Consider the following 69,806-nt stretch of genomic DNA (forward strand, 5'->3'; position numbering starts at 1 on the left):
TCTGCCCAGTAAGGAACTTCCTATATTTGCACACGAGCACCAACAATTTTTATGGGACCAATCTTAGAATTGGACCCTATGAAAACTCTCAAATTCAAGTTTTAGCAGTGGCTTTAAAATGCTCCCATAATTTCTCCCCCAGATTATTCATGCCAAAAACATGGCATTTAAATTGAAAAAATATATAGTCAACACTTTATTCCATTTCTAAATTGTTAACTTTCAGTCATACGTTTTTATAGGCATAAAATACATCATGACCCACAGATTGATTTATGTATTAAAATGGTGATAACGGTCAACCCTGGTTTTGGTAGTTGACTGCCAATGCCACCGGTCATTAACACCATGCCGTTGGTGACACGAGCCTGAGATTTAAAGATGAACTGCTCATCAGTGGGGTCAGTCACTGAGGGAGCCCAAGGAAGAAGTACACACAAAAAAAAAAGACAAGACATGGCGTGTCAAAAAAAAAAAAATGTTTAATTAAATTGCAGAACGCATCAACTACAGAGGACTTCTGGACATACGGGTCTTTGCAAACAACCAGTCCTATGATTTCTTGTGGCACAAGCATGTGCAGTAACACACTGTTACATTGACAAATCTTCTCATAACTCCTTATCGGGTGTTCACCTGCAAGACAAGGGTAAAATATTATTACCATATAAAGGACAATTTAAGTGAAGAGGGGGGGGGGGGGGGGGCTTTCAATAATTACAGCAATATGTGTTTATTCTGCTGTTCCATACTAAAAAAATCTATCATCATTTTAAAAAGGCATACAAGATATAATGCAGGTTGAATAAGAGATCTGGAGGAGATCTCCACCAGTGGCACTAGAGGGTGGTCTGGTCTCTTACCACGTCATCAATTTTAAGGATGCTGCGGACCGTCTCGGTGGCGAGGGTCAGAGCGCTGACAGACACCAGCAGAGGCTGCACCACCAGCTCCTCTAGAATGTTGGAGATACCGCCCTGAGAGAGGAATGGGGAGATCATTACCCCGGGGGTGTTTAACCAGATGTGAAACATTTCAAACGATGCAGAGATGTAATTAGAGGAGACGAGTCAAATCCCCATTCTACATGATAAACAATCCCATATCTGGTATGCAACTGCAGTAATGTAAATCTGTACGACACTCAAAAATGAAGGTCCTGTATCGAGCTGGTGAATGGCTGGGCCACAAGAGACTACAGTCAATGAATAGGCAAATAAGTTTACTGCGAGCACACCAGGACAATGAGGTGTTGTCAAGGCGTGCCTCTAGCCTCAGGAGAGTCACATTTGCTCTAAATCTGAAGGTTCTCAGGATGTAACGTTGAACAAACTATGGCAGGGTGAAAATAAGCATCAAACAAAACAGAATCCAGGAGTGTGGCAGGGCCGTACCTTGCGGACATTGATCCCGGCAGTCTTCTCGCCTTGGGCGTGCCTATTGCGGAGCTCTGTGACAGTGGAGATTGGGTTGAGGCCAGCGTTCTCGGCCAGTGTGGACGGAACAACCTCCAGAGCGTCTGCGTAGGCCCTCACGCAGTACGCTTCCATGCCTGGCAGCGTGCGGGAGTACTCAGCCAGACGCAAGGCCAACTCGATCTCAGGGGCGCCGCCACCGGCGATCAGAGCCCTGGGAGGGAGAGAAAGTCAAGGTATAGAGATTAAACAAAAGTGTCCCCCCATTCTGGTAAACTGGTGAAAGCAAATAGGCTGTAGTAGAGTGGGGCGATAGGGACAAAAATCAATTTCGCAATAAATTAACTTTATTAATATATGTCAATGATAAATGTACAACATTGTGAACCACTGTTATTCACATGTCCAGTATAGGCTACCTACAGTAAGGAACTGCAAAATGCCCACGATAAGTGGTTGGTATAGTCGGAATCGATCGTTTTTGGTTTATTGTCAAAGCTTGAGGCTATAGCGCTAACATATACTACATTTTCAGATCAGATTGAGTGAAGGATATGGGGATGGAGATGAACCCCACTGATAGAAGTTAACCAAACAAGGAATTTAATGAATGCATAGAAAATGGTTATTAGCAAATTACTAAGCTGGTATATACTTTGGTGCCCACTTCTCTCCCACCCCTCTTTCGTCTGTAATAAAAAGGAATTCGATCTGACCAAACTGGATGATATCAAAACAGAAATATCTATGGTTGGTTTCAAGATCTATTGGGATCGAACACAAGATCTGTTAAACTCTTTAAAAAGGTGCACATCCGTCACAGCTATTTTAGGCATAGTTGCAGTCTTTCAGAGGAGTATGTTCCTCTCAACAGGTCCAGAGCTAGGGGTGAAGCCACTGACCCAGGTTGAAGAGAGGGTTTCTCTGTCCCCCGGAAATGGCCACTTGTGACATGGACAGCCACGAGTGGGCAAAGCTTAAAGGGACCGGCGCTTACTTTTCTATGTAATAATTCCACATACGTCACTGCATGCATCTACAGAGGCAAGTGTTGCTCAGACAGCAGACCAGAGCGGCTGCAGTAACGCACCTCTTCTTCACCAGGCAGCGGATGACACACAGAGCGTCGTGGATGGAGCGCTCCGCCTCCTCGATCACCAGCTTGTTGGAGCCGCGCACCACGATGCTCACCGTCTTACCGGGGTTGGTGCAGCCTGTGATCTATGGAGGGGAACAGGCCAGAGAGAAAAAGCATGAATTCACTTTCAATTGGAAATTGAAACCAGACGCATGCCAAAGTTATTATGAAACATGCTGACCAGACCAGGACATGCAGGTTGAAATATCAAAACAAACTCTGAACCAACTATATTCATTTGGGGACAGGTCAAAAAGCATTAAACAATTATGTCAATTTAGCTAACATGTCCTGGGATAAACATTGGGTTGTAATTTATCTGAAATGAACAAGGTTCTCTACTCCGACAATTAATCCACAGATAAAAGGGTAAACAGAGTTGGTTTCTAGTAATCTCTCCTCTTCAGGCTTCTTCTTTGGACTTTGTGGCAGTTAGCAACCAACTTTAGCTGCATTACCACCACTAACTGGACTGGAGTGTGGACCTCAGTTCATCTTTGTCACCCACGTGGGTTTATACCCCTATAAACCAATGAGAAAGGAGAGGTGGGACTTGCAGGGTCTCAAATAGAAGAGTTATATTTTAGCGCGAGCATTCTGAGTGCAATGACTGAATAGCATGTGCATGAGCGTTGCAAAAAACATTTACACGCAACGCGAGGGGTGTGGTTAGCATGTTAGAATAAGCTTTTCTGAAACATTCAATCGTTATTACATTGAACATTTAGAGCAAATAATTAACATTTTCATTCAAGGTTGGAATACACGTAGTGACCATTTTAGGGATTGCATGTAGCCTGTTTGATGACCATTTAGTTCCAAGGGTATTATCATTAGGATAAAACGTGGGTATTTTGACACAAGTCTTTCTTCCACATGCATAGTTGTGATGGAAGCATGAAAGCAGTCCCGTATCCAAGCCTGGGAGATTACTTGAACCAAAATTGCAATTAGTTTAAGTGAATTTGTATACCTTGACTAGCTTGCCAGAGCCATCCAAGCTGACCTCCTCTGCCAGCTCGGCGGTGCCCATCATCTCAGGAAGGAACTGATCAATGTGGGCGATGGGCTTGGTGCCGATAGTCTGCAGGTGTGAAAGGTAAGGTTAGCGCAGCATCAGTCAGCCAGCATTTGGCTGTAACAGAACATGACCAACAAAGTAAAAGCCAATCGAACATTATTTTTGTTTTACCTTGCAGATGAACTCAATGTCCTCCCTCTCGATCTCCTTGACCACCATGATCTTCATCTTATTCAGGAAGTGGAGGGCCAGATCGCTCAAAGCATCTCTGAAAGAAGTAGGGTCTACTTTTTAACCATGTCTACATCCGCACATCATCCAGTGATCGAATCAACAGAGAAGCAGACAGAATACATTTCTAGATATTGTGAGTGATTGGACAAAGTGAATTGATTACATTACAGTGACGTGAAATAATGACTTGACAGTGATAATGTGACAGTAATGCATCAGGTGTTACCTGAGGATGGACTTCTGGATGAGCAGGACGTTGCAGCCCGCCTTCTTGATCTGTTTGACGAGGTTGAGGATGTAGGCGCGCTCCTCGCGCAGCACGCGGTCCATCTGGGCATAGTCTGACACTACTATCTGGTTGTCCATCTGGATACAACACGCCAGAGGAACCCCAAAAAATGTACATTGAGATGGAACAAAACAATTAAGAAAGTTAGAAGATTGAGGGGTAATAAAAAGGTAACATAAAATACTTGTCGTAGTCCATAACATCAAGGACATTGACTGACAAAATGGAAGCCAATTTCAACAAGACAGTCAGTGATTGGGATGACTTACGTCGGTTTTGGGCGGGGACAAGCAGAACTGGATGAGGGCGATCTTGGCCTTCTCCACACGGGACACGCTGGAGTTGACCACCTTCTGGGTCAACACTAAGCCATCCACCAGCTCACAGTCATCAATGGTCCCACTGCAGAGAAACACCCAGGACATTATTATGGGTGGAACATCTGTCTAAGAGCAGCAGTGCCTACCTGGCTGAGTAATTAACAAGAAAGCATGACAAAATAATTTGCATTGTCGATTGAGATCAGTGGATTGTGTGTCTATTCATGCACAAGCCATTGATAAACACTCAAGTAGGACATCAGTGTGGTTGTGTTGCTGATTACACAACTATGTTTTTGATGTGATAGATTGTCAGAAGGTGACTGGCAGGGAAAGCAAAGTGGAGCCATTCTGCTAATTGACCGCCTGAGATTGATCTGGCACATCAGACATGTCCACATCCCCACAGAGAGAGAACTGGGGAGTGAAAATGTGCCTAGCCAAAATGAAATTTTAACTGTTGGAAGCGGTCAGAAGCTTCAGTGAAGGGATGGTAACGGTATGACACTGATAATACATTAGTAACCCATGGTATACTATTGGATCATGTTTTCATTGGGCACTAAATGGCAGAAAAGGAACTGCAAAAGGGGAGGGACTACCTGGACTTTATCAATAAGAAAAGCTCATTTTCCATTGCTAAACATATTAACATTTCCTGTTGCGTGCCCTAATGAACATGATCCAGAAGTCAATCCTGTAAACAACCCCGTTTGTAATCCTAACATTTAGGTCATTTAGCAGATGCCCTTATCCAGAGCAATTTACAGTAGTGAGTGCATAATCTGGAGCCACCACCCCCCCTCCTCCTCACCCCAGCTTCTTGACAATGTGGATATCATGCAGGTCCACACCGGTGGCAGTGGCCGGATCGATGACGCGCATCACGGCGTCCACGCTCATGGGCGCTAGCAGGCTGGAGTACTGCGACACCACCTTGGAGCACAGAGAGGTGGTGGCGCTGTTCAGCAGTGTCTCACGGTCACTCAGGAGCACCGGCTGGCTCATGCCTGTGAGCACCTCCACGCCCTTATCCACCGCCTTCTGGAACGACTCAGAGATTGTGGTGGGATGGATTCCTGGTGGAGAAGGAGAGGACAGGCAGTTTGTATTAAAGCTTTCGGATGCAGGGACTGTCAGATTTGAACTGATTCGGGTCTAGGAGTTTATAGTGTAAACCAGTTGTCTGGTCCTAGGAGAGCTTCAAGGGTGCTGTTCAGGCTTTTGCCACAGCCTGGCATAAACAATATATATATATATATTTTTTTAACTATGTCTGCAAGACAGGTGGGATTTGTCCTTTTGATTACTATTCCATTGGTTCCTCATCATTTACCCTTCTGAAGCAACTTGGCGCATGCATCAAGCAGGGCACCAGCAATCACCACCACTGAAGTTGTGCCGTCGCCAGCCTCAATATCCTGGGCTTTGGACAGCTCCACCATCTGAAAGACAAACATAGCTTCAGACTCCTGATATTGGTGATCTTTCAAAGGGACATAGACGCTAGAGAGGAAAGTTCCCCAAAGATGCCTTTAAGAAATAACCTTTAAGAAAATTTGAATTATCGCTCAAAATGACAGTGCCTTGCCAGATGTTAGAGCAGTAATTTAACATTTCAACAAAAAATGCCACAACAATTGTTGATGACAGTGCAGAAACTTGGGAACATATCCCCAGCTCCCTTATCTTCAAGCTTACCATCTTGGCTGCAGGGTGCAGCACCTGCATTTGTTTCAGGATGGTGGCCCCGTCGTTGGTGATGGTCACATCACCCTTCCCATCCTGAATCTGAAAGAATCAATTCCTCTTTAAGTTACAAACAAAATTACCAAACCTTGAGAGATGGTGAAGAGAAGTCAAGAGTGCCGATGTAAATAACTACATTACCATTTTGTCCATGCCCTTAGGGCCAAGGCTGGTTCTGATGCATTCAGCAACAGCTGTCAAACAAAACAAATCTGTTAATTCCACAAAGGGGACACTCCTCTAGCACTAGGATATGGACAATGTTTACTGCTTGACTACTGAGGGGGACAAGACGACTCCAACATACTCCATTGGTTAAAGAGTACATAAATGGATGCTCATGACATCAGGACAGTTCATTTTGTCAATTGTTGGTCCTAACAAAGCTAGGGTACAATAATGATCTGGTCACTGTTGCTAGTTAGCTAGATTGCGCACTAATGCCAATGTTCTTTAGAACCTTCATGATTTGCTCTGTAACAGATTCTAGCTTGCTAAATGGGTACCAACTTGTGGCTAACGGTGGCCCTGCCCAGATTGAGCCAGCAGTAGCATCCATTCATTCATTCGCAAAGGGAGTGTCGCAGCAGCTGTCTGGAGCAAACACAGGCGTCAGGGGTAGGTATTTATTCGTCCAACAATGAAATACGAATACTGTATTTGTAGTTTACCCTTTCCTGCGGAGATGTTACTGAAACGAATCTGCGCTGGCTTGTCACGGTCCACATATGCCCCTCGTCCTTTGTTTTTCATCCCACCACTTGGCATCTTCGGTCCAGCCATTGCTTCGGGCATCCTTACTTATTTTCTTCGGAATATGTTACTAAAATACTTTTGATGGGGACAGATGTAACCAAAAACACAGAAAGGGCTGCTTGACTTCAGATGGGTCCAGATTCGAATTTATCTCTCGTTCCTTCCAGAAGCTTCCAGAGCCACCGATTACGACCCTAGTAGAAAAAGGACCCTCCTGTCAACTTCGAAGGCGCCTTGATATGACGTGTTTAGCTGTCTGACAATTTGCCATGCGGGTTTATATGTGGGATGAGACTAGGCTAGGAGAGCACTGTGCGCATCAAACTATATTTTGGGGGTACATTTTAACGAATTAATATGTATATACAGTCATGTAAATGTACTGGTAGAGATATTGTATACAATTAAGGGACCTGTGGTGTTGATCAAAATGATTAAATCCATCCTCATCAACAGATTAATCTATCTAATTTGACTAGTTGTGTCTACCTCTGATGAAGTCTTGTTCCTGTAACGTTAGCTGCATGCTGAGAAACCAAATGACTGAACCACAGAATTTTCTTAACTATCTTTGACTGAACTGTGTTCTCGCTCTACATAAACATTTGATTGTCTTGCAAATGCTGTAATTCATTTGCCATTCAAGGTAGGTTTATGACTTGTTGTTTTTTGCTTCGCAAGCTTGTGCTTATTTCTATTCTCAGATAAAGCTATAGCTATTTTAGAAACTACAGTAGCGAGCTAGCTGTATTGGCTAGCTGCACATCATAACATGAAATGCATCAACATCCACACAGCGCTGCGAGTGTGACCTAGTGCTAGCAATGTGTACACAGGTCTCAGAGCAAGCAGCCTTGTCCAGTATTGTACAGTAGTACACATTACATTTTACTTCTGGGTTAACAGAGATTATAGCCCCCCATAACTATATTTGTAGTGCAAAGTGTGCTTGCAAGCTTAGCTTCAGCTACCAATGATTGTAACCTCACCATACAGTGTGAGATATGTTATGAGCATGGTGATGTGCATATGATATTACTCTTAGATAACTTGCAGTAGTACTGATTCTACTGTCAGCTAACTTGTAGTGGGTCTGCCAGACATAACTGTCCATTCAAATTTCTTACTGATCTCATTAATCTATGATCTCTGTCCATTTTACAGCAGTATTATGTTGCCCTTGAAGGAGAAAGATAGACCAATAGTGAAGAAGCTGCTGGAAGCAGGATGCTGCGCCCGCTGTGTCCTGAGGTTCTGCTGCTTGGGTGTGCAGTCGGCCTACCGCCAGTCTTATGAGGCAAGTGCTCTTGCTGCATTGTATTGTCTTTGCACTTAAAGCAGGGACAGACATACAGACATTTCAGAGATACAAGTGCAAAGACAATTAAGTAGCTCCAACATTCTTCTTTGTAGGTAGCCTTGGTGTGCTCCTTTAGAAGAATTGTGCCCATGATCTAACTTGCTGTCATATATTTGGTTAACTGAACTGCTGGCAGACATTTTAATATATTTTCTGTTGCTGAATAATGTTCTTCTGTTTGTCATGCTCAGGATACAGCAAGGGAACTTTGTGCTTTCGTCAGTGATTCAGAGAATAACGAATCCCAAGATGCAGCCGTGCTGGAGCAGCACAAAGAAGACCCCCCTAGTAAAAAAATGAAGATGGATGCCGCAAAGACGGACATCCAATCAGAAGGCGACTCTGCTGTGGTTGCCACGGTGATGGAGGAAGGCGACGCCGAGCCAGCGGACTCGGACGTGTGTGTGGTGTGCCTGGGAGTTCTACAGCAGTTCTGTGATGAAGCCTATGCCATAAAGGTGTGTTTGGTCACTATTAATCCTATTGCATTAGGAGCCACTGTTGTTTTACACCTATGACTATGTATGTCTTTATGTGTGTCCCAAATGACACCCTGGTCAAAAGTAGTACACTATATAGATAATAGGGTACCATTTTAGGACACAACCTTGAAGATTAAAATGAAATGAAAGACCTTACTACCTGCCTAGTGATCAAATACCCCATCATCACCAGCATCAATCAATGCTCCAGGCTACCAGAATATGCCTCAAATACCACAGCTTGAGGCCAGAACCAACACTGGAATTTGGGGGGGGGGATTCATGAAACTGTTTTTGTGTGTGTGTGCAGATATCGGAGGTGGTGAAGGCCAAAAACTACCAGTTTGACACAATGGTATTGTCCGTCTCCCTACCGGCCCAGCTGTCTGTCAGAGAGGTCAGTGGTTACATTGTAGGCCTTGGCTGATAACTGATGTACCGCAATTGTCTACCTATCAGCTTACAGTATATCCAAATGGTTTGTCTCAAAACAACTTCCATTCAATAGAAAAGTATGATTATTTCAACCTCAGTTGATTCTGTCATAGCTAATCTGTCAGTCTAGCCTGGACCTGAGTCATTCTATACAGGGTGATGTGTGGCAGTGCGAGACTTCGATACAGTCAATAATGCAGTATCATGTCCCTGGGTTGGCCATTAGAGAGCATAGTTACCTCAAAGTTAGTGTTACTGCATCTGTCTACTCCAGAGTAGACTGAAGTGCAATCGCAAGAGCCATTGTTTCTACAGATGTAGCACTCCCATTAGGGTGTGCATGACGGATGCTTGTAAACAGACAGGGGGTTACTCATTTCTGAACATGTACCCTCCTCTCTCTCTGCCACACTCCTACAGCACTCTTGTTGGCTGCATGTAAAGAAGGAAGTGAGGTAAGTTCGCTACACCAGAGTGGCATCCATCTATCTAGCCTAATTTCTGTCCATTCAAGAAATCATTCTAATCTCAAAGTATCATCACATTGAAATATTACAGTGTTCTATACTATATTATGACCACACATCTTTCACGTTACCTTTTATAACGTCATGTCATGTCTTAACCCGTAAGAGTCTAAGTCAGGGGAGGGCGGGGTTCTACTAAGCTATATGGAATTGTTTTAAGAAGGTCATACCAAAGATCATTTAGATATTTGATTTTGAATTGTAAGACCCCTGGAAGATTCCCAAAAATATATTTTTTTTAAAATTACATGAAAAATGCTATCTGGTCTTACTGCTATTAGCCCATACAAACGCATTGAATAACAGATTCACTACATGGAACAACAGATAGTTCCCCCCAAAATAAATCTAAAGGAAGTTTATTCTGAAGTCTCTGTCCAATATCTGAGAGATATAAGAAAGATCAAGAAACATTTGTTGTTATTTTTTGGACTAAACAGTCTCCATATATACTTTTTCAACTTGTACGGGGGGGGGGGGACCATCCGACAAGTCTTGTGAGGCCTCTGGACGTCCTAGAGCAAAACAACCGACATGTACGTGTTCCTGAGACTCTCGCCCATATTATTTTGGCCTGGACCCTTTATTGCCGACACGGAGCCCCGCCAATCCATCATGACTGGTCTGCCGACGTAATCGTCCGATGTGGTTTCGACAGGCTTTTCCGTTGCGATGTCACCGACGACCCATCTGCTATCCCCGCCCCGCTAGCTTTCTGAACGCTGTGCCTCCCGCTCGCCTAGCATAGTAGCGACTATCGAATGGCTCCCGGACTCACCTATAGCTGCTCATTGGACCCTATGATCACTCGGCTACACATGCCTCTCTCTAATGTCAATATGCCTTGTCTTCTGCTGTTTCGGTTAGTTATTGTTTTATTTCACTGTAGAGCCCCTAGTTCAGCTCAACATGCCTTAGATAGCTCTTTTGTCACACACTCCACACATGGGGAGACCTCACCTGGCTTAGCTGGTGTCTCCAGAGATGCAAGCTCTCTCATCGTCATTCAATGCCTAGGTTTACCCCTACTGTACTCACATTCTACCATACCCTTGTCTGTTCATTATGCCCTGAATCTATTCTACCACGCCCAGAAATCTGCTCCTTTTACTCTCTGTTCCCAACGCACTAGATGACCAGTTCTTATAGCCTTTAGCCGTACCCTTATCCTACTCCTCCTCTGGTGATGTAGAGGTTAACCCAGGCCCTGTAGCCCCCAGCATCACACCTATTCCCCAGGCGCTCTCATTGTGTTTTATTCACTGCTGTGTTTTATTCACTGCTTTAGCACACTCCGCCAACCCTGATGTCCTAGCCGTGTCTGAATCCTGGCTTAGGAAGGCCACCAAAAATTCTGAAATTTCCAACTACAACATTTTCCATCAAGATAGACCTGCCAAAGGGGGCGGAGTTGCAATCTACTGCAGCGATAGCCTGCAGAGTTCTGTCATACTATCCAGGTCTGTGCCCAAACAGTTCGACCTTCTCCTTTTAAAAATCCACCTTCCCAGAAATAAGTCTCTCACTGTTGCTGCTTGTTTATAGACCCCCTTCAGCCCCCAAGCTGTGCCCTGGACACTATATGTGAATTGATTGTCCCCCATCTATCTTCAGAGTTCGTACTGTTAGGTGACCTAAACTGGTACATGTTTAGCACCCCGGCCATCCTACAATCTAAGCTAGATGCCCTCAATCTCACACAAATTATCAAGGAATCTACCAGGTACAACTTTAAATCTATAACCAGGAGCACCCTCATAGATATCATCCTGACCAACTTGCCCTCTAAATACACCTCTGCTTTCTTCAACCAGGATCTCAGCGATCACTGCCTCATTGCCTGCGCCCGTAATGGGTCTGCGCTCAAACGACCACCCCTCATCACCGTCAAACGCCTCCATAAAACACTTCAGCGAGCAAGCCTTTCTTATCGACCTGGCCCGGGTATCCTGGAAGGATATTGACCTCATCCAGTTAGTAGAGGATGCCTGGTTGTGTTCTTTAAAAGTAATTTAAATAAGCATGCCCCATTCAATTTTTTTAAACTAAGAACAGATATAGCCCTTGGTTCACTCCAGACTTGACTCCCCTTGACCAGCACAAAAAACATCCTGTGGCGTTCTACATTAGCATCGAATAGCCCCCGTGATATGCAACTTTTCAGGGAAGTCAGGAACCAATATACACAGTCAGTTAGGAAAGCCAAGGGTAGCTTTTTCAAACTATGAAATGTGCATCCTGTAGCACTAATTCCAAAAAGTTCTGGGACACTGTAAAGTCCATGGAGAATAAGAGCACCTCCTCCCAGCTGCCCACTGCACTGAGGCTAGGAAACACTGTCACCACCCTGCTCCAGCAGGTATATTTCACCTGTGGTGGCAGGGTAGCCTAGTGGTTAGAGCGTTGGACTAGTAACCGGAAGGTTGCAAGTTCAAACCCCCGAGCTGACAAGGTACAAATCTGTTGTTCTGCCCCTGAACAGGCAGTTAATCCCACTGTTTCTAGGCCGTCATTGAAAATAAGAATTTGTTCTTAACTGACTTGCCTAATAAAGGTAAAATAAATAAAAATTTAAATCTACAATAATCGAGAATTTCAATAACCATTTTTCTACGGCTGGCCAACTGTTACAGACCTATATCCATCCTGCCTTTCTAAAGTCTTCGAAAGCCAAGTTAACGAACAGATCACTGACCATTTCGAATCCCACCGTACCTTCTCCACTATGCAATCTGGTTTCCGAGCTGGTCATGGGTGCACCTCAGCCACGCTCAAGGTTCTAAACGATATCATAACCGTTTTCAACAACCTGGCCAAGGCTTTCGACTCTGTCAATCACCGCATTCCTATCGGCAGACTCAATAGCCTTGGTTTCTCAAATGACTGCAGTGCCTGCTTCACCAACTACTTCTCAGATAGAGTTTGGTGTGTCAAATGGAGGGCCTGTTGTCCAGACCTCTGGCAGTCTCTATGGGGGTGCCACAGGGTTCAATTCTTGGGCTGACTATTTTCTCTGTATTTATCAATGATGTCGCTCTTGCTGCTGGTGATTCTCTGATCCACCTCTACGCAGGCGACACCATTCTGTATACATTTGGCCCTTCCTTGGACACTGTGTTAACAAACCTCCAAACGAGATTCGATGCCATACAACACTCCTTCCGTGGCCAACAACTGCTCTTAAATGCAAGTAAAACTAAATGCATGCTCTTCAACCGATTGCTGCCCGCACCTGCCCGCCCGCCTAGCATCACTACTCTGGACGGCTCTGACTTAGAATACGTGGACAACTACAAATACCTAGGTTTCCGGTTAAACTGTAAACTCTCCTTCCAGACTCACATTAAGCATCTCCTATCCAAAATTAAATCTAGAATCGGCTTCCTATTTCGCAACAAAGCCTCCTTCACTCATGCAACCAAACATACCCTCGTAAAACTGACTATCCTACCGATCGATATCATTTACAAAATAGCCTCCAACACTCTACTCAGCAAATTGGATGTAGTCTATCACAGTGCCATCCTTTTTGTCACCAAAGCCCCATATACTACCCACCACTGCTACCTGTATGCTCTCGTTGGCTGGCCCGCGCTACATATTCGTCGCCAAACCCACTGGCTCCAGGTCATCTATGTCTTTGCTAGGTAAAGCCCCGCCTTATCTCGGCTCACTGGTCACCATAGCAACACCCACCCGTAGCACGTGCTCCAGCAGGTATATTTCACTGGTCATCCCCAAAGCCAACACTTACTTTGGCCGCCTTTCCTTCCAGTTCTCTGCTACAAATGACTGGAACAAATTGCAAAAATCACTGAAGCTGGAGACTTATATCTCCCTCACTAACTTTAAGCATCAGCTGTCAGAGCAGCTTACCGATCACTGTACCTGTACACAGCCCATCTGTAAATAGCACGCCCAACTACCGCATCCCCATATTTTTTTTTTTTGCACCCCAGTATCTCTACTTGCACATCATCATCTGCACATCTATCACTCCAGTGTTAATGCTAAATTGAAATTATTTCACCTCTATGGCCTATTTATTGCCTTACCTCCCTTCTCTTCTACATTTCCACACACTGTACATAGATTTTTCTATTGTGTTATTGACTGTACCTTTGTTTAGCCCATGTATAACTCTGTGTTGTTGTTTTTGTCGCACTGCTTTGATTTATCTTGGCCCCAGGTTACAGTGGTAAATGAGAACTTGTTCTCAACTGGCCTACCTGGTTAAATAAAGGTAAAATAAAATAAAGAATAAATAAAATGAGTGTGTAGCCCAAACTGTTTGGACGCTACAGACAGAAGTTGAAGATCTGCTGTACCGACTTCAGGGGTCGTAGAGTAAAACGGAGAACACCATTGTGTTCGTGAGAGTCTCATCTTTCCATAGAGTAATAAACCGTTCAGACACTCCAGACAATTTTGTGAGTAGGCCGAAGTTTCATGGTCTGACAAACACTGCTCTAGTTCTGTCACCTTTCACCTCCGATGCGGAAGTGATGGATCAAGGCGCATCCAATGCAAAAAAACAGTATCTCTAGATTAAACTGACAGGGCACGGACATCGACATTAGGGGTTTTTAATACTTTAATTAATTATGTTGAATTTGTTACCAAACAGGGAGAAGTCTATGTGCCTCGATATGGATGATGTCATCCAGGTGAAGGAGGCTTTCAAGTGGACCATGCAGGGTCTGGTGTCCAAAGAGCTGGGGGGCATACCTGTGGTGACCAAGGTCAGTGACCCATGACCCGGAAGTAGCCATACAGTAGCCTCACTTGCTGATGGGTCAGACACCGCTGTTGAAAAAGACTTGTCATACAGTTATGATATAATGCACTACTTGTGTCTATAGCAATAACCTGTAATGAGCTAGCCTGGTCCCAGATCTGTTTGTGGCCTTCTCAAGTCAATTGCTATTGACAAGAAAAACATGACCGGGAGTTGACATGGCGGCACAAACCGACTTGCACTCAGGCTAGTACTGTGATAAGTGTTCTCTCAGTAAACTTACCCTGGTAAAATAAAGGCAAATAGATCAAATGTAAGTGACAAAATTATATGAATTCCTGAAGGGATTGAATTTTTATTCTGGATTTTTTTGTTCTATTTTTATTACATTATTTATTTTCCTCTTCATCCCACAGATCAATCGACAAACTGAACAGTTTGAGGTGGGCGTGGGGTTTACACACCCAGAGACAGACTCAGACTGCCACTTCCTGTAAGTCCTCCAATCACACTACTCAGGGAATAGATAAGATGAATAGATTGACTAGACAGCTAGATGGATGGAGGGAGGGAGGGATGGATGGATGGACGGACTTGCGGAAGGAATGATTGACTGACTGATAGCAAAATACATGTAATATTGAATGTAATGTAGCATTTTTAGGAAACTACATTCTACTTCTCTGCTTTATTCTTGCAATCAGGGCTGGCATCTGTTCAGACTGCTTCAGACCAACTAAGAACAAACAGGTGAGTGAAAAAGCCAATTGGAGCCATGTCACGTGACATTTGAGCAAAATGGGTCGTTGGTATAAATGGTTTTGATAAGTTCTGTAAATGTTTTCGTCCAATTGCTTTTTTGTTACCAATGGCGACATACCGCTCATTCTTTGTCATTCCATATCTCTCTGTGTTACTGTCTCTTCTCTGATCTCTAGTTTATTGTCTCACAACAGAATGTCTTCACTAGAATGGCCGTGGTCAAAGCCCTCGAGAAGGTTTCTGATGAGAAGTTTCTAAAGTAAGTAATCACGTTATTCTTGTTTTTTTTTTTTACTGTTTCTCTGTCTTCACTCTTTTGAGGGAACTCACAATCTAACTACATCTATTGCTTAATGATATTTATTTTCTCTCTCTAGAAAGTTCCCATGTCCCCCTACAAGGCCAGCGAGCAAATGCATCGCTCAAGACGTCCAGTGTCTTCACGTTTCTGTATTTGTGGCGGGTAAGGTTGTTTATGACATCCCTTTTGGGTGATTTGAACCAAAGGAGGGCTTTCAGATTATCAAGAGTGGGGTCTGTTCACATTACACTTCAGGAATGTATTCAGTTGGGGGCGAATCCTAACATCCACTTAGGTAAGTCAAATTTTCACTTAGTCCCCCATTGACATCAATGCATGACTAAGTAAGGAAAAGTTAGGATTAACCCTTCATGCTTTGGGATTTTAGGGTTTGAATTGACTCCTTTTTTGTCCCTGTGTTTTTAGGGAGGTACAACAAGTTCTCCCGCACCCTGCCCCAGACCCCCTGGGTGATTGACGGAGAGAGGATGATGGAGTCCTCGGTGGAGGAGCTAATCGCTGCCCCCCTCCTCTCCTCTTTCCGGGCCGAGGGTGAGCGTATACTGGGTGGTGTTCAGAAGGCCAAACCGTAGCAAAATGTTTTGCAACAGGAAACAAAAATATGTGTGCTTATTGGATGAGTTCAGGTAGAACCTCCTTGTTTCGCTCTGTTTCTAAACGTTTTCTCCTTACTGAACCTGGTAGGCTCTACAAATTATTACCTTGTGATAGACAGACCATAGTGATAGGTAGAGGGCCCAAAAGCCTGTTTTAGCATGGGCAGCGCCATTGAGAACTTTCACCATTTTGAAGTAGTCAACTGGTGGGACTTCCTATGGGTTAAATTCCTATCGGTCCATCCAGGTCATCAGAAGGGATTAGCCAATGAATTATACTCGTGAGCAAACATGCCATAGCTGCAGGTGGTAGTCAATCAGCAACCTTGGCTTCATACCTGCTCAAACACACTACAGGTAGCAGTATGTACCCTTTCAGTTCTTTTGCCAATTCGTAGAAGTAGAAGAAGAAGAAAATGGACTAATTCAAAAGAGATGGCCTAAATGGCACTGCCCATGCTCTCACTGATGCCATAATGGGACAGATGCAATGATCCAATGTCTATCTAAGTCAATGAGAAAGACAGATCCAAAAGAAAGACAGATCTACACTGGTGAATGAATCTGGTATCTCAAGTAATGTCTTTCTCCTCTTGTCCTTCTGCTCTTTGCAGGGTTTAATTTCTCCTCCTCAGGAAGGGAGGACGTGGATGTGCGGACACTTGGAAATGGTCAGACACACAACATACATATATGTTCACACATCCTCAGTCCTTGTTTCCGTCAATGTGGGGTGTAACGGAGGTGTCTCCCGCTTCGCAGGTCGTCCGTTTGCACTGGAGCTGCTAAATCCTCACAGAGCCAGGTTCAATAAGGCAGAGGTCCGACAGCTGCAGGAGGTACACACACAGCGTCTCTGCAGGGTCACACACACACAGCGCCTCTGCAAGGTCACACACACACAGCGTCTCTGCAAGGTCACACACACACAGCGTCTCTGCAGGGTCACACACACACAGCGCCTCTGCAAGGTCACACACACACAGCGTCTCTGCAGGGTCACACACACACAGCGTCTCTGCAGGGTCACACACACACAGCGTCTCTGCAGGGTCACACACACAGGACTTGACCACAGCCCTATCTTTTCTTCTCACAGACCATCAACCAGTCCTCTGACAAAATCCGAGTACGAGATCTACAGATCGTAAGCAGGTGAGCGACGCATTAGAAAAATGGGTCTCACTTCTGTCCAGAGACCTAAGAATGATGCTGACAGGTCATACTGTTTGTGTGTGTGTGTGTGTGTGTGTGTGTGTAGAGATGCTATGGGCCACATGAAGGAGGGTGAGGAGGACAAGACCAAGTCGTACACCGCCCTCATATGGACCCAGAAAGCCATCAACAAAGACGACATCACGTTCTTAGAGGAAACCAAAGTGAGTGTTAAATGCTATTTTTAAATGACATTATATTTGCATATAAAATCAGTGGTTAAACATCTTGGTTGTAGTTTATTTTATGGTATGTGTTCTATAATCTTTGGTTTACTCATTCAGTGTAAACAGTACCTTAAAATAAAGTTCTGCCTACCTACGATATGTGTTGATATTCTTTGGCTTGGTCATATAGGAGTTGAAGCTAGCTCAGAAGACGCCACTAAGAGTGTTGCATCGCAGGCCGCTGGCCGTCAGAGAGCGCGTCATCCACACCATGAGTACATGCTTCCTGGACGCGCATCACTTCCACCTGAAGCTGCGCACGCAGGCAGGGACGTATCCTTTACACAGAACGAAGCGAAACAGTGCGATACACCAATAGTCATACACAAACCCACACAAGAAGGGAGGTGTTAAGGTTGAGACACATTCACAGTTATATACTTACACACACAATAACATATTAGATTGTTTTATCTTGAACAACTCACCGAATGTCTTTTACCTTAGCTGTTCCCAGTTACATCAAGGAGTTTGTCCACGGAGACTTTGGTCGCACCAAACCCAATCTGTGTGATCTGCTGAAGACTGAGACTGATATCCTAGAGCTGGATGTTGAGGTGGGCATTTTAGAAAGTTGACAATAAACGTATCTAGCTTTTTGTGGGATATTAAAATAATACTCAGTGCACAGGGATTATTGTATTAAAAATATTGAGACAGTTGAAAAGTGAATCATTTAAAGGGATAAAGCGATTTTACTTATTTCGATATTGGTTTCCTTAACTTGAAAGCAGTCTGTGCTTTCAAGCTAAGGAAACAAATATAGGAAATTGCCAAATTATGATTGAACATGCAGGTGACTCAAAAGGGTTCTTCTGAGTTGAGTCTTTCTCTCTCTCTGTGTGTTCCTCAGTCTGTAGATGTGGACTGGCCACCCTCCATCCCGGAGTGAGCCTCGTCTTACTGATGCTGTTGGGGATGCCAAAAGGAGCCCTAGTTCTGATGGGCCATACCTTCACCAATTGGACCCCCACCAACTCTGTTTAGCTCAGTTCCACTGATCTCTAGATGATGTGTCAATATATTTGTTTGTTTTTCTTGAGGTCAATACAGATGATTTTGAAATGACTGAATCTGTGCAGCACGTGCACTAAGCTGAGGCCTTGAACTGATCTTAGATATACATGTCTTTGAGAGCCATAGCAGGGACTGGGTGTGAATGGCACTGCTGATGGATAGAACTACAATCCAAGTTAATTGCACCCTGGTGTCCCAAGTCTGAATTAGTCCCTTATTAGGAGAGGATGAAAAGCAGAAGTGGTTCAACCCTCTAGGACAGACATTGAACAGCCCTTTTATAGAGCATCGCGGTAGTATATGGTCAGTATTTTGTGTTTATTTTCCTCAGTTGATTTACAGAGGTTTTTGTTCAGCCTTAAAATCTATTGTTTACCCATGGATTGTCCCATAGGCAAAAGTAATGCTATACTTTTTTGTATGAATGAAAATATTTGATTGTGATGTCTCCCATCAGCATAATGTTCCCCATTGTACATCCCATCCAAATAAAGGCCTGGGTTATGTTGTTGTGCACACAATGGAATACTTTTTCGAACAGAAAACCAAAAATGTTGCTTCATTTTGAACAAGTCCACAACAGTGTTTTATGTTAAAGGGAAATTTCAGGATCTACTGCCCCAGAATCACAGGATCTCGTGGATAACATTTTGTCTCTTTGTGCCATTTGAAGGGAGTTGCTAACTAGCGTTAGCACAATGACTGGAAGTGTATGGGTAGCAGATACCCATAGTTTTCCAGTCACTGCGCTAACACTAGTTAGTATTGGCTTGTGAAACTACTTCTTGCTTCCTTCATACTGGAGAGAGAGAAATGGTATCAATGAGTTCATGTGATTCTGGGAAAGTAGATAAAGGCCTCTGCCAAAATCCCGAAGTATCCCTTTAATGTAAGCTCTCAGTCTCATCAGGAGAGTGACACTAAAGACTTGTGGTGAGCAGAGTCACAGACCTTTGCATTGTTTAAGACTGGTGCTTTTTGAGGTGTTTAAGTTCAGAGTTTGCCATTATGTAAATGCAAGCCAGGCCCATTGAGACACTGGTAACTGCCCGTGTAGATGGAAAAAGAAGGCTGAGCCTTTTGGGTAAAACACAGGAAAATCTGTCAGTGGAAATGCGCCAGTAGTTTCTTCCTCCCGGTTTGTTTTGTTTGGTTCCTAATGAACATGACCCTGGATGAGATCCTTGCTGAACATTGTTTAGGGAATTGCTTTCCAAAGGGAACAGAATCATTGAAATATCAGAAGGGCAATAAAAAATTAAAAGATTTACACCATGAAAAACCCTGAAATGTATTCTTTAATTTAATTCAAAATAAATACTACCACGGCAATGCAAGTCCACTATTGGTTTCTTGCCCTAATGTTTTGGTAAGAAAACAAACAGGCAAACAATCAAAAAACAATTGGATAAAAAACCGACTTTAGTAATGCATCCAACAATATCATCCTTCAGCGACTGAAAGAGAGGTGCCTTTTTGACTCTGAACAAGACTGGGTAACACTGCCTAGAATGACAAACATAAATAAAACTAGTACTATGGTACAAAAAAAAAAGGGGGGGGGGGGGGGGAATGGTAACAACCTGATGTAACCATATATCACTGCAGAATTGACCATGGTCCCATTTGAAAGGGAAAAATAAAACATTACAATGGGTGTCAATCCATTCGACCAACAGCGAAAAGAGGTCTCATCTCCATGGAAACCTCTTCTGAACAGACAGGTCGAGGCGACGATGACAGCCACAAAATGGGAGCTTCCAGCCAGTCTTTAACATTGTAGTTTACGTTGTTTTAACCCAAAACGTAGCTCTCAGTCTTTCTTTTCCTCCGGTCTTGGTTCTCGTCAGCAAGCTTGAAGTACAGTCACACACATAAGTTCATGTCTGGCCAAGACGCCACTAAGAACAAAAAAAGGCATTGCATATTTACATCACAAAAGGTGTGGGGGGGGGGGGGGGGAACTGCTTTCCTTTTCTCTCTCCATTCTCATCCTATCATCATACACAAGTATATTCATGGCTCAGTTTCACATGATCTGTGGCCCAACATGGTTAGAAATTATTGATGCCTTCCGCCCACCTTGTCGATTTGGGAAGAAAACCAAGGGTATGTGTGTGTGTGATTGATGGGGAGATAATGCTTTTTTCTTTTTTTACAGATACAGTTTTCATAGTCTGTCACAAGTCATATCAGCAGAGCTCAGAGCTGGCTCTGATGTTAGTGTGTGTGTGTGATGACAGCACAAGGTGGACCTGTATAAGCCACATTCCTTGTGTAAATATCCATACCACTATTTTTTCTATAGCTATGAAAATAAGTTATTAAATCAAATTACTGTGGAAAAAGATGCAAAAAAAGGCTTGTATATTCATAGTAGCTTTTCCCTGATGGGTGTGTAAAGCTAAACTGGTAGCTGAGTTGAATGCGGTTGTGCTCTGTGTTGCCTGAGTGAACCGTGCAGTATCTGGCAGTTTAGTGTTTCTGTCAAACAATAACCAAGTAGAAATCTCTGGCTGAAAAAGAAAAGGTCAAAAAGGATGAAAAGAAATAACACTAACAATGAAATAAACTCCGTCAGTTCTGTCTTTTTTGTTGTTTTTAGTAGACAGTGATTCTCGTTGCCATGGGATTGGAGAATGTGCGCCGCCATGCCATTGTATATGAGAAAAATAATAGTTTGAATGAGCCACAAGCCCCCCGACCCAAACCCTGTCTGTATGATACGAAACATCTGCACACGTAAGGCAACATTTTTGGTTTTGTTCCCTAGAACGGCTCTTCCAAACCAAGTGCAAAAAAGTTGAAAATAAAATAAAAAACGGACAAAGAACAGGTCGACAACCTAATACTGACGGATAAAAATACATAACAAAAACATTGCCTTCTGCAGTATATAGCGTTGAAAATGTAAGATAATTTTTTTTTTGTGTGGAGAGACCAGCTTGAGTCTATCCCACTGTGCAAAACCCCTTTTATAGTCCCTAAAAAGACGACTTCTCCCAGTCTGCACTTGAATACAGAGAAGGAGAAAAGAGGGGAGACTTTTCCTAAAATGGCTACGTGTTTTCCTCGAAACGGCGGGGGGGCGATACTGGCTGACTGGCAATGACTTTCACTCCCGTCCACTGGCCGAATACGAGAATTGTGGGAAATGAGGCCTCCGTTCGCTGTCACCCTCGCCCATCCCGTCTTCATCGTCTGCAGAAAGAGAGAAATGGGAGGGGGAGAAGGACAGGTACATCTGGGCTCAATAACAAACTTAAGTTAAGGCTGTTATAACCTGCAATTAAGTTTCATTACTTAGATGCACTTGAGTAACAGTTTTATCTTAGAATCACTAAATAACACCCAACAAGTCAACAGACTAATCATCCTTTCAAATAGTAATTGCTGTGTATCATATGCTACGAATGGACCTGTCCGTTTGCGGGGGAGTCTATGGCAGAAAACCCCTATTCAAAAAAAGTGGGCCGACCCGTGCTGAGGGAGCCGACGGACACTTACATTTTTCCGGGGGAGTGATGGTGATCGTCTGTGCTGTGAACTCCTCATCAAAATACCGGGTGTCTGTCTCTGAGGAGACCTGGGGCATGAAGGGGGGGACCAACTAGGGGAGAGGGAAGGGACACCGTTGTCACATGTAATATATAATTGATATGCCATTTAGCAGACGCTTTCATCCAAAGCCACTGACATTAGTGCGTGCATACATTTTTGTATCGGTGACCTTAGCAGGAATCAAACCAATGATCTTGACATCATGCTTAATCAACTGAGCCACACAGGACCACAGTGACATACTAATGTCTGTGCCTCGTGTGTGACATGTCAATATTTGCATATTTGACTGGAAAAACGCTAGTCATTTTGACCTGCATGGAATAGTCTGAATTTGTTCAAGTCAGTGGGAGGGCACAGAAATTGTGAAATCGTACACGTAAGTGGTCAAGTGAAGAAGACTCACCTTTTTGTCGTAGACGTCTTGCCAGTCTACTGCCACAAAAAAACTGTGGCGCATGATCTCCTTTGCGTCGTCTGGACCGCCACCGAGTCTGTCGGAAATGTAAAAAAAACTTACAAATGTGAACACTTTCTAGAAAGCTTGTCGTGAAACAAGACAAGAACATGAGCTAGGTGCAAATCCTGGAATAGCATCATGTGGTGAATGAGAGAATGTTCTCCCTTGGGTTTTCCACTAACCTAGCAGCCTCTTAAGCTTTTTCATCAAGCTTTTGAGTGACAAATGGCTTTGTATGAGAGCGATAAACAAATGAAAACAAATGCGGTAATGTAGTATTTCATAAAGTAGGAGCAGCGTGAGCCAGTAACTCCTATACAAAAAAAAATACTATTTAAACTAAACTAAAATTAAACTAAATTATGGGAAGTTACAGTTGAGGGCTGGTTAGCTGATTAGCATGAGTCAATAACCCATTTCAAGTTGATCTGTTATGAAGTAGGAAATGCATTGTGTCAAAACTATTTGGCAGAGTTTGTTGGCTGATCAATGACCCAGCTTCGTATAATCCCCCACTGGAGCCTTGGTGTGTGTGTTGTTCTGTATGTGTACCTGTGCCTCTGTGTGTACATCTCTCTTGCTTCAGTGCATGCATGCAACGCACTGTCTGTGTCTGTGTGTCCGAGCGTCTGTTTCTAGCTCTCTCTGTGTGTCTGTACCGTTTGTTGGGGTCCTTGATGAGCAGGCCGGAGAGCAGAGACTTGGAGTCAGAGGAGAGCGTGCGCGGAAACTTGATCTCCTCCATGAGGATCAGCTCAAACAGCTTCTCGTGGTCCTGGTTGTAGAAGGGCAGCCGGCCGCACATCATCTCATACATGACCACGCCCAGACCCCACCAGTCCACTGCCCGGCCGTAGTCATTGTCCTCCAGCACCTAGCATAGCATAGGGACACCACACAGTGCGTTTTACCCACTTCATATGTATATACTGTACTCTAGTCAAGGCTCATCCTATTTAACAACTGCATATTTATTGTCCATAATGTTTATACACACCACCACATATATATCAGACTGACATTGCTTGTTCTGAGATTTCCTCTTTTTATTTGGGGGACTTCTGTGTATTGTTCGGTATTACTACACTGATGGAGCTAGGAACACAAGCACTTCGCTGCACCTGCGATAACGTGAAAAATAGGTGGACTTTGGGAGCATGGAGCAATGGGCGTCCACCATCGGAGCCCCCCCGGGAGCATAGGCCGTCCACCATCGGGGCCCCCCCGGGAGCATAGGCCGTCCACCATCGGGGCCGTCCACCATCGGGGCCCCCCCGGGAGCATAGGCCGTCCACCATCGGGGCCCCCCCGGGAGCATAGGCCGTCCACCATCGGGGCCTCCTTGGGAGCATACAGCATTCATAACGTTCTTCTCTCCACCTCACTCTTTTCTGTGCAAGGGCTTTTGACTCTTGCCAGTCGATCCCCGCTTTACTCAGCATTAGTATGTAGTTAATATATATTAGACACCTAGAATATTTCCTCCCATAAGAAAACCTGGATATATCTTACATGGCATTTTGGGTAGTGTAGTGTACATCAATGTGAGCTCTGACCTCTGGAGCCAGGTACTCTGGCGTGCCGCAGAAGGTCTTCATGGTGGCCGCGTCTGTGATGCCCTCTTTGCAGAGGCCGAAGTCCGTGATCTTGACGTGTCCATCTTTATCCAGCATCAAGTTCTCCAGCTGCCAATGAGCATAAATACCATATCATATGTTGAATATATGCCCCAATAATATATCCATCCTCAACGGCATGCTCTTTTTATATAGTTTAAGTCAAATTTTCACTTAGTCTCCCATTGGACTTAGTTAGGATTGGAAGTAAGGATTCACCTCTAAGAGAAGTTGTAGAATGGTGTTATGATAGATATAGAGATGACTGTCCATATGAATGCATGTACCTTCAGATCGCGGTACACTATCTTGGCAGAGTGAAGGTAGTCTAAAGCGGAGACGATCTCAGCTCCGTAGAATCGCGTGCGGTCCTCAGAGAACACTCGCTCTCTTGACAAATGGAAAAACAGCTGCGGGGGGGAATTTTTATTATTATTTTTTAAATCGGGAAAGAAAGGAATAAATGGTAAAAACACGTAACAAAATGTAAAATTATTTAAAGTTATGTTAAAATCAAATATATATTTACACATCTGCATATAAAGGTATAGTTCCATTCACTAATAGCTCTCTAAAAAAGATGTCCTGGGCCAGTATTCACATATCGTCTCAGAGTAGGAGTGATGATATAAGATCAGTTTTGCCTTTTAAATCAGAATGAATAGGAGGGGGACTTGATCCTAGATCAGCATTCCTAATCTGAGACGGTCCCTGGAAATAATTACTTCGGCTCCCGGAAAGAATTCTACATTGTGGAAGAGGAAGGTGCAACTGTCTCAGGGAATCCTCATCAACACACCTACAGTGTCTGGGGAAAAAAGTGCTCATCTTTCCCCATGTATCTCAGGTAGCACAGGCATCCCTTACCTCTCCTCCGTTTACATACTCCATGACGAAGCACAACCGGTCCTTGGTCTGAAAGGAGTACTTCAGAGACTGGAGAAAAATAAGAGTTGCACCATCGCTGTTGTTTTGTTTCTTTACATCCACACAAACAGATGTTCATATCTAATGACACGTGCAACAGTAGAACAGCTTAAACGTTTATTCAATCAGACTTTGCTTTTGACTGAGTCTGTGGATGCATCCCAAGTGGCACCCTATTCCCTATATAGTGCACTACTTTTGATCAGAGCCCTATGGGTGCCATTTGAGACATGGCCTCCAAGTGAATAATACAGGCTTACAGTATAAAGTTTGCCTTTAAGTCTTTGCTAAACAATACTCACGGTTAGGAATGGATGCCGGGTGTTTTTTAACACTCTGCTTTCTGTGAGGGTGTGAGCAACTTCGTCCTGCATTACAAGGAAAGAGAGGAAAATCCAGAAATGGGGGTAGAGAGAGAGAGGGAAAGAGAGCGATAGAGAACAGGAGAGAAAGACAGAATGTTAGGATGTAGAAGGTGAAAAGGTGCCAAATGGAGATATCTGCATCCATTCCAACAGGGCTCAGTTCTTTCAACCAGTGTTTCTCGATCTCCAGTCTGTGGGATGGTCAGACACTCATTTAGTCAGTTCTATAGTGCGAGTTTAAATGTACTTCCAAGCAGAAAAAAACACAGTTAGAGCTTGCAGATGTACATGTACACATTACCTCGACTGAAAAATCCGTGCCCACGCATATTGACTCTGTACCGGTACCCCCTGTATATAGCCTCGGTACTGTTATTTTACTGCCGCTCTAATTATTTGTTACTTTTATTTTTTACTTAACATGCATTTCTCTTAAAACTGCATTGTTGGTTAAGGGCTTTTAAGTAAGCATTTCACTGTAAGGTCTACACATGCTGTATTTGGCACATCATTTGATCCCTAGTATAAAGAAGGTTGAGAAAAACTGCTTTACACCAGCCAGTACCTTGGCGATGATGACTTCCTTCTTCAGGATCTTCATGGCGTAATACGTTCCGCTCGCCTTCTCCTTCACCAGAATGACTTTCCCAAAAGTGCCTTTGCCCAGTAGTTTCAGATAGTCAAAGTCATTCATTGTCTGTCAGAGAGAAGAGAAGATGAAAGTACAGGAGAAAAGAGTAGAGAAGCCTTCATTGAGATGAGAGAGACAATCTTGGTTGGTGTTTACGTGCCTATCTACCAATGTATGACCTGTGCTCAGTCCCCAGGGCGGCTCACCTTCCGTTTGTGTTGGCTGGTGGAGGTGTCCATCTCCTCCTCGTTGACCTCGTTCTCGATCTGCGACGTGGGGCTGCACAGGCTCCCCTCCTCCTCCTGCTTGGCCAGGGAGTCAGCCACCATCTGGATGGCCTCGGCCCACTCATCCCTGGAACCAACCAACAGCAGCTCACTTTAATACACTGCTATACCGTGTGTGTGTGTGTGTGTGTGAGAGAGAGATGTATGTATGCATGCTGAGGAAAGCACACATTTAGAAAAGTGCAGGGTACAAAACAAATGCCATGGAGAAATCTAGAGACATACCCCCATTCTGTCTGGATGCTCCCGTGGTTTGCTAAAACTAGTTACGTCAAAACATGCAACTGCTGCTGTGGATGTTTTATGTTTAGATTAACATGTTTAGGCAGCATCTAAACAGTGTTTAGGTATTTCACTTCATTTTTCAATGGCATTTTCCCTAAAAGCGAAATATTGAGGAGGCAAGGCTGTAGTAGAGGGAGAGAGGAGAGAGTGAGAGAGAGGGTGACCCACCTCTCATCAGGCGTGTCCACATGGAATGTCCTCTCAATAACCGTGGTCCACTGCAAACAGCGGATGATGAACGTGTTGGGCTTGGGCCGCTCAGTCTTCATCAGCTGACATTCTGAGGAGAGAGAGAGAGAGAAAGAGGGTGTCGAGAAGGAGAGGGCAAAAAGAGGGAGAGCGAGGTGGGAGAGATAGAAGGTAAAAAATAAAATGACAAAGCATCACAGAATATAGTGTTGTATTATATTCAAGTACCACTACTTAGCTCTGAACGTTTGACAGGGACACATTGGCTCTAGGGAGTGCACACTGCCTAACATAGGAACCTTCATTGAATTTTTTAAATGATGAAATGTCAAATGTAGTACAGTGCCTTTGGAAAGTATTCAGACCCCTTGACTTTTCCCACATTTTGTTACATTACAGCCTTTTATAAAATGTATTAAATAGTTTTTTCCCCTTCATCAATCTACACACAATACCCCATAATGACAAAGTAAAAACTGGTTTTTATACAATTTTGCTAATTTATTAAAAATACAAACTGAAATATCACATTTACATAGGTATTCAGACCATTTTTGGCAGCAATTACAGCCTCGAGTCTTCTTTGGTATACAAGCTTAGCACACCTGTATTTGGGAATTTATCGCATTCTTCTCTGCAGATGCTCTCAAGCTCTGTCAGGTTGGTGTCAGGTTGGATGGGGAGCGTTGCTGCACAGCTATTTTCAGGTCTCTCCAGAGATGTTTGATCAGGTTCAAGTCTGGGCTCTGGCTGGGCCACTCAAGGACATTCAGAGACTTGTCCCGAAGTCACTCCTGCGCTGTCTTGGCTGTGTGCTTAGGGACGTTGTCCGGTTGCAAGTTGAACCTTTGCCCAAGTCAGAGGTCCTGAGCAGGTTTTCATCAAGGATCTATTTGTACTTTGCTCCTTTCATCTTTCCTTCGATCCTGATTCCTGACTAGTCTCCCAGTCCCTGCCGCTGAAAAACATCTTCACAGCATGATGCTGCCACCATCATCATGCTTCACCGTAGGGATGGTGCCAGGTTTCCTCCAGATGTGATGCTTGGCATTCAGGCCAAAGAGTTCAATCTTGGCTTCATCAGACCAGAGAATCTTGTTTCTCATGGTCTGAGAGTCTTTAGGTGCCTTTTGGCAAACTCCAAGCGGGCTGTCATGTGCCTTTTACTGAGGAGTGGCTTTGGTCTGGCCACTCTACCATAAAGGCCTGATTAGTGGAGTGCTGCAGAGATGGGAGAACCTTTCAGAAGGACAACCATCTCCAGAGAGGAACTTGCGCTCTGTCAGAGTGACCATCAGGTTCGTGGTCACATCCCTGACCAAGGCCCTTCTCCCCCGATCGATCAGTTTGGCTGGGCGGTCAGCTCTAGGAAGAGTCTTGGTGGTTCCAAACAGGTTCCATTTAAGAATGATGGGAGGGCACTGTGTTCTTGGGGACCTTCAATGCTGCAGAAATGCATTGGTACCCTTCCCAGATCTGTGCCTCGACACAATCCTTTCTCGGAGCACTACAAACAATTTCTTCGACCTCGTGACTTGGTTTTTGCTCTGACATGCATTGTCAACTGTGGGACCTATTTTTAATACATTTGCAAAAGATTTGAACAACCTATTTCGCTTTGTCATTAAGGGGCATTGTGTAGGATTTTTTATTGATTTAATCAATTTTAGAATAAAATGTGGAAAAAGTCAACAGGTCTGAATACTTTCCAAAGGCACAGTATATTGTAATCCAATACACCCAACACACCAAGGGGCGGTTTCCCGGGACAGATTAAACCCAGTCCTGGACTCAATCAATTTCTATGGAGATTCTCCATTGTGCTTGCTTTTTATTCCAGGACTAGGTTTAATCTGTGTCTGAGAAACCGCCCCCAAATGGTCTAAAAATGGAGACTGACAAAGGCGAGGAGGACCTACTTGCTACAGAGAAGTTATTGAGGGGATAGGCCAGGTCTGCGTCCTGGGGTTTGTCTTTGTAGCCGATGAAGGATCCGTCGGTCTTCAGCAGGAAGTAACGTGGCCTCCAGTTCTTTATGTACTCACCTGCAACAAGTCCAGCAGGGATTGGTTCATACTGGAAACTTAGCTTATCAGTTTTTATAGTTACTGACTGACTGACTGGCTGGCTGCAGCAGTGGTCAGACCTTCGCTGCATCCTAAATGGCAATCTTTCCTTTATAGTGCCAGGGCTATGGGCCCTGGACAAAAGTAGTGTATTATAAAGGGAATGTGATGCCATCTGGGATGTACCCTTATGTACAGCTTTAAGTAAGTGCATTTTCATTCAACAGTATGGCACGATTCATTATGGTTCAAGCAGGTTAATACATAATTAATTAATACACGAGGGTCCATGCTGGTGTTTTCTTGCAAGATGTCCATGTGGACACTGTTGTAGAAGAGCTCCATCTTGCTAATAGGCTATATGGTATCATGGAAGTTTTTTTAATTATTTTTTTAACCACAAGTGACATAGTGTGCAAAAATACAAGTATAAAACGGATTGTTTGCTACTAGTTTAACTCTAAACCACTTGCTACCCTTCAGTGTTTAGAAGACTAACTGAATTTTGTACAAGCACAAAAGTGCCTGAAACAATTCAGTGGCTCCTGGGCTCTGAAAGGAAGGAACTGGAGAGTTAAGCCATCCTCCAAGAGCTCAAATTTGTCTGTGGCAGTGTCACAGCCTGAGGCTAAACAATATAAAAGAGACACACACACACTGCACGCACACACAATCCATGTGTTCAACCAGTCAACACAGCTTAAAATCCTCCAAACCACATGCTGTGCATACTAGCTATAAGTCAGGGGGTTGGAACCGGTTCAGGGAACAGAACCGAAAACCGGAAAATAACAAAATGAAACTAAAGTGATCGAAACTGTTCCGGAACAGAACCGTCATATTATAATCATGGGAATCAGTTAATAATGTTATTTTATGTTCCGGGCATTTTTTTCTGGTCCCATAAAAATGGCAACAAACCGCCTATGCAAAGCCCTTACTTCGTCACTCGGAAACGTATTCCCGTGTCGACCTGCCAGCTGGAAATCTTTGCCAGTGTGTGTAGGCTACCTGCCCCTCCGAAGCACAGGCTACTGATGACGTTACAAGTGTGATTCAGAAATTAGGGAGACAGTTTTAATTAGAGAAGAATGGATTAACTTTTTCAATGCTAGTTAAGGATACTATATAGTTATCACGTTTCACATTGGATTAATTAACAACAAAAGTTAAGACGTGTTTTTAATTCTAGTGCAGCTCTGCACACACAAGTTTGTTAGCTAGCTAGCTAACGTTAGCTCTAGTCCAACATTAAGCCAACTCTAGGAAGTTCAAAGAAATTCAAAGTTCCTTGACAGAAGCTGCTTCTTCGTAGGTATAATTCTGTGGGCCTAATTCAGATAATGCATGTCATAACAAGATGCCCTGCGCTTCAAGACAAGCCTCCTCCATCTTCTCTCGCCTCAAAATTTCAGTCGCATCTCTCGCCCTGCTCTATCCACACTGATTGGTGAAGTAATTTAATGTTGAACTAAATGTTTTTTTTTATTTGTTTTTTTCAGAGGATTAAAAAGGAATGATATAAACAGTACTTTTTTTGTTTCAAACTGGTTCAGAACTTTATTCTGCTGTTTGGAACAGTGGAACGTAACGAAAAAAATAATGGTTCTGTTCAGAACGAAACGATTGGGGAAATGATTTTGGTTCCAACCCCTGGTTATAATATAATATTCCATTTATTCCCTTCCCTGTTTGTTTCCATGTTTATGTATATAAAGGTATGTGGGAACTGGGGGTGTTTGAAAAGGGGTGTTTGTTTTCTTGATGTGAACCGTGAAAAAATATATTTTCAAAGACTGTAAACATCACCGATCATCAAATCAATCGACTCACCTCTCTTCTGAACCCAGCCTTCCTTGACAACGTTTTGGTCACTCATAGTGGCTTCGCCTTGACCGTCAGCCCAGTGCTCAGACCCAGGGGGGTGGTGGGTCAGCAGTCCTGACCTTGCTGTCTCTTCCTCAGACACACACCCACTCTCCTCTCGCCGTCTCTGTGTGTGTTGTCTCGGGCTGTTTTTTCCCCAACTCCCTTGGCCCTCTCTTTTTCTTCTCGCTACCTCCTCTCTACTCCTGTTTTCCTCTCACTCTTTACTCCCCTAATCGTCTCTCTCACACTGCCTCTCTTTCACTCTTGTTCTCCACGTCTTCCTTTGCTCTCTCAAGGCACTCCAGCGGTGACTCAGCCTGGAAGGAAGCAGGGGAGAGAGAAGGGGGGAGGAGGTCCATGGATCGCTCTCCACACACACACACACACATACACTACATCCCCGCTCCCCTCCCGTTCCTTTACAAACACTTATGTGAGAACTAGAGTCATTGTTAAGACCCAGAATGCGCTTCCCGTCCCGTCCCCTCCCTGCCCACCGGCAGATTTGTCCCCTTTCCTCTCTTTCCCTGCTCTTTGGCGGGCCTAAAACTGCTTATGCAGCACCATTGATCAGATTTTCTTAAAGGTACACATCCTCTACGGCCAACTTGTGTCTATTCTGGTTCCGAAGGATTATTCTAAATGGTCTGTTAGGATATACACAAACATCAGAGGCAAGGTCAGAGCCGCGTATAAGGTCCACGCAAGGCTTTGCCGCTTTTGAACTTAGATGTTCTGAGTATCTACGACACTGTTAGATAATGTGTGCCTTGAGGACTCTACATAGACTTTGTTTGATTGAGCGACATATGTGCTTTGATGGCAATGAAAGAACCAAATAGCCTCGAGTATACCACCCTGCATCCCACTGCTGGCGTACCTCTGATGCTAGGCACGTTTGGTCCCTGGATGGGAGACCAGATGCTGCTGGAAGTGGTGTTGGAGGGCCAGTAGGAGGAACCTTTCCCCTGGTCTAAAAAACAAAACAAATCACAATCACCAGACCTCAAACCAATTGAGATGGTTGGGATGAGTTGGACAGCAGAGGGAAGGAAAAGCAGCAAACAAGTTCTCAGCATATGTGGGAACTCCTTCAAGAGTGTTGGAAAAGCATTCCTCATGAAGCTGGTTGAGAGAATGCCAAGAGTGTGCAAAGCTGTCATCAGGGCAAAGGGTGGCTATTTGAAGAATCTCAAATATAAAATATATTTTGATTTGTTTAACACTTTTTGGGTTACTACATGATTCCATATGTGTTATTTCATCGTTTTGATGTATACACTATTTTTCTACAATGTAGAAAATAGTAAAAATAAAGAAAATCCCTGAAATGAGTAGGCGTGTCCAAACTTTTGACTGGTACTGTATAGAACTTGAATCCCAACCTAGCCAGTCTGATGTCTCTAAAAGCATTTATCTTCAGTTACTTTTCACTGCGTATATTTAGATGTGACTAAGTATGATGGCTATTGGCTACAACGATGAAAACATTAGCACAGACCTCAGTCAATCAGTCTAAATCCCAATAGGTGATCAATGGGAAAAGCAGCCAGCATGTCAAAAGCATTATGTAGGCTTAGTCTACAAAAGGATTTCATTCTGGGTACACAATCATATTCAAGTTCAGAAACCGCTTCTGTGGTCCAATTCATGTCCTTTGTGGAGAGTAACCAGTGATACAAGGTGCCAAAATAGAGACCAAATTGCCTGTGACAACCTATGAGTTTATTTTTGTTCAAAGTGAAGCACTACTACTGTACTAGGAGAAAACTGCACAGTGTTTTGTTGTCAGGGATTGGATACCTGTCAAAAGCAGCCGACTGATGTGAAAGACCTGGCTCTGGGATGGAAAATAAATTATATCAATCCAATGACAACAAAAACAATGGCTGACATGACCAGACTTTCATTTTAGAAGCCATTACAAGTCACATGTGCAGACCTTTTCCGCAATAATCGTATCTGCCATCAATGTACAAGACATGGATAGGCCTTGCACCACAGAGAAATAAGCAAATATTGAAACAACAGCTTTTGTTTCAAGGGCGTGTGGTGTCATTTGCTATTACATAATAACATCCGCCTGCCATAACGTTACACACTTAATTATACAACAATAATAAGAGGCACAAAATCATTACTGGGTAAAGGGTGATTTTTAAATAATGTTCACGTGCCCAAACAGACAAAATGTCAAGTGTTTGGGGGAATAATTTGAAAACCGAGCTAGCTAGCCACTGAACGAGGCTAACGAACGTAGCAAACGTTAGCTAGCAGCTAGCTGACAGTCTCCTCTTGACGTTTTGCCCTTTTTACGACTTCCTACATTTATTCCTAGGTCGTTATCGTTTTTAAAAATATATATATTGACCATAGAAACATGTGGATTTATGTTTTAATAAAGACAATTTGTTTAGAGCGCAAAAACTGGGCCGAAGCCAAGCGGTAACACCACCCCATCATTGTAGCTCACGCTTGAGAATGCCCGAGCCCTCCCGTTGCAGCATCCCAGCAGCATCACATCCCAAACTTGCAAATGACGTGCATTCATGCTAGCTAGCCCGCTACAGGCTAACGGTTGTTCCCACCCATTTTACGTTGAAAATATGCTTCCACAGGCCCCAAAATAATGAACCCCAAACACAGGGCTTCTTAAACCCGTTCTGCTTTAATTTTTATAATGAGTATTTATTACAGTGACATAGCTTACCTGGCAGTCGAATAATGATAGCTAGGGACACCCCCCTTCGAGCGCTTGCGTGCTTCCAACGCAGCAAAATATTTGGAAAGAACAGTCAGTCAGTGATAAAAATAGAAGGAGGACCGTGATCTATCCATTGCTGCTGATGCTGCGGCCAATTATAATGCCCGAAAATAATACTTTGTCGACAGAAATTGCGGCGATAGTCCTCCCCGGCTCTGCGACTAGCTTCAGCAGCTGCCGCTTGTTCTAAGGAAATCTCGTGACGTCACGTGTAGCCAGATTTCGGACGACTTCCCTCTCCTCACGGCATCCATTCGCTTTTGTTGGTCCCGGCTTTTGTTGGTCCCTCTCCCCCTTGGCTTGTATGTTTGCATGATCAGAGATGCAATCCAGTATAGGTTTACACTTGGTCATGACAATGGTAAGGCATTTAGACATTCGACACTGTTTAAACCAGCGAGATTAATTTGTGATTATTGTTGATAAAACATTAGAGATTTGTTATTTCAAATGAATTAATTTGGAATCCTATTATTCAAGTCATATCTTTCACTATCTGAATGGGGGCTTTGTTTAAAGATTCTCATACCAGTCTAGCCTACTTCATCGGAGCATGACAAGGAACACACAAGCAGCTCCTGGTACAGCAAGATCACAAGAACCTGCAACAAATCCATTCAGATAGGTTGTTGTATTTGGGCACAATTTGAACTATAAAAAAAAAAATATATATATCCATCTCCATCCTATGTTTGGAAAATAATATGCCATTGTCTGATCATATCTGATTTAGGGTAGCAGTGATGTTGGACTATGGGTGTGTTTTTATTCTACCAACATTTTAAGATAAGCTAAACTTTTTTATTTGGCCTGAGTGATAGCACTTAAGGTGTGGTGCCTCCACCCAAATAAAAAGGATACAGTATTGACTTTAGAGTCGGCTACTTGTACAGAGCAGACAGAGGTGATGTTTCGAGAGAAACACCACCCTATAGTGTTATTAAAGGAAAACTGAAGGGATCCAACACGAGAGAACCCTCTCACCCCCAACTGAGCACCCGATATCCTACTAACTACACTACCCTAACCATAACGCGTTTAATTCTAAAGGCATGGTTAATCCTGCTTAAATTAGTGCATTTTGTCATGGTCACACTGAACAACTTGATTCATTTGCTCAATCTGGCCATTCAGACTGTCAACCATACAGCTTTTTGATGCAACACAGCTGCCAAGTGTCCTATTCCCATACGGTACACACATTTTGACCAGAACCCATAATCCCTATACAGTCATATAATAATGTATATATATTTTTCATATGGCGCTTTTCATTACAAGTAGAATTTTAAAGTTGCTTTCATTTGATGCAAAATGCATCAACATGATGATGTGGCAAGTGACACTGCTTCTTGAAAGTCCAATATCTTGAAAATTTGACAGCTGACATGCAAAATATTTTGGGTCTTTATTAACAGTGGACTATAATGAATAAAATACAGAAAGATAGTTTTATAGAGCACTACAGTATATATTTGGAATTGGGTGGCAGTTTGGAAGCAGACCAGCCTAGATGAGTTTTCCTCCAATTACTTGTAGGTTACGAGTTATACTGGTTTCCCTGAAACCTCTTGATTAAAGTGGTGAATGAGTTGACCCTTTCTCCCAGTGTCAGTTTGCTGAGTTCCATTGGTTTGCTGTAGAGATGGAAGGGTTGGGTTTCTCTCTCCTGGTAACTAAAGCAGGATGTGGGTCCCCTGCCGAGTCATTAGATAGTATGTATGGGTTGCATCCCAATGGCACCCTATTCCCTATAAAGCACACTACTTTTGACCAGAGCCCTATGGACCTTGGTCAAAAGCACTTTATAGGGAATAGAACGCCATTTGGGACATAGTCCTCTCTCTCCATATGGCAATGACTGAGGGCTCTGATGTGAACACAACAGAGTGAGCAGCACATCTCCTCTCTCTCTGAACCCTAAAGCCACAGGTAAGACTGATACTGTTTAATAGGAGGGAATTCAAATTAATATAGGCCTAACCGGTATTGAACATAACCAGTTGATAGAGACCTAACCTGTATTGAACATAACCAGTTGATAGAGACCTAACCTGTATTGAACATAACCAGTTGATAGAGACCTAACCTGTATTGAACATAACCAGTTGATAGAGACCTAACCGGTATTGAACATAACCAGTTGATAGAGACCTAACCTGTATTGAACATAACCAGTTGATAGAGACCTAACCTGTATTGAACATAACCAGTTGATAGAGACCTAACCTGTATTGAACATAACCAGTTGATAGAGACCTAACCTGTATTGAACATAACCAGTTGATAGAGACCTAACCTGTATTGAACATAACCAGTTGATAGAGACCTAACCTGTATTGAACATATACATTTAGATTGATTCGGATTATGTTAAAACAGTTGTGAAAAAAATGAATATTTGTTTTCCGGTCGATTTAGAAGACCTTGTTTTTTTTCTCCATTTTAACCATCTACTTCTTACTGTTGGTTTCAAAATTCCATTGACTGTGTTTAGAATTGTATTGATTTAAGAGCTGTAGCCAAAGTTCTAAAATGCCTAGTAGCTGATTTTAGTGAATACAATCAATTGCTATAGCTACTGTCCTTATGCTTAAACAACATCTCTTGGATAGCAGGGTTGAGGGTGGTAGACAGGCAACACAATGTAGCATATTTTCTGCAGCTGAAGCCTCCAGGATGGCCGGATCAGGGGTGGCTCTGAGGCTGCATGAGTTCAAGGAGTACCAGGAAAGACGGGACTCTGGCTCATTTAAAAGACAACCCGAAGCAACACTGAGGTGAGAGATAGAAAAGGTTTTACTGTTTTTCAACGAGACATTGTACAACTGGCAGCAATAAGCTACATTGCTTTGAGATGTAGAAACAATACAGCCCCAAATTGTATAGAAAAATATTTATATTCATTTTAATTTACATTCCATATTTGATACAACTTCTAACAAGTAGGCTTTTAAAAAAAGCTGTTCATAAGGGTACCTGCATGGAAGTGTGTGAAGGAAGTAGTAACTAACTCTCACTATGATACTGTAGTTAGGAGGAAGTTATGTCCACTTGAAAACACCTACTCTGTGCTGATGCTGCTAGCTACTGCATTGTATTTAGTTCAGAGGTTTCTTCCCTGTTGAGTCATGAGCTGAATATCTTGTGGTGTGCATATGCACATGTTGACATTGACCTTAACTTGCTACCTTAAATGCAATATGTAAGTCTATATATCCAATTTGCATGTATGAATATGGTCTTTGACCTTAACTCTGCTCTTAGTAATTCTTACTTTTACTCTAACTCTAAAATAAACTCTTGTCATTGTAATTGCAGAGTACCACGTCAGGGGAAGGATGTGCAAGGTCTGTACCCTGGTCAGCTGGGTAGAATCCACGTGGTTCACTCTCAGGATCACAGGTAGAATCATGCAGTCAATCAAAATCACACTGCAGTATTTACGTAGCAGCTCTTTCAGTAGCTATTTTACCCATGGTCACATAGGTTAAGCCCAAAAGGAACCCTATTCCCTACATAGTGCACTACTTTTGACCAGGACCCAATAAGGGGAAGGGGTGCCATTTGGGACAGGACTATTAACACAGACTGTTAGTGGGTCGTGGTACTCTATGGACATCTACAACTAGCCTACTACCAGGTAGACTCTCCTCGCAGATATGCATTCATCACTTTTCAGAATAACAAGTGTATGGGCTCAGGGTTAGGTTTATAAACAAAGACACTGTGTAAAGATTTCCGTTAAATATATTTTTTTTAAATTAATTTTTCACCCCAATTTCGTGGGATCCAATTGGTAGTAGTTATAGCCTTGTCTCATCGCTGCAACTCCCGTACGGCCTCGGGAGAGGCGAAGGTCGAGAGCCATGCGTCCTCCGAAACACAACCCAACCAAGCCGCACTGCTTCTTGACACAATCCCCATCCAACCCGGAAGCCAGCCGCAACAATGTGTAGGAGGAAACACCGTAACCCTGCCAACCTGGTCAGCGTACACTGCGCCCGGCCCGCCACAGGAGTCACTAGTGAACGATGAGACAAGGATAGTTTTGCACACCTGGATTGTACAATACTTGGACATTATTATTTTTTTAATCCTTCAAGCTCTGTCAAGTTGGATGTTGATCATTGCTAGACAGACATTTTCAAGTCTTGCCAATTGTATAGTGCCTTATTGCAAACAGGATGCATATTTTGGAATATTTGTATTCTGTACAGGCTTCCTTCTTTTCACTATGTCATTTAGGTTAGTATTGTGGAGTAAATGCAATGGTGTTGATCCATCCTCAGTTTCCTCCTATCACAGCCATTCACAGTCTTTGTCGTTGAATCTGTGTTTGAAATTCAGTGCTCGAATGAGGGACCTTACAGATAATTGTATGTGTGGGGTACAGAAATGAGGTAGACATTCAAAAATTATGTTAAACACTATTATTGCACACGGAATGAGTCCATGCAACATATTATTTGACTTGTTAATCACATTTTTACTCCTGAACTGATTTAGGCTTGCCATTCAAAAGGGTTGAATACTTATTAACTCAAGACTTTTCAGTTTTTTATTCATTTGTAAAACTTTGAAAAAACAATTTAACTTTGATATTATGGGGTATTGTGTGTAAGACAGTGACACAAACGGTGCTTTCGTAAATTCCCTCTGAAATCTAGAGGACTCTTGTCAGTGTGCCAGAGTGCAGAATAACTGATCAATTTACGAACGCGCAACACCCGTTGAATATGGCCTGTGTTGGTAAACGTCGGCAAAAAAAGTGTAATTAAGTTGTTGCCAGCAGCACAGTTAGTCACCAATGCTCTGGATAAAATGTAAACAGCATAACCAGCTCTGCTAGGGCGAGTAAAATGGTCAGAATGAGGTGTTCTCGCATTTGTGTCTGGAAGTAGCTACCAAAGTAGCTAACGTTAGACAGTTAGCTTGGGTGCAGTTGTGTGGTCGGAACGCTCGGACCAACCCTACTCCGTTAGAGCGTCTACTGTGTGAAAAATTCAAGGGGTGTGAGTACTTTCTGAAGGCACTGTATATGGTTATGTGTAAAGCAACTAGAGATGACAATGTATATGGTTATGTGTAAAGCAACTAGAGAGATGTCTTATTCAAAACACTGTTACTCTATTCCATTCTGTAACATATGTTTTTATCCCGCAGAGTGAGGTTCGCATCCTTGGATTACTCTTCGGGGCCTTACCGTGAAGACTACCCGAGGAGTTTCGACCTCCAGACATTCCACGCCCTGGACGTTCTACGCCAGAGCACCAGCGCCTCTCAATGTGCCACTGAGACGGCTTACCAAGAGGAGTTTGGCCTGCAGTCCCACCTCAACCGTCAGTGCTGCTTCACTACTAGCTCTGGTCCAGAGTGTTTACTTGCGGTTTGCTGATGATTGAGGAAAGCTCAGAATCAGCAAGTCACATGTAACGCCCTGGACTAGAGCTACTTCACTACCATCTCTCTTTTCATCTATTGATCTGCTCCATTAATACATCCGAAGAGTGTAATGCAGGGGTAGGCAACCCTGTTCCTGGATTTTGTTCCAAATAGAGACCACACCGGATCAACTGAGTTAATTGATCAGTTCAGTGATTGCCTAAATTCAACACACCTTCCAGGTCGGTTAAATCAAATATCCCTGGTATCCCTGGTATAGAGTGATTCCTCACGATACCAGGGCAACGACAAAACAAAACAAATTGGGGAATTTTCACGAAATGTTTGGAGGAAGGATTGTTAACATATATTTGACATTTGTATATAAAAGCGTATATAAAAGCATAATTGAGAAATAATGAATAGCCTGCCAGGCCTCCTTAAGACTCCATAATGTTTCATCTGTGAGCTACAAAGCAAATATTGGTTTCATATGACGCTTTACCGCTTGCTCTGTATAATGAGTAGTATTTGGATTTCAATAAAAACATGTTTTACATTCATTTATGACTATTGACAAATCTAAACATGAATATTGAAAACATGTTTTTTTTATTGAACATTTTCTATATATTGTTGAACGTAAAAAAAACTCTACGGCCATAGCAAAGTTCCAGAGTGGGATCTGCTACTTTTGGAGTTATGATTCAATTTGTAAGCATTACCAACAGACTGAATGTGAAAATGCTTTTCAAAATGGTCGCCCCCTGCTGGTCATTTGCAGGATGTGCAACGATACAAGCTAAAGTAGGGATGTGATTGGTTACATTGCCTGCTACGCCAATTTCTCTGTATAAAATGGTCCATTATTTAAAACTAGCAGAGATGCCACTCAGGAACGTTGATATGCGCATATGAGTATATTAAGTTCAAATTTGCAGAACAAGTGAAAAAGCTTCATATGTCACCAATGTTTGCTTTGTAGCACATACAAACATAATGGAGTCTTAAAGGAGGCCTGGGTAAGGCCAAAATGTCATAAAGATGCCAACTTTTATTCATTATTTCTCAATTGGGCTTTTAGATACGAATGTCAAATATACACAGAGTGTACAAAATATTATTGTCACTTGTTAAATCCACTTCAATCAGTGTAGATGATTTGTAAGGACACAATTTAAATAAGGATTTCTAATCCTCGAGACAACTGAGACATGGATTGTCATTCAGAGGGTGAATGGGCAAGACATGATTTAAGTGCCTTTGAACGATTTATGGTAGTTGGTGCCAGGTGCACCGGTTTGGGTCAAGAACTGCAACGCTGCTGGGGTTTTCACGCTCAGCAGTTTCCTGTATGTATCAAGAATGGTCCACCACCCAAAGGACATCCAGCCAACTTGACACAACTGTGGGAAGCATTGGAGTCAACATGGGCCAGCATTCCTGTAGAACGCTTTCGACACCTTGTAGAGTCTATACCTCGACTAATTGAGACTGTTCTGAGGGCAAAAGGGGGAGGGTGCCACTCAATACTAGGAAGGTGTTCCTAATGTTTGGTATACTCAGTGTATGTCAACACTCCTTCCTATAAATACCCTTCTATGGATACAATTTTGTGGAAATCTCCCAAATCATGGTCTTTTCTTATCCTGGTTAGTGAGGAATCATTTTGCTAATGTGTATGTCTAAAAAAAGATTGTAAATCTACTAACTTTAAACTCTAATAATTTATAAAGGCCTAACACAGCATAAGAAGTATATGTTGTTACATGTAAAATAATGTGTTTAATATGTGTTATTTCAGCTCCGGATAACACTAAGTTTACCCTGTACTCTCACCCTGGGCCTATGCAACAGTTGGAGACAGGGAGTGAAGAGGAACATTTTACAACACCATGGCAATCAAACTGAACTCCATCCATGAAAAGTAACCAATGAAAATGGTGCATTGCATGTATTTTTGTTTGAATGACAGGTTGTAAAATCTTGCATTGCAATCGTATACATGACTCTAGTCAACTGGTACTGTATATTTCTATGAAAGTCCATTGGCACAAAAAGTGTAATTAAATCCAAAAATGTCAGCAAACACGAATCAAATCAAATCAGTCTTTATTTATTTATATAGCACATTTCAGACATGGAAGCACAGGGGGAAAAAAAAACAAATGAAATAAATATAAATAAAAACAGAAATATTTACTAAACAACAAACATCAGAGGATAAAAAAACTAAAGAATAACAATAAAAATGAAGAGCACCCTAAGGAAAAGCAGAGTCAAAAAGATGTGTTTTAAGATCACAGTTTCGGCCCACTCAGGTTCTCTGGCAGGCTATTCCAGAGTCTGGGGGCATAGTAACTAAAGTCTGCCTCTCCATGACTCTTGGTCCTAGGCTTTGGGATAGTTAAAAGGCCAGTGCCAGAGGACCTGAAGGACATACTGAGTACATAACTGTCATGTCTGGCATGTTTTGGGGTGCAACAATCGTGGACTGATTTCAAAACCAAAAGAATAATCTTTAAATTAATTATAAAAACTCACAGGCAGCCAGTGCAGAGACTTTAAACCAGGTGTAATGTGTGCTCTCTGTCTGGTCTTGGTCAGTACCCGCGCTGCAGTATCCTGTATGTTTTGCAGTTGACCAATGGCTTTCTTGGGTAGACCAGACATGAGAGCATTACAGTAGTCAAGCTTACTTGTGATAAAAGCATGGATGAGTCTCTCTGTATCAGCCTGAGAGAGGAACGGCCGCACCTTGGCAATGTTCATCAGGTGGTAAATACCTATTTGGGTCACATTCCTAATGTGTGATTCGAAATTGAGTTCAGAATCTAAAATGACACCTAGGGTTTTTACCTGGTGTTTTATCTTTATTGCCCGTGAATAAAAATGTGCAGCCAGAGTCTCTCTCTGTGCTTTGACTCCAACAATAAGCACCCCGGTCTTGTCTTGATTTAGCTGGAGGAAGTTCTAGCCATCCAAGTATTTAAATCACAAATACAGTCAAATCATTTATCCGTGGAGCTAACATTCTATATTGACATAGAAATGTAAAAATGTTTACTGTCTGCATAGCAGTGAAAATCAATGCTATGCTTTCTGATAACGCTGCCAAGGGGTAACATATATAAATTGAACAGTAATGGACCCAAAATCGAACCTTGTGGAACAACATCTAAAATAGAGGATATGTCAGTACAAAGCCCCTTGGTAATGACCAGGTCCTGAGTATGGCTGCAGTTATGGGTGGGCCCAGTAACATGTTGGATAAAGTCCAAAGAGCTCAAAAGATTCATAAAACCAATGGCTTTGGAATCAGTCTCTTTGTCAATATGAAAATGAAAATCGCCCAACACAGTGATTTTATCATAGTTCTCAAGGACATTAGACAATAGTTCTGAGAAATCCGTAAAGATTGGGGCGGCAGCGTAGCCTAGTGGTTAGAGCATTGGACTAGTAACCGGAAGGTTGCGAGTTCAAACCCCCGAGCTGACAAGGTACAAATCTGTCGTTCTGCCCCTGAACAGGCAGTTAACCCACTGTTCCCAGGCCGTCATTGAAAATAAGAATGTGTTCTTAACTGACTTGCCTGGTTAAATAAAGGTAAAATTTAAAAAAAAAAAAAAAAAAAGAAAGTGGGGCAGTGCTTTGGTGGCCTACACAGGGTTATAGCCAGCACTGGTGGCTGACATTAAAACCTCTTAGATGTAAAGTCCCCTGTTTAGGGGACCTGCATGGTTCTGGTACCAGTTATGAGCAACATTTTGGCTTATAGATCGCTCTTTGAACCCCGTAGATTGAAATGGCTTGCCTCTCCATGCTTCTCCTGAGTCTGTGTGACGTAGGATGGGATATCAAATCAAACGTTATTTGTCACAAACTTTATTTGTCACTCCCTATAGGCTGTCTCATCGTTGTCGGTGATCAGGCCTACCACTGTTGTGTTGTCAGCAAACTTAATGATGGTGTTGGAGTCATGTTTGGCCACACAGTCATGGGTGAACAGGGAGTACAGGAGGGGACTAAGCACACACACCTGAGGGGCCCCAGTGTTGAGAATCAGTGTGGCAGACGTGTTGTTGCCTACCCTTACCACCTGGGGGCGGCCATGGGGGCGGCCATGTCTGGATGTCCAGGATTCAGTTGCAGAGAGAGGTGTTTAGTCTCAGGGTCCTTAGCTTAGTGATGAGCTTTGTGGGCACTATGGTGTTGAACGTTGAGCTGTAGTCAATGAACAGCATTCTCACATAGGTGTTCCTTTTGTCCAGGTGGGAAAGAGCAGTGTGGAGTGCGATTGAGATTGCGTCATCTGTGGATCTGTTGTGGCGGTATGCAAATTGGAGTGGGTCTAGTGTATCCGGGAGGGTGCTGTTGATGTGAGCCATGACCAGCCTTTCAAAGCACTTCATGGCTACCGACGTGAGTGCCATGGGTTGGTAATCATTTAAGCAGGTTACTTTCATTTCCATGGCACAGGGACTATGGTGGTCTGCTTGAAACATGTGGGTATTACAGACTCGGTCAGAGAGAGGTTAAAATGTCAGTGAAGACACTTTCCAGTTGGTCCGCTCATGCTTTGAGTACACGTCCTGGTAATCCGTCTGACCCCGCGGCTTTGTGAATGTTGACCTGTTTAAAGGTCTTGCTCTAATCGGCTACCGAGAGCATTATCACAGAGTCATTCAGAACAGCTGTTGCTCTCATGCATGCTTCAGTGTTGCTTGCCTCGAAGCGAGCATAAAAGGCGTTTAGCTCGTCTGGTAGGCTCGTGAGACGTTCACAGCGATGGGGGAAGATGTTTTGATCAAGTGAGCTTTAGAAAATATCCACATTTTCTCTAACACTAAACATAAAAATATGTATTTTACACTTTTAAGGAAGGTGGAATTTTATAGTAAATTATTTTATCATTTGATTATACTATATTTAGAAAGCATTTAAGTCATTTCATGCCTTATTCAGTTTTGTTGAATAGGAAATACATAATATAAAATCTTTCAGATTTTCATATTTTTATCATATTTGTACTGTGTATTTGAGCTTGATTCCTCAAAGTGACTACACCTCAGCAATTAAATTAGTTTTTACCAGAAAAGTGTGATTTTAACCGTTGTTGGAGTATGCAGCATTACTAGTTATTGTTTATGGCCCTCTCATGATAAAAAATTATGTAGATTACACTTTTTGAACAGTATAGCATGATACTCAAAAGACTCAAAGTCGCCAAAGAAATGTCCTTACAGCTGAGAACATTAGTAAAAATAGAGGCTGTCTCCCCACCCTTTTCCCCTTTTCTGATAGTGTATAAAAAGCTGTAGTCCGAGGGGAGGCTTCAATAAGGGCGCCACTACAATCTGAAGACAGACATGTTTCAGTGAGAAACATGCAATGAACTTTGCACTCCATAATGAGGTCATTCACGAGAATGGTTTTCTAGTGACTGCTCTAACATTTAAAAGTGCCATATTCAATGTGTGGGCCACTCTGCCCCTGGGGCATCAGTCTTGAGGTAACCAATGGAATAACAAATAAATGAATCATGTTACAACCACGTTTCCTGAAAGTCTCCAATCTATCAGAATGGTAGGAGATGACCGTTTTTATAAACTCAGTAGAAGGCGGATTTAGAGGAAGATAATTTAGTTTACTCACAAAAACCATAGAGTCATTTCTACGGGAGTTGATATGGTTTCCAAGTCCTCTGTTGCTTATTCTTCCTCTTTGCTTGGATCACTACCAGACCCTGTCTGTCAGTCTCTAAAACAGTTTACAATGTTGCCGGAAATAGTCCTTGAACCCCTGTGGTTAGGGTGAATCCCATGTCTTTAAAAAGTCCTGGTTGCTCCCACTGCAAATCAAAGTTGTCACAAAAGGAAACATTCCTGTCGTTGCAAAGTTTCTTCAGAGTCAGTGCGTGCCTCTTTGCTTGACATCATGGGAAAATCAAAAGAAATCAGCCAAGACCTCAGAAAAACAATTGTAGACCTCCACAAGTCTGGTTCATCCTTGGGAGAAATTTCCAAAGGCCTGTATGGCGTTCATCTGTACAAACAATTGTACGCAAGTATAAACACCATGGGACCACGCAGCCGTCATACTGCTCAGGAAGGAGACGCGTTCTGTCTCCTAGAGATTAACGTACTTTGGTGCGAAAAGTGCAAATCAATCCCAGAACAACAGCAAAGGACCTTGTGAAGATGCTGGAGGAAACAGGGACAAAAGTATCTATATCCACAGTAAAACGAGCCCTATATCGACATAACCTGAAAGACTGCTCAGCAAGGAAGAAGCCACTGCTCCAATACATCTCAAGACATCAGTCAGGAAGTTAAAGCTTGGTCGCAAATGGGTCTTCCAAATGGACAATGACCCCAAGCATACTTCCAAAGTTGTGGCAAAATAGCTTAAGGACAACAAAGTCAAGGTATTGGAGTGGCCATCACAAAGCCCTGACCTCAATCCTATAGAAAATATGTGGGCAGAACTGAAAAGGCGTGTGCGAGCAAGGAGGTCTACAAACCTGACTCAGTTACACCAGCTATGTCAGGAGGAATGGGCCAAAATTCACCCAACTTATTGTGGGAAGCTTGTGGAAGGCTACCTGAAATGTTTGACCCATATTACTACCAAATACTAATTGAGTGTATGTAAACTTCTGACCCACTGAGAATGTGATGAAAGAAATAAAAGCTGAAATAAATTATTCTCTACTATTATTCTGACATTTCACATTCTTAAAATAAAGTGGTGATCCTAAATGACCTAAGACAGGGAATTCTTACTAGGATTAAATGTCAGGAATTGTGAAAGACAGTGTTTAAATGTAGTTGGCTAACGTGTATGTAAACTTCCGACTTCAACTGTATGTGCTTTTACCAAGCGACAGTACTCACATTTTCTGAACAGCTTGGGACATTACGCAAACCCAGTGAACCTGATAGGAAGACATGATGAAGACAAGCCTGGATTGTCTGAAAAATAGGCAGTGTAAACATAGATTTTACAACACATTTGAGACAGTACAACACATTTGTGACACAAAGGGGAGTTTGTCTGCACAAAAATGTTTACACAACCGTTGTCTCAAGTGATTTATACATCATTTGTACAACCTGAGTGTGTAGGGGGACATAGTGTTCGGTTATTGAATACAGAACCACATTTCTGAACGCTTTGTTCAGAAAATGCAAAGAAAGACAAAGAAAACATGATGGCATCTTAAGTTCTGGCTTGATTGGTTATGGTTTCTATTCAAGGTATTGTGAGTTGAATGGTAGGCAGGATGGGGCTCATATTACACATTGTTATAGCTTCAGTCTTGAGTTCTCATCTCAAAACACTCACAGTAATTGACATAATCCGGTGATCACAGTGACTAGGCAAAAATAAAGAATAAATGCCAGCTTACCGGTCAACCATGTATGCATAGTGTTGTACACTTTGCAAACATGTGTTTTCATTGTGTTCATTGTGTTCAGTTGGGTAATACACAGTAATATCATGGGATCATGTGTTTGTAGAATGTTTGATTTTTGGGATAAAGTGAAGTCCATTTGTACAGGTGTTGGTCTTGGATGGACCAACGTGTTAGTAACCTAAACCACAAACACAGATGAAAGTGATGATAAAACTATTATGACTGCCACTGAGGTCCTTTAGATAAGAATCCTGTCAGGTGTAGCCCATTACTGCTTGGCTGTAACAAAAAACTGCACCGACACCAGCCCTGGCAGGTGACCAGATTGCCCAATCCTGGTTTAAAGTGATGGTTAGAGATTGTGTCATCTTCATACCATTGTTCTCATGCTACATTGTGCCTAACGCAGACTTGCCCGTTAACACCTGAGCTTAACTCCCACTTTTGCAATGAAGATCTACAGTGTCTGTGTACATACTGTACTTTCCATTACTTTGCTGAAGGATTGGGTTGTCACCCAGTGGCCCGAGAACAAAATGTGAAGAATTGGCACACCTGGCTACCCGTCCGGCTACCCATCCTTCCCGTATAATAACCCTGATGTGTTATCAATGTCTGTCAGACACAGAGGAATAGTAACAGCTCGATCAGCTGTGCTGTTTTACACTGAACACTGTTCATCGCTTACCTGAACTGAACGACTGGTAAGGACCTTTTTATTTAACGGACTCATTGTTTTGACCTGCGTTGACTTATTGTCTGTTGAATGTTCAGTGAAAAAGTTAATGTTATGGTCGTACAGGTACTTTGAAAATGCGTGTTTTGATAATTGAGGTCTCACAACATCACCGATTTGCTAGCTCAGGAATATTCAAATATAAATACGTAAATAAATATACATTTTAAAATTGTATATATTTTGTATATTTAAATACAAGAATACATTTTTAAAAGTTTATGTTTAATCATCCCTTACGGTGATAGCGTTGAAATATATTGGTACACTTGACAATACATTTTAAAACATACATGAAAGTGTTGGTTGAAAAATCCTTAAATTACCTGCTCAGGTTTCATATTTTTTGCCTACAACAATAATGTAAAGCCTCTCATGAACTTGAATTGAAGAGTTTCATTCCAAAATGATATTTTTTAGGTACCTTCATGTGTGTAAAATATAACTGTTCTCAGATTCTTAATTAATAGATTTTAGATGTGTATTAAAATGGGTTTTGTTGCAAAATTATATATATTGTTTAGCTGGAATGGAATGTCCGTATCCTGTATATTTGACTGTGATATGTGGTTGTCTCGCCTAGTTATCTTAAGATGAATGCACTTACTGTAAGTCGATCTGGATAAGGACATCTGCTAAATTACTAAAATGTCAAATGTAAATATTTTACATACAGATCTCATATTACTATATTGATTAATTTGGTTTATATATTGACGTCACAAATGTATAATAAGTTCTCTATTAAAAATGTAGTTACTTATCACATTTGACTGTGTAAAACCCAGCAGTGCTACTTATTCCTCTGAGAGTGAGAAGGATATATAGCGTTTTGCCACAAAACATAATTATTTGTCTCTCTGAAATTAAACCATCAAGTGATAGATTTCAAACAAATACACGTCTGTCATTGAACACCATGCCACGATTAGATGGTGGAAAAAAACATCCATCTCTTTCATAAGTTCTTTAAACAATAAAAGCTCATTTACCAACATTTCAGAAAATGGATATACTGTAAACAATCATTTCTGATGAAAAAACATGTGAAGAATTGCTGTGTACAGTGCATTCGGAAAGTATTCAGAACCCTTGACTTTGTCCACATTTTGTTACGTTACAGCCTTACTTTAATGACGAAGCTAAAACAGGTTTATAGAAATAGTTGCAAATGTATATATTTTTTAAACTAAAATATCACATTTACATAAGTATTCAGACCATTTTACTCAGTACTTTGTTGAAGCACCTTTGACAGCAATTACAGCCTTGAGTCTTCTTGGGTATGACGCTACAAGCTTGGCACAAGCTTCTTCTCTGCAGATCCTCTAAAGCTCTATCAGGCTGGATGGGGAGCGTCACTGCACAGCTATTTTCAGGTCTCTCCAATCGGGTTGTTCAATCGGGTTCGAGTCCGGGCTCTGGCTGGGCCACTCAAGGACATTCAGAGACTTGTCCTGGAGCCACGTTGTCTTGGCTGTGTACTTAGGGTCCTTGTCCTGTTGTAAGGGGAACCTTCGCCCCAGTCTGAGGTCCTGAGAGCTCTGGAGCAGGTTTTCATCAAGGATCTCTCTGTACTTTGCTCTGTTGATCTTTCCCTCGATCCTGACTGATCCACCAGTCCCTGCCGCTAAAAAACATCCCAACAGCATGATGCTTCCACCACAAGCTTCACCGTAAGGATGATATTGGCCAGGTGATGACCGGTGCCATGTTTCCTCCAGACGTGATGCTTGGCATTCAGGCTAAAAAGTTAAATCTTGGTTTCATCACACCAGATGTTGTTTCTCATGGTCTGAGAGTCCTTTAGGTGCCTTTTGGCAAACTTCAAGCAGGGCTGTCATGTACCTTTTACTGAGGAGTGGCTTCCGTCTGGCCACTCTACCATGAAGGCCTGATGGATGGTGTGCTGCAGAGACGGTTCTCCTTCTCTAAGGTTCTCCCATCTCCACAGAGGAACTCTGGGGCTCTGTATGAGTGACCAACAGGTTATTGGTCACATCCCTGACCAAGGCTCTTCTCCCCCGATTGCTCAGTTTGGCCAGGCGACCAGCTCTAGGAAGAGTCTTGGTGTTTCCAAACTTTTTCAATTTAAGAATGATGGAGGCCACTGTGTTCTTGGGGACCTTCAATGCTGCAGACATTTTTTGGTACCCTTCCCCAGATCTGTGCCTCGACACAATCCTGTCTCGGAGCTCTACGGACAATTCCTTCAACCTCATGGTTTGGTTTTTGCTCTGACATGCACCGTAAACTGTGAGACCTTATATAGACAGGTGTGTGCCTTTCCAAATCATGTCCAATCAATTGAATGTCCAATCAAGTGTTCTCTGTTTGTCTGTTGCCAGTTTGTCTTGTTTGTCAAGCCAACCAGTGTTCTTGTGTCAGCTCCTGCTTTTCCCCAGTCTCTCTTTTCTCGTCCTCTTGGTTTTTGACCCTTGCACGTCCTGACATTGTACCCACCCGCCTGACCACTCTGCCTGCCCTTGACCCTGAGACTGCCTGCCGTCCTGTACCTTTGCCCCACCTCTGGATTACAGACCTCTGCCTGACCTGACCCTACCTGCCATCCTGTACCTTTGCCCCACCTCTGGATTACAGACCTCTGCCTGACCTGACCCTACCTGCCGTCCTGTACCTTTGCCCCACCTCTGGATTACAAACCTCTGCCTGACCTGACCCTACCTGCCATCCTGTACCTTTGCCCCACCTCTGGATTACAGACCTCTGCCTGACCTGACCCTACCTGCCATCCTGTACCTTTGCCCCACCTCTGGATTACAGACCTCTGCCTGACCTGACCCTACCTGCCATCCTGTACCTTTGCCCCACCTCTGGATTACAGACCTCTGCCTGACCTGACCCTACCTGCCATCCTGTACCTTTGCCCCACCTCTGGATTACAGACCTCTGCCTGACCTGACCCTACCTGCCATCCTGTACCTTTGCCCCACCTCTGGATTACAGACCTCTGCCTGACCTGACCCTACCTGCCGTCCTGTACCTTTGCCCCGTTTCTGTAATAAACATTGTTACTTCGACGAGGTCTGCATATGGATCTTAACCTGATTCCTGATAGTATAGCGTTTTGAAATTAAACTCTTTAATTGTGCCCTTTGTGTAGAACAGCCTTACAGCTTCTCTTTGTAGGATAATCATGTATTTTGTTATCCTATATCTTTCCATACCATTCTAAACAGATCACCCAGAGACAACATGAAGCTGGAGCTGCTGGTGGTGTTGGCTGTAGCAACCCTGGCTCCCAGCCTGTCCGAGGGGCTGCTGCTCTCCAAATGTGAGCTGAAGAACAAACTGGCAGAGGCTGCTGACCAATTCAATATGAATGAGAAAAATGCAGCAAAGGGTGTCGAACTGGACGACGTCTTGGCCAAAAGTGGGTTGTGAATTCTATGTAGCCGATTGTATTTCTGCGAGTTTCGAGAGATTACTTGAAGGTGGTGTGAGATAGCAAAAAACGTCAATGTTACTGCACAACGTCTCAAATTTAGTTAAAGGGGAAGTATTTAACAACTTAATGTTAAAGCGGTCGTCAACCTAGAAGTCCATGGGCCTGGAGACTTTTTCTTTAAAGAGCCACTACAAACTTCAGTGAACTTCAGCCTAAATCAATTGGAATGATAAGGGCAATTTACAAAATTGAATGGCCAAATCAAGTTAAATAAACTAAATATTTGATTAAAGTTCATTAAAGGTGATTTGGCCATGAAAAAAACATTGCACGGTTGCCCCTAGCTAGCTAAGGTTAGCTGAAGTTTGTAGTGGCTGTTTAAAGAGAGAGAAAAAACATGGATTACAGTTTATTTTATAGACTACTTTCAGGGTGAGGAACCATCCAACATTAAGTTGTAAAATACTGAACTTCCCCTTTAATGATGGCACCCTGAGGATCATGTCAGGCTTTTGATCACGTCAAACCCTTTATTTTTTACCTTTATTTAACTAGGCAAGTCAGTTAAGAACAAATTCTTATTTTCAATGACAGCCTAGGAACAGTGGGTTAACTGCCTGTTCAGGGGCAGACCGACAGATTTGTACCTTGTCAGCTCGGGGATTTGAACTTGCAACCTTCCGTTGGACTAGTAACCTTCTGGTTACTAGTCCAACGCTCTTACCACTAGGCTACCCTACCTCCAGGTACTGCTGTTTTAAAACTTCCAAATATATAATCTCTCTCTATTCCCTTCCTGCTCTCACTGTGACTTGGTTGGTTCAGTTATCTGCAGTTTGGACCTAAAGTCTAGCTTAAACACCAGCCTTGTGACCAACCTTGTCCTGCGCAAACCTATCCTGCATAAACCCAAAAGGCACCCCATCAGCAGGAGACCTGTGAGACTGTTCGGGTGCAAACGTCCAGGTAGAGATGTTGAGTCGAAGGAAGATGGAGTCAGTTCTGAGGGAGAAGAGGACAAGCCGAGACCTAATGGGAAGCCTGGGGGAATGAGCCCAAGACCTATAGGAAAGCGCGGGGGAATGCAACCAAAACCTATTGGGGAAACAGAGGGAGTGAGCCCAAGATCAGAGAGGACTGAGGGGAAGAGACCGAGACCGAGACCGGGACCAAGACCAGGGAGTCCTGCGAGAAGAAGGAACAAGCGTGAGGCCGAGGAGTCCACTGGTGATGAGGAAGAACATGACAAAGTTGAGGCGCAAGAAAGCAAAGCGGCTAAGGAGGAAGAGTTTGGCGGCTATGAGGACGAGGGTGATGAAGATGAGGTTGACGAGGATGAGCTGGACGAGGAGGACCTGGAAAAGTTAGAGGCGGAGCTGGACGAGCAAGAAGGAGAGGAACTGAATGAAAGAAAGGGGAACAGGAGGAAGAGACACATCCCAAAGCAGTTCAGAGGTCACGGACACAGCCGCAAGCCATCGCCACGTAAGCCGATGCGCAAGCCATTCAGGCCATTCAAGCCAATCAAGACCCTGTCCTTCAGCTTTTTTGGTCTCTTCCAGCTGAGCAATCGCCTCGCCTGCGTCTCCTCCAACACCACTCGCTCTCTCAATCTCTGTAAGACAGAGTGCAGCTGTGAGTACAAACATCTTTCTGTCCACAACCTGTTTAGCAGAATGTCATCAAATGCCTGCATGTATGTATGTACAGTACATGTATGTATGTACAGTACATGTAGGTATGTACAGTACATGTATGTATGTACAGTACATGTATGTATGAAAAAATGAATTAAATAATAAACGTCAGGCTTTTGATCATGTCAAACCCTTTATTTGGTGTTCAACAACACACCTCCAGGTACTGCTGTTTAAAAACGTCCAAATACATAATCTCTCTCAATTCCCTTCGTGCTCTCACTGTGACTTGGTTGGTCCAGTTTGGTCCAGTTATCTGTAGTTTGGACCTAAAGTCTGGCTTAAACACCAGCCTTGGGACCAACCTTGTCCTGCGTGAATGAATGAATGAATGAATGAATGAATGAATGGATGAACGAACAAACAAACAGATGGACTGTTCTTGTGTCATGAACAAAGACAAGACAAGAGAATAGAACTAGTGGGTTTCGTAATCAACCTCACTTCCCTGTAATCACACTCACTCCGTTTAGTCCTACATTAGCGAACCATTTTAAGGTGCAGGGCTAAGATACCTGCAACGTGCACACAAAGGCCTTAGGTAACTGTACTGACTGTATGACTGTGTTTCTGCCCTTCCAGCCTTCGTTGATGATGACATCCGTGATGACATTGCCTGCTTTGTGAAGTCTCATGCCTGGATGTAAGTTAACGACTGCCAATACTAGTGAATCATTAGGACAATGACATTGATGACACACTGATCTTGATCCATAAAACATGAATTCGAGTGAAGCAGCCCCCTGACAGCACAAAAGAGGTGTTGTTTTGGGCCTTAATTACTGCAATCTTATTCAATAGAAATTTGACATTCAAAATGCAACAACATAAATGGTTACTTTTGTACGGTAATCGTCTTTTAAACCGTTGTACAACTTTGAAGCAGGAATATACAATAAGAAAATAATCATCACCATTTTCATTTGTGTATTCCAGGAAGGCTCTGAGGTTCCCATCGAAATGTGCCAAGCTGCAAGCCTCTGAGTACTTTGAGTGTGACCAACCATTTAACAGTACTATGAGTACTTTGAGTGTGACCAACCACTTAACAGTACTATGAGTACTTTGCAAACAACAACAGGGCATTTTCCTTCCTTCTCTGAATTTTTATCTTCTGCTAAAAGCGCCACTTAGCAGATATGCTACTTTCCATCATTCTAGATGGTGTGCTAGGAAGGATTTGAGCCCGTTTTCCTTGGGACAACAAGTGCCTCCTATAGACATTAGGCAACAATATCCCATTCTCGTTCTCTCCTCCAACTTTTTATCTTCTGCTAAAAGCGCCACTTAGCAGATATGCTACTTTCCATCATTCTAGATGGTGTGCTAGGAAGGATTTGAGCCCGTTTTCCTTGGGACAACAAGTGCCTCCTATAGACATTAGGCAACAATATCCCATTCTCGTTCTCTCCTCCAACTGTCCAACTACCACCAGTAAGGAAGTTCAATTGAACAGATGCCATTTTGTTGAAAATGTCTCCTTTGTTGCTTGGTAACATTTCCTTCTTTGAAAAACCAAAATACATAAAATGATCATAAAGACTTTTGGTTTTCAGTGTATTATTTCCTACATGCCAATATCTGAATGTCTGTACATTGCTTGTGTGTATTAAACAAATACAATTCTATTAAATGAAGCATTCCATTTTAATCTCAAAGAACTGAAACCCAACATGTTTTATTAAGTTGTCATTATATGGAGGGATGATCATGGTATGAAATGAGATATGTAGAATAGAAGCTACCAACTGGGTACAGACATCAATTCAACGACGTGGTGGAATAAGTACCCAATAGTCATACTTGAGTAAAAGTAAAGATACCTTAATAGAAAATGACTCAAGTCAATGTGAGAAAAAAAGTCTAAAAGTATTTGGTTTTAAATATACTTAAGTATCCAAAGTAAATGTAATTGCTAAAATTTACTTAACTATCAAAAGTAAAAGTAAATTCCTTATTTTAAGCACAACAGAAGACACCATTTTCATTTTTTTTAATGTTTTTTTTTAACAGATAGCCAGCAGCACACTCCAACATTTAGACATCATTTACAAATAAAGCGTGTGTGTTTAGTGAGTCTGGCAGATCAGAGGCAGTAGAGATGACCAGGGATGTTCTCTTGTGAATTTGACAATTTTCCTGTCCTTCTAAGCATTCAAAATGTACTTTTGGGTTTAAGGGAAAAATGTATGGAGTAAAGAGCGCATTAGTTTCTTTAGTGAAGTAAAAGTAGTCAAACATATAATAGTAATGTACAGATACCCTAAGAAATGACTTAAGTAGTACTTTAAATCGCAGATTCAACGTCTATCCCACGTTCGTTCAATGTAATGTTGTTGAAATGATGTGGAAACAACTTTGATTCAGCTAGTGTGTGCCCAGTGGGTATTAACAGAACATGTCATGGGCCTTGGATCAGTGGATGTTTGGAGCTCCCAAAAATATAGCCTGTGCACTGATTCAAATAATATCTTGTGATTCCTCTAATCACAATTTTGTCATTTTGAAAACATGATTAACAAAGTAATCTGTACACATTGCATAACTTGATTATTCATCAAACTGACTGGGAGCAGAAAACAGCCCAATATTAGCCAAATAATGTTAATTCTGCACAAAATCCCCAATTTAGACAGGCTAAAGATGGACCAGCCCATCTCTCATTTGCCAGAATTTCACTGTGGCCATTCTGCTTCTGATTACTTATAAATCCCACTGACTACAATACAGCCTCCTAAGAAACATCCTGAAGGAAACCACTGAGTGCTTGGGCTGGGGTGCTGGAGAATGGGAGCAACTGCAATGACATGGCAAAAATGACAGTTAACCAGCAACCAGAATTTGTTCTGTGAACATTCCCAGAACATTCATTAGGTTGCCCTAAAAGTTATAATAACACAAAATGGTCCAGTTGTGCCGATGATAATACAGTGTTTATATAAAACATTTGCCTGGTGGTGAAAGAACGTTCCCAGAAACAGTTTCTTATTACATTACCTGGAAACCCAATAAGAACATTAGGGGAAATGTGGTGGTGGTTTTTTACTGATGTTGTGTACAACATTTGAGGGAATGTTAGAACATTCTAGGGATATTTCATTTAAAACATTTTCTGAAAAGAATAAACTGTAAAACATGTTTATGGGATGTTATCATCCTAATGTTAGATAAAACCCTAACTAAAACTTAATGGGAATGTTATTTAATGTCCTGGGAATGTTCCCGGTTTGCTGTGAACCAGGTAAATGTGTTGCAAGTCCACAATTTACATTTCTGTTTGTTCTGAACACATATAGCTTTAATTAAAGATCGGACCCTTTTTATTCAATTTTCGCCTAAAATGACATACCCAAATCTAACTGTCTGTAGCTCAGGACCTGAAGCAAGGATATGCATATTCTTGATACCATTTGAAAGGAAACACTTTGAAGTTTGTGAAAATGTGAAAGTAATGTAGGAGAATATAACACATTAGATCTGGCAAAAGATAATACATGCGCTTTTCCCCCCATCATCTTGAAATGCAAGAGAAAGGCTAAAATGTAATATTCCAGGTTATGCACAATTTAGATTTTGGCCACAATGAACCGTTGCATTTCTGTTCAAAATGTTGCATCAAGACTGCCCAAATGTGCCTAATTGGTTTCTTAATACATTTTCAAGTTCATAACTATGCACTCTCCTCAAGGAAAGTGAGAGAAGCAGAGTGGGCAGTGGGACCATTGAGCATTATGAGCATGGACGAGGGAGCTGAACAGGGAGGGAATAAAGTTGGAGAAAGCTGAACTTGATTAAAATCCTCTACGATATTTTTTTATTTAACCTTTATTTAACCAGGTAGGCCAGAAGAGAACAAGCTCTCATTTACAACTGCGACCTGGCCAAGAAAAAGCAAAGCAGTGTGACAAAAACAACACCCCAGAGTTACACATAAACAACCATACAGTCAATAACACAAAATAAAAATCTATGTACAGCGTGTGCAAATGTAGATGAAAAGGGAGGTAAAGACAATAAATAGGCCATAGAGGTGACATAATTCAAATTTAGCATTAACACTGGAGTGATAGATGTGCAGATGATGATGTGCAAGTAGAGATACTGGGGTGCAAAAGAGCAATAAAATAAATAACAATATGGGGATGAGGTAGTTGGGTGTGCTAGTTACAGATTGGCTGTGTACAGGTACAGTGATCGGTAAGCTGCTCTGATAGCTGATGCTTAAAGTTAGAGATGGAGAAATAAGACTCCAGCTTCAGTGATTTTTGCAATTCGTTCTAGTCATTGGCAGCAGAGAACTGGAAGAAAAGGCAGTCAAAGGAAGTGTTGGCTTTGGGGATGACCAGTGAAATATACCTGCTGGAGCATGTGCTACGGGTGGGTGTTGAAATGGTGACCAGTGAGCTGAGCTGCTAAGGTGAGGCTTTACCTAGCAAAGACTTATAGATGACCTGGAGCCAGAGAGATTGGCAACGAATATGTGGCGCGAGCCAGCCAACGAGAGCATATGGTGGGTAGTATATGGGGTTTTGGTGCCAAAACGGATGGCACTGTGATAGACTACATCCAATCGCAGTGGTGGGTAGTATATGGGGTTTTGGTGACAAAACGGATGGCACTGTGATAGACTACATCCAATCGCAGTGGTGGGTAGTATATGGGGTTTTGGTGACAAAACGGGTGGCACTGTGATAGACTACATCCAATTTGCTGAGTAGAGTGTTGGAGGCTATTTTGTAAATAATATCGCCGAAGTCAAGGAACTGTAGGATAGTCAGTTTTACGAGGGTATGTTTGGCAGGATGAGCGAAGGCTTTGTTGCGAAATAGGAAGCCGATTCTAGATTTAATTTTGGATTGGAGATGCTTAATGTGAGTCTGGAAGGAGAGTTTACAGTCTAACCAGACACCTAGGTATTTGTAGTTGTCCACATATTGTAAGTCAGAACCGTCCAGGGTAGCGATGCAAGGCGGGTGGGTGGGTGCAGCAATCAGTTGAAGAGCATGCACTTAGTTTTACTAGCATTTAAAAGCAGTTGGAGGCCACAGAAGGAGTGTTGTATGACATTGAAGCTCGTTTGGAGGTTTGTTATCACAGGGTCCGAAGAAGGGCCAGATGTGTACAGAATATTGTTGTCTGTGTAGGGGTGGATCAGAGAATCACCAGCAGCAAGAGCGACATCATTGATATATACAGAGAAAAGAGTCGGCCTGAGATTTGAGCCCTGTGGCACCCCCATAGAGACTGCCAGAGGTCCGGACAACAGGCCCTCCGATTTGACACACTAAACTCTATCTGAGAAGTAGTTGGTGAACCAGACGAGGCAGTCATTTGAGAAGCTAAGGCTATCGACTCTGCCGATAAGAATGCGCTGATTGACAGAGTCGAAAGCCTTGGCCAGGTCGATGAAGATAGCTGCACAGTACTGTCTTTTGTCGATGGCGGTTATGATATCGTTTAGGACTTTGATCGTGGCTGAGGTGTGCCCATGACCAGCTCGAAACCAGATTGCATAGTGGAGAAGGTACGGTGGGATTAGAAATGGTCGGTGATCTGTTTGTTAACTTGACTTTCGAAGATTTTAGAAAGGCAGGGCAGGATGGATAAAGGTCTATAGCAGTTAGGGTCTAGAGTGTCTCCCCCTTTGAAGAGTGGGATGAACATGACAGCTTTCCAATCTTTGGGGATCTCAGACGATACAAACGAGAGGTTGAACAGGCTAGTAATAGGGGTTGCAACAATTTCAGCGGATAATTTTAGAAAGAGAGGGTCCAGATTGTCTAGCCCAGCTGATTTGTAGGAATCCAGATTTTGCAGCTTTTTCAGAATATCAGATGTCTGGATTTGGGTGAAGGAGAAAAGGGGGGGGGGGTGCAAGTTGCTGCAGAGGGTACAGAGCTGTTGGTCGGGGTAGGGGTAGCCAGGTGGAAAGCATGGCCCAGCCGTAGAATAATGTTTATTGAAATTCTCGATTACCGTAGATTTATCAGTCATGACAGTGTTTCCTAGCATCAGTGCAGTGGGCAGCTGGGATGAGGTGCTCTTATTCTCCATTGACTTTACAGTGTCACAAAACCTTTTGGAATTAGTGCTATAGGATGCACATTTCTGTTTGAAAAAGCTAGCCTTAGCTTTTCTAACTGACTGAGTATATTGGTTGCTGACTTCCCTGAAAAGTTGCATATTGCGGGGGCTATTCGATGCTAATGCAGAACGCCACATGATGTTTTTGTGCTGGTCAAGGGCAGTCAAGTCTGGGGTGAACCAAGGGCTGTATCTGTTCTTAGTTCTACATTTTTTGAATGGGGCATGCTTATTTAAGCATGTCCCAGTTTAGGTCACCTAACAGTACGAACTATGAAGATAGATAGGGGACAATCAATTCACATGTGGTGTCCAAGGCACAGCTGGGGGCTGAAGGGGGTCTACAACAAGTGGCAACAGTGAGAGACGTGTTTCTGGAAAGGTGGATTTTTAAAAGTAGAAGCTCAAACTGTTTGGGCACAGACCTGGATAGTATGACAGAACTCTGCAGGCTAACTCCGCTCCCTTTGGCAGTTGTATCTTGTCGGAAAATGTTAGGGATGGAAATTTTGAGTAATCATGACGCGAGTGACAAATCAAAGCTCACCATGGCTTCCAAACCCTACCCAGAAAGTACACATATAGTTCCAGTCAAAAGTTTGGACACACCTACTTATTAATTGGTTTTTGTTTATTTTTACTATTTTCTAAATTGTATAATAATAGTGAAGACATCAAAACTATGAAATAACACATATGGAATCATGTAGTAACCAAACAAGTGTTAAACAAATCAAAATATATTTTAGATTCCTCAAAGTAGCCACCCTTTGCCTTGATGACAGCTTTGTACATGCTTGGCATTCTCTCAACCAGCTTCACCTGGAATGCTTTTTCAACAGTCTGGAAGGAGTTCCCACATATGCTGAGCACTTTGGCTGCTTTTGCTTCACTCTGCGATCCAACTCATCCCAAAACAACTCAATTGGGTTGAGGTCGAGTGATTCCGGAGGCCAGGTCATTTGATGCAGCACTTCATCACTCTCCTTCTTGGTGAAATAGCCCTTACACAGCCTGGAGGTGTGTTAGGCCATTGTCCTGTTGAAAAACAAATGATAATCCCACTAAGCGCAAACCAGATGGGATGGTGTATCTCTACAGAATGCTGTGGTAGCCATGCTGGTTAAGTGTGCCTTGAATTCTAGATAAATCACAGACAGTGTCACCAGCTAAGCACCCCCACACAACACACCTCCTCCTCCATGCTTCACGGTGGGAACCACACCTCCATTCACCTACTCTGTGTCTCATAAAGACACAGCGGCTGGAACCAAAAATCTAAAATTTGGACTCATCAGACCAAAGGACAGATTTCCACCATTCTAATTGCTTGTGTTTCATGGCCAAAGCAAGTCTCTTCTTCTTACTGGCGTCCTTTAGTAGTGGTTTCTTTGGAGCAATTCGACCAGGCATGATTCTCACAGTCTCCTCTGAACAGTTGCTGTTGAGATGTGTCTGCTACTTGAATTCTGTGAAGCATTTATTCGGGGCTGCAATTTCTGAGGCTGGTAACTCTAATGAACGTATCCTCTGCAGCAGAGGTAACTCTGGGTCTTCCTTTCCTGTGGCGGTCCTCATGAGAGCCAGTTTCAACATAGCGCTTGATGGTTTTTGAGACTGCATTTTAAGAAACTTTCAAAGTTCTTGAAATTTTCCCTATTGACTGACTTTCATGTCTTAAAGTAATGATGGACTGTCGTTTCTCTTTACTTATTTGAGCTGATATTGCCGTAATATGGTCTTTGGTCTTTCACCAAATAGAGCTATCTTCTGTATACCAACCCTACCTTGTCACAACACAACTGATTTGCTCAAACAGATTAAAACCGAAATAAATTCCACAAATGAACTTTTAACAAGGCACAGCTGTTATTTGAAATGCATTCCAGGTGAATGCCTCATGAAGCTAATTGAGAGAATGTCAAGAGTGTGCACAGCTGTCATCAAGGCAAAGGGTGGCTACTTTGAAGAATCTCAAATATAAAATCTATTTTGATTTATTTGACACTTGTTATGTTCCTACATCATTCCATATGTGTTATTTCATAGTTTTGATGTCTATTATTCTACAATGTATAAAATAGTAAAAATAAAGAAAAACCCTTGAATGAGTAGGTGTTTCCAAACTTTTGACTGGTACTGTATATCGCACCGACATCGGCCCGATGTATACATGATACATCCGGCAGATGTTGTATGGAGAGTGTTTGCACATTGGCAAGATCTCGCCGAGACTTCGGCCATAAATTACTTTAAAAAGTAGGTTCCCTGCGTACGTTCATCCAAATAATTCCAGCATTCGAACAGTGCACTGTGCACCCGACAACTTTCCTTAAATTCGCAAGTGGCGGAAACTATCTGACCGGATAAAGCATCCGGGCAAGCAAAACAGTGCCCTTTTGTCTTACCAAACCTGTGCGTATCCCAGGTTTGTTATTTTTTACATTATAGAATATTAGCACAGTGGGGTCGGCAAGGGGGGCGACAGTCCTGCTTTCAACTTACTATTATTGAAAGTTAGAAGAGTAGAGTGCAATTTCGAAATTGGGTCGCGTATCATCATCTGTTCCTCTTGTCATGTCAGTCATTGTATACCTTAGAGAGCTATTTTAACTTGAAATGTCCAGATCAACTAGTCAGCGTACGTTTTTAGCTAGGTTTTTTTTAGCCCATAGATTTTGTTTGAGTCACTCAAATATCACACGAATACCCATTAGACATGGAAAAATGTATAGAATTGCCAGACAATGAGCTTTAAAACAGCAAAATGTTATCTGCACCCTATGACAAATTGTGTACAATTGCAGGAAATACGTTTTAAACCTGCAAAATGTTCTCTCCACCAACAAGAGGGGTGTGAACAGTTTGTGTCATGAACAGTGCTTGTGCCCATAGAAATGATGTTCCCCAATACTAGAAGGGGAGCCTGAGTGAAAATGTTTAGAAACGCCTGATATAGCAGATGCTCTCATCCAAAGAGAACTTAGTGACATGCCTGACTTTTCTCGTCCAGACAACATCAACTATAGTGAAGTCCCCTTCCACCGCAGATGCGTAAGGCCGGACATCTGCAAATGTGGTGGATTGAGACACAGCCCATGCATCTCTAGAGTAAACAAACGGATTTTGACTGGATTTTGTTTTATTGTGCCTCGAGCAGAGCATGGTGGGGTGGCCTCAAACTGAGAAATTAATATTAATTTTATATTATTTTATGCCCAGCTCATATGGCCCCTTGATGATGTGAGGCCTGAGGCAAATGCCTCTTCTGTCTACTGGTAAGTCCGTCATGGCATATGGTTTACATCGTTTTCATGCCATTCAGTGAAGATGAAGCCTAGGCTAATCACCGGTGATGGCAAATAAGATACTTTGAAAACACTGCTGTTCACTCAAAATTGGGAGTTGTTGAGAAAGAAAAATGGTTAGCTTCTACAGACAGATCCCACTTAGAGAAACTAGTTGAATCAACATTTAAACCAAAACAAATCAATGTGATGATGTTGAATCGATGTGGAAAAACTGACTGGATTTGCAAAAAGTCATCAATTTAAGGGCATTTTGTCTTCTTTTCACCCCTTTTCACATAAATCCAATAACCTGGTGACATGTTTTGTTGATTTCATGATGAATTCACATTAGATGAAAACTCAACCAAATGTAAATCAAAAATAGACGTTGAATTTACATCTGTGCCCAGTGAGATTAGTCTTCTCTTTTCAGCAGTAAGTATTTGCTTTCCAAACTGTATGTTTTCCCGCTATTGTATTTTGAAATTTGCAAAAGGCAAACTGACAGCAGCAACCAACCATAGAAATATAATCCATAGATAGAAGTTTCCATTCAAGTCAGGACTGGCAGCCATTGCCAATGTACCCATGAGTTTAACAGTCAAATTCCCAGGGTTAGAGATTCCATAACACTTCTATGAATTACATGTCTATGGCCACAACAGAACAAGCTGTTCTACTGTATATTTACCACGCTTGCTGAATCCACAGCTATTTTTTAGATGCTCCTCGGTGGCTAAATGATGCTCTCTGGTGTAGTATTTTGAAGGCTTTTATTTAGGCCTATGTTTGTTCAGACAACGGTAGCCTAAAATTATTTTAGGCAAATGTTTTTAATTTCAATTTATCAGAGGGTGCAGCAGCACCGCCGGCCTCCCAACTTGCCAAAACCCATGTAGGAGGCTACTGAAAAAAGCATGTGCAGAAAATACAGATTTGGTTGCTCTGTCCTTAATTATTGTTGAAGATCATGGTCGGGGAATGACTTCATAAAAGTCACTTATCTCTTACCACTTCCTAAATCCGTTATGGTCTGGTGTGGGTATAATAGCTAAGTTGGTAGAATTATATGTTTTGCTGGAGAAATGTGCTGTAGACGTATAGTTTGTAGGTGTATACGAACCTCTCGTAAAGCACAATGTGAAGTATTGGCAATGATTTAGAGTGAAAAGATGGATTCCTTTGTAATGGGAATTTTAATGTTTTCTTTTTCTTATATCAAATAATTTCTGGGTAACCTTACTGTGATTGTTTTCAATTAAAATGGACGAAAATAAACAAAATAGCTTCTTAGCAAAGAGCAATTTCTCTAGAAATAATTTGCTAGGACCGTCTAGGAGCAGTCTGAGTGGGGAGGTGAAAACTGAAAACGATCTGTTATTGGCAGAGGTTTGGAACTCTCTTTGTTATTGGTCTATTAAGTAATTTACCGCCTGGTGACCGGCAGGCCAAAACTCCATCCCACCAAAACAGGCTGACATTTCAGGCGATCTTTTCAAACAGCTCTTACATTAAAATGGCATTATCATAATTTTCACAATGTTATTCCAACATAAATATATAGACTCAGCAAAAAAAAGAAAAGTCCCTTTTTCAGGACCCTGTATTTCAAAGATAATTAGTAAAAATCCAAATACCTTCACAGATCTTCATTGTAAAGGGTTTCAACACTGTTTCACATGCTTGTTCAATTAACCATAAACAATTAATGAGCATGCACCTGTGGAATAACAGGTTACAGACGGAAGCTTACAGACGGAAGGCAATTAAGGTCACAGTTATGAAAACTTAGGACACTGAAGAGGTCTTTCTACTGACTCTGAAAAACACAAGAAGAAAGATGCCCAGGGTCCCTGCTCATCTGCATGAACGTGCCTTAGGCATGCTGCAATGAGGCATGAGGCCTGCAGATGTGGCCAGGGTAATAAATTGCAATGTCCGTACTGTGAGACGCCTAAGACAGTGCTACAGGGAGACAGGGAGGACAGCTGATCCTCACAGTGGCAAACCACGTGTAACAACACCTGCACAGGATCGGTACATCCGAACATCACACCTGCGGGACAGGTACAGGATGGCAACAACAACTGCCCGAGTTACACCAGGAACGCACAATCCCTCCATCAGTGCTCAGACTGTCCACAATAGGCTGAGAGAGGCTGGACTGAGGTCTTTTAGGCCTGTTGTAAGGAAGGTCCTCACCAGCGTTTATTGTCAAAGGAATGAGCGTTACACCGAGGCCTGTACTCTGGAGCAGAATCGAATTGGAGGTGGAGGGTCCGTCATGGTCTGGGGCGGTGTGTTACAGCATCATCAGACTGAGCTTGTTGTCGTTGCAGGCAATCTCAACGCTGTGTGTTACAGGGAAGAGATCCTCCTCCCTCATGTGGTACCCTTTCTGCCGGCTCATCCTGACAGGACCCTCCAGCATGACAATGCCACCAGCCATACTGCTCGTTCTGTGCGTGATTTCCTGCAAGACAGGAATGTCAGTGTTCTGCCATGGCCAGCGAACAGCCCCTTTGTTCAGGGACACATTATTCAATTGATGTTAGTCACGTGTCTGTGGAACTTGTTCAGTTTGTGTCTCAGTTGTTGAATCTTATGTTCATACAAATATTTACACATGTTAAGTTTGCTGAAAAGTTGAGGACATTTCTTTTTTTGCTGAGTTTATATAAAACACAGGAAATCAAGTTTACTGCACTGGGCCTTTAAGCTCATTCTTGAAGTGCATACTGAACCTTCACACAAGTATATCAAGATACTTTTGAAACAGTGTTATATAATTGATAAATGTCATTTTGGTTGTTTGGTTTATTACAGACCTATCCTCCATCATCACCTCCACCCTTCATAAGGCCAGATATCGCTGTGGTCCTCCACCTGACCCAACAACCTTCTATGCACATGGAATAGGGAAGTAAAGAGTAACAGCAGTGAGTCTAGAGGCCTGGCCGGTGTGAAGGGTGAGAGTAACAAACATGAGTGAGACTGAGGCTTTACTTGCGCTGGTGGTCTGCACTAAATAGAGGTTGTCCTTTCCTACCGGTCAAAGATCCATGTAGCAGACATGAACATACTGGGCCAGGAACAGAAGATCAGCCCCGGTACGGAACATCTTGCCGTCTCAAACAGACCAGCTCAAAGTCCTGTGGTCCAGGGCAGACCAACAGCAGAGCCCCAAGAATTGTGAGCATGTAACACTTGTTCCGATTGCAATTTAAAAACAATGACATCCCATTTTACAGAGGATGTACACCCCTTCACCAATGGGAGAAACACTGTGGGTCCTCCCAAGGGTGTCAATATTAGCATGTACTCTGAACACCACGACTAAGTTAATGCCACAACTTAACTTCTCATTCCACATCAGCCAATCATGACTCTGCCTGGTGTTCTCACCCCCCCAGCTGCTTGTGCTAGTTACACCATTTAGCTCTGATGGAACAGCCTGGGAATACCCCATTAAAATGTTATCCATGTTTAAAATGCTGGACAAGTAAGTATACAATATGTGCATTTTATGTAGTAAATTCAGTGTGGTGTAGACCAACGGTACCTCAGTTTTAAAATGATTTAATTCCTCTTTTGTACTGGAAGCATCAAGCTTTATGCTTAACAAAAACCACCCAATTTGACACCACATTTTGTAATAAAGTTTATTTACAGGTTGTAGAACAAGGAAGTGTCTGTACTTATGTACACTTGTGAAATTGAAGGACTACAGTACACATACAAAAAGACATACAGGAAACAAGAACATTTAAAAGTTGAAAGTGCTTTGGTTCTCAGGAATTTGGAAGGCGTAGCCGTCAGTTGTGATTTCTGGAGCAACAGACTCGTCCTCCTCACCCTGAAAGCAAGACAGATGGTGTCAGAGAGTATCATGGCAGAGTTTCACTCAAAAGAGCTGTTCTCTACCAATAACACCTGAAGCTTGGGGAATAAAACCCAGCTCATGGTCAATGTCTCCTTTTGATAACAATCAGCCGCTTCCCCCATGAATGGACCTGAAAGATGTGAGACAAGCTAAAGAGGACATAAGTGTATTTGGACTTAGTCATTGCTTGGTGAAGATCTCACCTCGCCAGAGAAGTACTTCTCTATGAGGTTGAGAGAGGCCTTGTAGACCATCTCGTTCTCGTGAGACTGCAGCGCCTCAATCTTGTCCAGGCCACCACACTCCTCGATCATCTCGCACAGCTTCTCCACCTCGCCGATCTTCTCTCCTGCCTAAGACGTTTAGTATGGGTTTTTACACACGCGAATCCACAGTACCCATTTATAATTTGAAAATCAATAAACATGTACATTCAAATTTGAAAATCAATGCTAAAACATGAATGTCTCAACAACCGGGCTATAGAAGTTACTTGGAGTGGTAGCTCCCATGCATAAATCGCAGAGATTAATATTTGCCGATCAATCAAAACCCACAGATCAGCACGGTCCAGCTGTCTCTAGGAACCACTCGGCAAACTGTCAGTGTTACAGGGTGCTCATTAACCATAATGTGTTACTGATAGAATTCTGGGTTGTAAGAGGGACATCTTGACCTTCATAAAGATTGTGTCATCACTTAAGCTCTACCCATTGGTTCTTCTAACAGACCAGAGATGAACTTACCAGGAAGATGTTGGTTATGGCATCCAGAATGACCAGGATGGTCTTGCTGTCCTTGGCAGAGAGCAGGTTGAGCAGGGGCTCCAGCACATTGGCCTGTACCAAATAGATCACCTGATCCACTGTCCCCCCGCTGGTGTAGTTGGTGATGGCCCACACCGCCTCCTTCTGTGTCTTGTAGTCTCCCTGGTTGAAGAAAGGCAAATCAGGCAAGGCCAGAGCTAGCTAGGGGACTCATCTTTGTATTTGTGCCATTGTGGTGTTGATGACAGCACTATCAACACCATTGAGGCCATATCAATTTTGGAGCAGTCAATTTCCTTCACGATTGGCTGATCACTCCTGATGTCCCAGTTGGACATGACTCCAACAGGTTAACCAGGAGAGATCAGCCAGTGAAGTCCCAACAGTTGAGTACATTCATATGGCACTGCCCATGCTAACAACATTTTGGCCACTAGAGGCCTCTATCAATCTCTATGGGCAGGGCTCACTTCATATGCAAAGACTCATTCACGGGTTGCATTTCTGCTGTCGGCACCCTCAGACAAGGAGTGCAGATGTTTGTGGAGCAGCACAACAGAAACCAGGCATAAGATCAGTAGGCATGAAACTGAGGAAAACAGTCGAACGGTGGAGGTCAAATCTGGGGCTGCATGTAGCAATCGTCTAGGCGCAGGTCCTAAAGGGACAAATTAATCTAGTCGATCAGCCCTCAATGCATACTAGCCCCTGAATGGTTTGCCCCCTAATGAGGAACCCTTGTCGTACCTTTTTGAGGATATCCACCAGCAATGGAACGAGGCCGGCGTTGAGGACTTCCTGGATCTGGGTGTCCTTGCCAGCCGTGACGTTGGACAGGGTCCAGGCCGCCTCTTTTTGGATGTTGGACTTGTGGTGGCGGAGCAGCGCGGGGAACATTGTCAGAGCGCCTGAGTTCAGCACACACTGTGTCTGCTCATCTGTGCCAGTCACGATGTTGCCCAGCGACCGCAGAGAGGGAGTCTGGGAAGGGGGGGGGGGGGGGGGGTGTGTCAGGATTTGGATGCAAGCTACACAGTGGACTCATGTCTGTGACAACAGGCTTTCCTCACTAACTTGGAATGTCTCAACAACCGGGCTAAGGAAGTTACTTGGAGTGGTAGCTCCCATGCATAAATCGCAGATGTTAATATTAGCCTGTCAATCAAACCCCACAGATCAGCCGACTCCAGGAACCACAAGGCAGACCACTGTACAGGTGCAATCAAAAATGTAAAGCCTAGTAACCGTGGAAAAGGGACATACCACGATGGTGAGCTCCCCGGAGCCGAGCAGCTGGACGAGGCGGGGCACCAGGCCGGCCTGCACCACCACTTCGATGCGCTCGTTAGGGCCGTCCGTCAGGTAGGACACGGCCCAGCAGGTGTCGGCCAGCACCTCCTTGTCGTCGTGGTGGAGCAGGCGCACCAGCGTGGGCAGCAATAGCTGCACGGCCGACAATGGCGGGGCAGGGTTCTTGTTCCGACAGAGGTTAGACAGGGTCCATGTCACGTTCCTAAGGTAACCAGACTGGAAGGAGCAGGGAGATGTTGTTAGAGATCAATATGCCACACCGTTACCAGCTATATTTATTGGAGGAATATAATTGAGGTAATGAGCAAGCTAAAACAGTCAACTTTATTATAGCGCAACATCATAAATCAACCACACCTATTTTACGAGAACCACCAGGGAAAATAGCTGATGAGTAATTTCCCACAGCACTTGCTAACAAATTCCACAACACAGAGCTTTTAATCATTATATGTAAACTTACAGAAAACACAGACAGGTCAGGGGCAGCCAGCAGAGTCAGGAGGGGCTCGATGGCGCCGTGTTTGATGACCAAGTCCCTGTAGGTGGAGCCATCACCTAAGGATAAGGAGGAATCGGGCCATTTCAAAAATGTGGTCACAGAAGACCGTTGACCTGGCATACAACCAGAGTAAGGAGGCTTGTTGCAAAAGGTATATTGAACTAACATATGTTCAAGTAGTAGTATTTTCAAAAGAGAAATACTGATATAAATTGATATTGTTACCTGCCTGGTAGCAATATCAATCTTTATCAGCATTTCTGGTGTAACAAACATGAAGTTTCACACTAAAGTTGCGCCGGCGTAAAGATGTTTGAAAGACACAGGGTTTGACAGGAACAGTTATTCCAACAAACACGGGAAAAGCTTTCAGATCACTGTTCCTGTACTATCAATGACAATGGCAACAGTCATGCCATAGTCACTTTCGATACAGGTGAAAGTGTGCCCTCTCATACCAGCGATGTTGCCCAGGGCCCAGACGGCCTGCTCGCTGATGTGGGGGTGCGGGGACATCACCAGGCTGATGAAGGCGGAGATGGCTCCTCCGTCCACCACTGCAGTGGTTTGGTCCGAGTTGCCAGAGGCGATGTTGGTCAGGGCCCAGGCCGCCTCGAACTGTATGGGAGGACACTCAGCCAGGCCCAGGAAGCGGACAAAGTTTGAGATGAGCCCGGCATCGATGATGCGATCAATGGGAGGGTGCCTCTCTCTGGACAGCAGCTTCCTGTGGTGGAAGTAGGCCAGGTCGAAAGTCATGGTTAGGGGTGGTGATTACCAAACACCGGTTTCCAATGGAAAGCTTAGTGGCTTACCTGGCTGCCTGGGTAGCCTGCACCTGATGATCTAGGCTTTGGCTATTTACACCAGCCACAATCTCCTCAACCGTCCAGTGCTGTGCAGGCTATGGAAACATGGCAGGATTACACATTAATTACATGACCTGGCACACCATCTGTGGAGCATCTGCATGCATGTCAATGGAAAAAAGTGACAGAATATAGGCACTAGCTAACAGGCCTCTGATCGAGTACAGGACAGAAAGGCACCAAATTCAATAAAAATCTATTGGGAAGAGGGACATCTTCGGCTTGCTCACCCTTTGTTGATGGCCTGTACAAAGTCATAATCCAAAACTTGCCATTGCCCGTTTTAGTTTCAAATAAGGATACAAAATATTACCTGTGCATTTTGGTCCTTCTCTTGGAGTGGAGATGTAGGCTCATCTGGGCAGATACTGACGTTCCTTCTTTTGAGAAGCTGGTCATCTTTCTTTGCCTTACGAAGTTCGACATTGACCTCGACTCTTCTGCGCCTCAATTCCTGCAGATGAACAGTCAAGTAAGCATGGTTCTAGACAAATGGAAATACTGTAAACTAGGTGTTAATGATTGACTAATCAATCAAGATATAGGCATCAATGGCGATATCAACTTACGTTGGTATCTTTTCCCTTGTTTTTGAATTGGGTGATACGATCGGCGTCGTTCGCAGTTGTCGACATGGTTTTCGTTGCTTATTGAACAAGGCGATGACTTCACTGTAGTGTTGATCACTAAGGTAATGGGGGGGAAATGTAAATGTTAGCTCTGTGCCCGTTTTAAATAAAATAACCAACGTTCTCCTAGCTAGCAAGACAGTTCCGCTTTCCTGCTGCCGGGCGAACTATAATCTGACGTAGACCACCATGTGGCCGGTT

General features: G+C 42.9%; 5 protein-coding genes, 1 long non-coding RNA gene and 3 other non-coding genes across 10 annotated transcripts in view; 3 read left to right on the forward strand and 6 right to left on the reverse strand.

The window, feature by feature from the left end:
* Positions 1-459: 459 nt before the first annotated feature.
* cct4 (chaperonin containing TCP1, subunit 4 (delta)) lies at positions 460-7,164 on the reverse strand. 2 transcript variants are annotated; one of them, XM_020481214.2, is made up of 13 exons: positions 6,838-7,164; positions 6,308-6,360; positions 6,119-6,208; positions 5,754-5,862; positions 5,232-5,496; positions 4,367-4,499; positions 4,035-4,174; positions 3,746-3,842; positions 3,527-3,637; positions 2,506-2,636; positions 1,395-1,629; positions 864-977; positions 460-636 (listed from the first exon to the last, which is right to left on the reverse strand). In XM_020481214.2, exons 1-13 carry the CDS (start codon positions 6,959-6,961, stop codon positions 622-624), a joined length of 1,617 nt encoding a protein of 538 aa, XP_020336803.1. In that variant the 5' UTR covers positions 6,962-7,164; the 3' UTR covers positions 460-621. The 2 variants fall into 2 exon arrangements, with proteins under 2 accessions (XP_020336803.1, XP_031685081.1); XM_031829221.1 differs by lacking the exon at positions 6,838-7,164 and adding an exon at positions 6,677-6,742.
* Positions 7,165-7,279: 115 nt separating this feature from the next.
* On the forward strand, positions 7,280-20,824 carry pus10 (pseudouridine synthase 10). The gene is made up of 18 exons (XM_020481184.2): positions 7,280-7,568; positions 8,087-8,219; positions 8,474-8,740; positions 9,075-9,161; positions 9,620-9,654; positions 14,354-14,468; positions 14,881-14,957; positions 15,169-15,214; positions 15,421-15,485; positions 15,604-15,689; positions 15,954-16,079; positions 16,759-16,815; positions 16,907-16,983; positions 17,244-17,299; positions 17,406-17,523; positions 17,717-17,859; positions 18,044-18,143; positions 18,440-20,824. The coding sequence occupies exons 2-18, from the start codon at positions 8,094-8,096 to the stop codon at positions 18,476-18,478; spliced, it is 1,620 nt and encodes a 539-aa protein (XP_020336773.1). The 5' UTR covers positions 7,280-7,568; positions 8,087-8,093; the 3' UTR covers positions 18,479-20,824.
* Positions 19,884-33,867, reverse strand: LOC109889623 (RAC-gamma serine/threonine-protein kinase-like). Its single transcript, XM_020481196.2, has 15 exons — positions 33,570-33,867; positions 31,740-31,832; positions 30,824-31,176; positions 28,844-28,969; positions 26,904-27,015; positions 26,370-26,517; positions 26,098-26,229; positions 25,470-25,535; positions 25,108-25,176; positions 24,528-24,650; positions 24,181-24,309; positions 23,284-23,498; positions 22,571-22,658; positions 22,111-22,213; positions 19,884-21,804 (listed from the first exon to the last, which is right to left on the reverse strand). The coding sequence occupies exons 3-15, from the start codon at positions 30,867-30,869 to the stop codon at positions 21,719-21,721; spliced, it is 1,443 nt and encodes a 480-aa protein (XP_020336785.1). The 5' UTR covers positions 30,870-31,176; positions 31,740-31,832; positions 33,570-33,867; the 3' UTR covers positions 19,884-21,718.
* Positions 33,868-38,469: 4,602 nt separating this feature from the next.
* Positions 38,470-41,108, forward strand: LOC109895171 (uncharacterized). Its single transcript, XR_002255970.2, has 3 exons — positions 38,470-38,638; positions 38,790-38,965; positions 40,813-41,108. It is a non-coding gene; the product is annotated as an uncharacterized LOC109895171 (long non-coding RNA).
* A 5,783-nt stretch (positions 41,109-46,891) lies between these two features.
* On the forward strand, positions 46,892-53,813 carry LOC109895076 (mitotic apparatus protein p62-like). The gene is made up of 6 exons (XM_020488756.2): positions 46,892-47,132; positions 50,365-50,558; positions 51,399-52,208; positions 52,853-52,913; positions 53,207-53,246; positions 53,285-53,813. Exons 2-6 carry the CDS (start codon positions 50,381-50,383, stop codon positions 53,402-53,404), a joined length of 1,209 nt encoding a protein of 402 aa, XP_020344345.1. The 5' UTR covers positions 46,892-47,132; positions 50,365-50,380; the 3' UTR covers positions 53,405-53,813.
* An 11,479-nt stretch (positions 53,814-65,292) lies between these two features.
* Positions 65,293-69,806, reverse strand: part of LOC109889609 (importin subunit alpha-1-like) — a 4,790-nt gene continuing 276 nt past the window's right edge. The window contains exons 2-11 of the mRNA XM_020481170.2: positions 69,546-69,662; positions 69,290-69,430; positions 68,923-69,011; positions 68,566-68,834; positions 68,069-68,163; positions 67,558-67,821; positions 67,042-67,275; positions 66,274-66,456; positions 65,731-65,880; positions 65,293-65,500 (exon numbers count right to left, since the gene is read on the reverse strand). Coding sequence (XP_020336759.1) covers positions 65,411-65,500; positions 65,731-65,880; positions 66,274-66,456; positions 67,042-67,275; positions 67,558-67,821; positions 68,069-68,163; positions 68,566-68,834; positions 68,923-69,011; positions 69,290-69,430; positions 69,546-69,611 — 1,581 coding nt within the window. The 5' untranslated portion in view covers positions 69,612-69,662 and the 3' untranslated portion in view covers positions 65,293-65,410. The remainder of the gene's footprint in view (positions 65,501-65,730; positions 65,881-66,273; positions 66,457-67,041; positions 67,276-67,557; positions 67,822-68,068; positions 68,164-68,565; positions 68,835-68,922; positions 69,012-69,289; positions 69,431-69,545; positions 69,663-69,806) is intronic.
* On the reverse strand, positions 65,989-66,123 carry LOC116376260 (small nucleolar RNA SNORA84). The gene has a single exon (XR_004211661.1). It is a non-coding gene; the product is annotated as a small nucleolar RNA SNORA84 (small nucleolar RNA).
* On the reverse strand, positions 67,372-67,496 carry LOC116376261 (small nucleolar RNA SNORA84). The gene has a single exon (XR_004211663.1). It is a non-coding gene; the product is annotated as a small nucleolar RNA SNORA84 (small nucleolar RNA).
* LOC116376290 (small nucleolar RNA SNORA71) lies at positions 68,418-68,545 on the reverse strand. The gene has a single exon (XR_004211711.1). It is a non-coding gene; the product is annotated as a small nucleolar RNA SNORA71 (small nucleolar RNA).

Source organism: Oncorhynchus kisutch, linkage group LG1 (genome assembly GCF_002021735.2).
Source record: "Oncorhynchus kisutch isolate 150728-3 linkage group LG1, Okis_V2, whole genome shotgun sequence".
Taxonomy (NCBI): Eukaryota; Metazoa; Chordata; class Actinopteri; order Salmoniformes; family Salmonidae; genus Oncorhynchus; species Oncorhynchus kisutch.

Coding starts and splice junctions, on each gene's coding strand:
- cct4 (XM_020481214.2), bottom strand. CDS start 6,961: ATGCCCGAAGCAATGGCTGGACCGAAGATGCCAAGTGGTGGGATGAAA. Junction 5,497..5,753: donor CGCCAAGTTGCTTCAGAAGG/GTAAATGATGAG, acceptor CTTCTCCACCAG/GAATCCATCCCACCACAATC. Junction 3,843..4,034: donor ATCCAGAAGTCCATCCTCAG/GTAACACCTGAT, acceptor TACTTCTTTCAG/AGATGCTTTGAGCGATCTGG.
- pus10 (XM_020481184.2), top strand. CDS start 8,094: ATGTTGCCCTTGAAGGAGAAAGATAGACCAATAGTGAAGAAGCTGCTG. Junction 15,215..15,420: donor GACCAACTAAGAACAAACAG/GTGAGTGAAAAA, acceptor GTCTCACAACAG/AATGTCTTCACTAGAATGGC. Junction 17,524..17,716: donor CGTTCTTAGAGGAAACCAAA/GTGAGTGTTAAA, acceptor TTGGTCATATAG/GAGTTGAAGCTAGCTCAGAA.
- LOC109889623 (XM_020481196.2), bottom strand. CDS start 30,869: ATGAGTGACCAAAACGTTGTCAAGGAAGGCTGGGTTCAGAAGAGAG. Junction 25,536..26,097: donor AGGAAGTCATCATCGCCAAG/GTACTGGCTGGT, acceptor CTTGTAATGCAG/GACGAAGTTGCTCACACCCT. Junction 25,177..25,469: donor CCCGGCATCCATTCCTAACC/GTGAGTATTGTT, acceptor ATTTTTCTCCAG/TCTCTGAAGTACTCCTTTCA.
- LOC109895076 (XM_020488756.2), top strand. CDS start 50,381: ATGAAGCTGGAGCTGCTGGTGGTGTTGGCTGTAGCAACCCTGGCTCCC. Junction 50,559..51,398: donor GGACGACGTCTTGGCCAAAA/GTGGGTTGTGAA, acceptor TGGTTGGTTCAG/TTATCTGCAGTTTGGACCTA. Junction 52,209..52,852: donor CTGTAAGACAGAGTGCAGCT/GTGAGTACAAAC, acceptor CTGCCCTTCCAG/CCTTCGTTGATGATGACATC.